This window comes from Barbus barbus, assembly GCF_936440315.1.
Source record: "Barbus barbus genome assembly, chromosome: 7".
In the NCBI taxonomy this organism is placed as follows: Eukaryota; Metazoa; Chordata; class Actinopteri; order Cypriniformes; family Cyprinidae; genus Barbus; species Barbus barbus.
This window is the reverse complement of record NC_136735.1, coordinates 6788374-6858402: the sequence shown is the minus strand read 5'-3', so window position 1 is coordinate 6858402 and position 70029 is coordinate 6788374. Positions and strand designations below refer to the sequence as shown.

General features: G+C 39.0%; 7 protein-coding genes across 11 annotated transcripts; 2 read left to right on the top strand and 5 right to left on the bottom strand.

Annotated features, from left to right (window-relative positions):
* Nucleotides 1-28064: 28064 nt before the first annotated feature.
* On the bottom strand, nt 28065-29427 carry LOC306873211 (uncharacterized protein). Its single transcript, XM_079422323.1, has 2 exons — nt 29289-29427; nt 28065-29131 (listed from the first exon to the last, which is right to left on the bottom strand). The coding sequence occupies exons 1-2, from the start codon at nt 29313-29315 to the stop codon at nt 28739-28741; spliced, it is 420 nt and encodes a 139-aa protein (XP_079278449.1). The 5' UTR covers nt 29316-29427; the 3' UTR covers nt 28065-28738.
* An 898-nt stretch (nt 29428-30325) lies between these two features.
* Nucleotides 30326-31981, bottom strand: LOC306873193 (uncharacterized protein). The gene is made up of 2 exons (XM_079422302.1): nt 31494-31981; nt 30326-31364 (listed from the first exon to the last, which is right to left on the bottom strand). Exons 1-2 carry the CDS (start codon nt 31518-31520, stop codon nt 30972-30974), a joined length of 420 nt encoding a protein of 139 aa, XP_079278428.1. The 5' UTR covers nt 31521-31981; the 3' UTR covers nt 30326-30971.
* LOC306873191 (uncharacterized protein) lies at nt 31765-33944 on the bottom strand. Its single transcript, XM_079422299.1, has 4 exons — nt 33313-33944; nt 32976-33105; nt 32633-32707; nt 31765-32518 (listed from the first exon to the last, which is right to left on the bottom strand). Exons 1-4 carry the CDS (start codon nt 33828-33830, stop codon nt 32381-32383), a joined length of 861 nt encoding a protein of 286 aa, XP_079278425.1. The 5' UTR covers nt 33831-33944; the 3' UTR covers nt 31765-32380.
* A 124-nt stretch (nt 33945-34068) lies between these two features.
* LOC306872696 (beta-galactosidase-like) lies at nt 34069-40579 on the top strand. Its single transcript, XM_079421447.1, has 16 exons — nt 34069-34212; nt 34851-35020; nt 35341-35491; nt 35807-35867; nt 35977-36071; nt 36414-36594; nt 36754-36812; nt 36968-37089; nt 37195-37235; nt 37316-37428; nt 37557-37631; nt 37745-37834; nt 37962-38075; nt 38616-38747; nt 39273-39527; nt 39648-40579. The coding sequence occupies exons 1-16, from the start codon at nt 34156-34158 to the stop codon at nt 39915-39917; spliced, it is 1986 nt and encodes a 661-aa protein (XP_079277573.1). The 5' UTR covers nt 34069-34155; the 3' UTR covers nt 39918-40579.
* Nucleotides 40580-41127: 548 nt separating this feature from the next.
* On the top strand, nt 41128-45410 carry LOC306872112 (claudin domain-containing protein 1-like). Of its 3 annotated transcripts, XM_079420513.1 has the most exons (6): nt 41174-41241; nt 41692-41775; nt 41975-42478; nt 42597-42704; nt 43610-43747; nt 43830-45410. In XM_079420513.1, the coding sequence occupies exons 3-6, from the start codon at nt 42193-42195 to the stop codon at nt 44048-44050; spliced, it is 753 nt and encodes a 250-aa protein (XP_079276639.1). In that variant the 5' UTR covers nt 41174-41241; nt 41692-41775; nt 41975-42192; the 3' UTR covers nt 44051-45410. The 3 variants fall into 3 exon arrangements, with proteins under 3 accessions (XP_079276640.1, XP_079276638.1, XP_079276639.1); XM_079420514.1 differs by lacking the exon at nt 41692-41775 and having other exon boundaries at nt 41128-41241; nt 43667-43747; XM_079420512.1 differs by lacking the exon at nt 41692-41775 and having other exon boundaries at nt 41128-41241.
* LOC306872111 (N-acyl-aromatic-L-amino acid amidohydrolase (carboxylate-forming) B-like) lies at nt 44965-52898 on the bottom strand. Of its 2 annotated transcripts, none has more exons than XM_079420510.1 (8): nt 52767-52898; nt 52474-52672; nt 49011-49246; nt 47822-48017; nt 47098-47191; nt 46908-47015; nt 46710-46822; nt 44965-45795 (listed from the first exon to the last, which is right to left on the bottom strand). In XM_079420510.1, exons 3-8 carry the CDS (start codon nt 49244-49246, stop codon nt 45598-45600), a joined length of 945 nt encoding a protein of 314 aa, XP_079276636.1. In that variant the 5' UTR covers nt 52474-52672; nt 52767-52898; the 3' UTR covers nt 44965-45597. The 2 variants fall into 2 exon arrangements, with proteins under 2 accessions (XP_079276636.1, XP_079276637.1); XM_079420511.1 differs by having other exon boundaries at nt 52474-52572; nt 52767-52849.
* A 3953-nt stretch (nt 52899-56851) lies between these two features.
* Nucleotides 56852-62603, bottom strand: LOC306872470 (N-acyl-aromatic-L-amino acid amidohydrolase (carboxylate-forming) A). 2 transcript variants are annotated; one of them, XM_079421035.1, is made up of 7 exons: nt 62362-62603; nt 60304-60539; nt 58537-58732; nt 58150-58243; nt 57960-58067; nt 57769-57881; nt 56852-57419 (listed from the first exon to the last, which is right to left on the bottom strand). In XM_079421035.1, the coding sequence occupies exons 1-7, from the start codon at nt 62380-62382 to the stop codon at nt 57222-57224; spliced, it is 966 nt and encodes a 321-aa protein (XP_079277161.1). In that variant the 5' UTR covers nt 62383-62603; the 3' UTR covers nt 56852-57221. The 2 variants fall into 2 exon arrangements, with proteins under 2 accessions (XP_079277161.1, XP_079277162.1); XM_079421036.1 differs by having other exon boundaries at nt 62367-62567.
* Between the last annotated feature and the right edge of the window lie 7426 nt (nt 62604-70029).

Genomic DNA, 70029 nt, shown 5'->3' with positions numbered 1-70029 from the left:
GGTGTTCTAATGGTTTGAGATCTGGTTACTGTGGGGGCTATTTAAGTATAGTAAACTCATTGTCATGTTCAAGAAACCAGTTTGAGATTATTTGAGCTTTGTGTCATGCATGTAATAATGCTTGAAGTAGCCATCACAAGATGAGTACACTGTGGTCATAAAGGGATGGGCATGGTCAGAAACAATCCTCATGTAGGCTGTAGCATTAATGCTTAATTGATACTAAGGGGCCCAAAGTGTGCCAAAAATATCCCCCACACCATTAAACCACCTTGTGTCAATAGTAGCCTCAGTTTCCTCTTCTTAGCTGACAGAAGTGGCACCTAATATGGCCTTCTGCTGCTGTAGCCAATCTGCTTCAAGGTTCAGCATGTTGTGCATTCAGAAATGCTCTTCTGTCTACCTCGGTTGTAATGAGTTTTTATTTGAGTTACTGTCTTTCTATCAGATCAAACCAGCCTGGCCATTCTCCTCTACCCTCTGGAATCAATAAGACATTTGCCAACTGAACTCCCACTCACTGGATATTTAACATAAGTTTCAAGCCTCTAACAAGTACATCTTTTTGATCTGAATGATATGCGTTGCAGAAAACACTTCAGGTTTGCCACAGACTTGTCCCACCATTTAGAGAGCAACTGAATCCTTCTTCAAGTGCCTCCATACTTGAAAAACCATGGGATAACCATGAATAACATAGTCAAGTATAAATGTAAAAATATAAAATTATATTTACATATTTATTTACAAAATTATATTTAACAGTTGCTGTGAAATTACATTTTACAGACACTTGAGACATTTCTAATACAAAAAATGTCAATAAAGAAAAAACACCAGGACATTACTCCTTAAGAGGCAGAAATGCCACAGGTGATTCAGAAGAAGTGAGAAACTGGATCAACAGCGGATTATTAATCAATACGTTCAGTATAAAATACCTGCTTAAGGATTGGTATAAGGACATTTCATTACACTTAATATATCTGTAATAATTATATTTATAATATAAATGATAGTTTAATTGCAGGAAATGTTGCAACATGTAATTATCAAAACATTTGGTAAATGTTGGTAAATGCAACAGTTTTGACTTTGTTAGAAATGGCAGTAGTTTTACTAAATTAAATGAAATGACTAAATGCATTGTGCTGCTATGTGATCGGCTGATTATATTAGCAGTTGAACATGTGTACCTAATAAACTGGCCGATGAAAGTGTGTATACAGTGCCATTCAGAAGTTTGGAATCAGTGAGAATAATAATAAAGTAAAAGTTTTTTAAAGAACATTCTTATGTTCATCAAGGCTGCATTTATTTGATCAAAAATACAGAAAATATTGTGAAATATTATAACTATTTAAAATAACTCCAGTCTTCACTGTCACATTTTCCTTCTAATCATTGTAATCTAAACATTCTGCTTATTTTTAATTTATTTATTTTACTTTTTATTTTTTAGAACCTGTGTTAATTTTTTTAGGATTCTTTGGTGAATAAAAGAACAGCATCTTTTGTAACAGTATCAATAATTTTTTTATTTTATTTAAATAAATTAATTTTATTCATCAAGGATGCGTTGAATTGATGAAAAGTTGTAGTATTTTTGTCTTTTATTGTTAGAGAAGATTATTTTGAATAAATGCTGTTCTTTTAACTTATTATTCTTCAGAGAATCAGAAAAAGATTCACAGGTTCCAAACAAAACAAAACAAACAAAAAGAATTGTATATATAAAACTGAAAATGTGTTATATATTCGAATACACTATAAAAAGTGATAAGTTGGCTTAACCCGTTGTCTTAAAATTAGAAAGTAAATAATATATTTTTTAAAAAGTTAAGTGAATTGTCAAGTTCAATTTAACTTATTTTTTTTAATTATTATTTACTTAATAATTTTAAGGCAACAGGTTTCTTAAATTTTTTTAAGTTAAGTCAACTTATCACTATATTCAGTCAATAAGTTCATTGGCTGTATTTAAAAGATGCTAAATGTTTTCAAAATTCTAAATTTCCAAATTGTATGTGGAGCAATCCCAAGGAGCAAATTAACTATTTATCTCAAGTAAAAGTTGTTGCTGTTTTTTTTTTTTACTTCATGTAATTAAATTGAATTATTTCATCCCCCCCCCCCCCCCCCCGCCCCCCAACAGGCCAGGTTGTAAATATTACCAATAATGTTTGATTGAAATGAAATGCATGAAAACTATGAAATTTCCATTTGTGAATGACATAAAGTGAAGTATAAATAAAAAAATGTAAAGGTATATTTAACAGTTGCACAATTGCGCAAAACAGAAACTTTAGACAGTGCTAATATATATATATATATTTAAAAAAAAATGAAACAAATCATCACAGTATCTGCCAGTGGACTTTCCGTTTAGTATATTTGTGCATTTCAATGAAAAAAAAACAACTATCAGGACATTATTGTGTGGTTTTTAAGAGGCAGAAATTACACATGTGATTCTGAAGAAGTGAGAAACTGGATCCACTTTAGCAACTGTGAATTACTAATCAGTGTGTTCAGTATAAAATACCTGCTCGAGGATTGGTAATGAGAAACCATTATATACTGTGTTAAATAAAGCCACATGGGCTCAGGAGTATTTTGGAAACCCATTGTCAGTTAACACAGTCATTGCATCAAAAAACTTAAATCTCTGTCACGCAAGGAGAAAGCCATACAATCAATCTTATGCAGAGATGTAGTCGAGTTCTCTGGGAGTTCTCTGAGAATTCACAAATCAGAGAATCTAGTTTTTACTGCATTTGAAAAAATGTCCCAAATTTTCTGGAAGTGGGGTTGTTCTTATTGTTTTAGTAAAGTTAAGTGTTAACAAATTACTTATAGAAGGTTTACATATATAAAACATACTAAATCCCTCAATCACAATAACATAATTTCTCAATCAATTTTAGTCAATGGTTCAGGTAAATTCTATTGCTCAGTAGATTTATAATCTTTTATACCTGTTAATTTTCTTTAACTATAACTCTGTCTTTAGGGATATCCAGCTAATTTGCTGATGCTTTTATTACAGCTTTAGCTACAACTCTCACTCCTGCAGAAACCACAGCAAATACAGCTTCAGGTGCATTAAAACTAGAATCTAGTCTGCTCAAAGCAACATGCCTCATTATTATATCGCAAATATTATGGCTTTTCCTATAGATGCTTTAAACATATATCTACCAAACATGAGTGTTCAATAAGACACACTGTAACAAATTAAACAAACAGCTAATTTATTTTTCTTATTACATGGTATAGTATTTGCCATTGTTATACACTCTCGAATAATGGTATGGTGTAGTGAAATATTAGCTTGATATTGCATTGTTCTTTGTTTAATATAACACTGTTGAATAAAAATGGATGGATTTGTTGTTTTTTTTCATGCTTTTTCATGTAAATAAAGGTATAATATCAAAACTATTATTATACAAATTGCTTTCATGAAAGACAATACTTGGTAAACATGGCTTCTTACGGTTTAGTGTTCAAATGCAACTAGACTTAGTTTACTCAAACTTAGGTCAATGTATCTTTACTGTAAGTTTGTATGAATAGCAGTAAGCTAGAACGTAGGAGCTAGGAGTTGGCATTAAAAATGTATTACCGATAGACCTGGTTAGTGAGTCGACATACAGTGCAACTGCGCTCTATCATGGCCACATAAACATGTGATCAAAACATTCTTCAAGGATTTTTGGCAGCTAATCAAGCCACAGAAGGAATTGCCAAACAAGTTCCCTTCCAGGAACATCGAGCTGCGTCCGGAGACGCTATGGGAATGCCATCAGCGTAACCGGCACTCTGAATATTGTATACAACCAGTCTAATGGATGGGCGAGGCGTCACGGGCGGGGTGACGTCACGACCAGGTATATAAGCACGTGCGGCGGAGCCGGCATCAGCTTTTTGTCATTCAGCAAGCGCTCTGTGCAGTCTGATTCTCTGTCTTGTAAGTCCTATTTGGTGTTGTTTGTCTCAGAAACAAAGGAGAAGATGCCTAAGTTAGGCAAAGACGAGGGCGATCCCAGATCGCGTTTCAGGTGGTGTGTTAGTCCTTGCCCTTGTTACATCACGAGTGGGGACACACACACACAACCTGTGCGTGGTCTGCTTGGGTGCGGCATCGGCTCTTGAGGGAGCCGATTGCCTGCACTGTGAGCGGCTCCCCACGCGGTGTTGGCCCCGCTGCTGCCGAGGCAGAGCGGCGGCTGCACGCGTGGGGCTCGCAGGCTGATCTGGCTGGCGAGAGTCAGACGGGCATGTCCCTATCTCCTCCCGTATCCGCCAGATCTGGCGCCCCGTCTCTCGGTGCGGAAGCGGTTCTCTTTCCCCAGAGACGAGGGCTCGACGCTTCATCTCTCTTCCTCCGAGGAGGTTGATGAGACGAGCGTTGACGAGGTTTTCGCCGCCTCCATCGCTCCAATGTAGTAGCGAGCTCTCCAAGCGCGCTGTCGGTCCCGCTTTGCAAAATCAGAGCGGTGGCTGCGCTCGCGCGGCTCGCATATGGATCATCAGATCCAGCGCCCGCTCTCTGTGCTTGGAAGCGGTTCTCTTCCCCCAGAGAGAGGGCGCGACGCCCCGCCTGTCTTCCTCCGAGGAGGTGGATGAGGAAGGCATCGATGAGCTTTGTAAGCTCCAGTGTTTGTACAGACACAAATAAATGTGTCATGGGGCTCGAGGAAAAAAAGGCTGATCTGGCTGGCGAGAGTCAGACAGGCATTTCCCTATCTCCTCCCGTATTCGCCAGATCTGGCGCCCCGTCTCTCGGTTTGGAAGCGGTCTCTTCCCCCCGAGACGAGGGCTCAACGCTTCGTCTTTTTTCCTCCGAGGAGATTGATGTGACGAGCGTTGATGAGGTTTCGCCACCCTTTTCGCCCCAGTTTGAGGAGCCACTTCCTCGCACGAGCCTTCCATTTCCCCCGATCTCCTCACCGAGGTGTCGAGATCGCGGGTGAAACCTCTCGTCCCGGCCATTCGTTCCCGCGGGAAACTGAATGAGCGCGGGTTCACGGCGATGCCGCGGGTTGAACAGACGCTTGCGAGCTATCTGTCTCCCTCTGCGGCATCGTCATTTAAAGGCTCGTGCCCGGGTTATGGACAGAGGTTATGTGAGGCGGCTGCTGGGCGGGCGCAGCCTCCTCCGCATACCAGCTCCTCGCGCAACAGGTCCTGACGGGTGAGCCCCAGGACCGCGGAGGGCGACCCCTACTGGGGTGGAGCGGCTTACACCGCGGCACACGGTGGCCGTTTCCCCTCAGGTGCTCTCCAGGGATTTGTCTGTCAACCCTGCAGTTCCAGGGCACAGCAGGTCCCAGCGAGTGTTGCTCTCAGGTTCTTCCGCCTGTGATTTCAGCAGGCCTGAGAAACTCGCCTCAGCCGCCAGATTACGCGTCTCCTGTCGGTGCGCCGCAGCGAGGCAGCGGTCTGGCCGCTTCTCTGACACCAGAGGTCAGTCTCGAGAGACTGATTCCCTTAGTAGCTCGTTGGACAGCGAGCTGCCGAATGTGTCTCTCTGGTTCGTTCAGATGTCCTGACGGGCGAGCCCCAGGACTACGGAGGACGACCCCTACTGGGGTGGAGCGGCTTACACCGCGGCTCACGGTGACCGTCTCTCCTCGGTGCCCTCCGGGGATTTGTCTGCCAACCCTGCAGTTCCAGGGCACAGCAGGTCCCAGCGAGCGTTATTCTCAGGTTCTACCGCCTGTGACTTCAGCGGGCCTGAGGAACTCGCCTCAGCCGCCAGATTACGCGTCTCCTGTCGGTGTGCCGCAGCAAGACAGCGGTCTGGCCGCTTCTCTAACACCAGAGGTCAGTCTCGAGAGACTGATTCCCTTAGTAGATCGTTTGGCAGCCTGGCAATGGCTGCCGAACGTGTCTCTCTGGGTCCTGCGGACGGTAGAGGCTGGCTATTCCATCCAGTTCGATGGGCCACCCCGCGGTTCAACGGGGTCTGTGTGACTATGGTCCGCCCCGAGCAGGCTCTGTTCCTGGAACAGGAAGTCAACACTTTGCTGAAAAAGGAAGCCATAGAGTTGGTTCCACCTCACGAAGTGTGCACCGGCTTCTACAGCCGGTACTTCATTGTTCCGAAGAGGGATGGAGGGCTGAGGCCCATACTGGACTTGCGTCTCTTGAACCTCTCAGTCAGACCGCTGAAGTTCAAGATGCTGACGGTCAAGCAGATCGTGTCTCAAATCAGGTCCGAGGACTGGTTTGTCACGATAGACCTCAAAGACGCCTATTTCCATGTGTCCATCCTTCCCTCTCACAGGAAGTTCCTGAGGTTCGCTTTCGGGGGCAAAGCGTACCAATATCGGGTTCTTCCCTTCGGCCTAGCACTCTCACCCCGCACTTTCACCAAGTGTGTGGATGCGGCCCTGGTCCTGTTGCGACTGCAAGGCATCCGCATACTAAATTATATTGACGATTGGTTGATTCTTGCTCAATCAGAGCAGTTGGCAGTTCGGCATCGAGATGTCGTTCTCGCCCACATGAAAGATTTGGGGCTAAGACTAAACGCCAAAAACAGTGTGCTTTCTCCAGCTCAGAGAACCACTTATCTAGGCGTGGTGTGGGATTCGACCACGATGCAGGCTCGTTTGACCCCTGCTCGGATCGAGTCGATCCTCACGGCAGTCAGGAGAGTGCGAGAGGGCCAGCCATTCACTGTCAAGCAGTTTCAGAGGGTGCTTGGGCCCATGGCAGCTGCGTCCAGCGTGATTCCTTCTGGTCTGCTGTACATGAGGCCCCTACAGTGGTGGCTCAAGACCAGGGGGGTCTCCCTGAGGGGAAACTCGCTCCGCGCTGTCAAGGTGTCACGGCGCTGCATCCGTGCCTTAGACATGTGGAGGAAACCCTGGTTCTTGTCTCAGGGCCCGGTGCTGGGAGCTCCTTGTCGCTGCGTCTCGCTAGCGACGGACGCTTCCCTCACCGGTTGGGGTGCGGTCATGAGTGGCCACCCTGCCCGCGGTCTGTGGAATAGTCGCCACCTGACGTGGCATATCAACCGGCTAGAGATCCTAGCTGTGTTCCGTGCTCTCAAGCACTTCCTCCCAGACCTAAGAGATCGCCACGTGCTGGTCCGCACCGACAGCACGGCAGTGGTCTCTTACATCAACCACCAAGGAGGTCTGCGGTCGCGCCCCTTGTACAAGCTGGCACACCAGATCCTTGTGTGGTCCCAGGGCAAGCTCCTATCATTGAGAGCTGTGCACATTCCTGGGTATCTCAACGTCGGAGCAGACGTCCCGCTTCTCCGCAGGGTTAACCCACTCCACTATTAAGGTCTACGTGGCAGCTATCTCGTCGTACCACGTCCTTATCGGTGGCCAGTCAGTGGGCAGACACCACCTGGTTACACGTTTCCTCCGCCCGTGTCCCCACGTGGGACCTGGCTGTGGTACTAGAGGCTCTGTGCAGAGCACCCTTTGAGCCTCTCGGGGAGATAACTGATAGACTCCTCACAATCAAGACCGTCTTTCTGCTGGCTATCATCTCTCTGAGGAGGGTGAGTGACCTTCAGGCCCTATCTGGGGCCCCTTCGCATATCGACTTTGTGCCGGTTCGGCGAAAGTCTTCCTCTACCCCCGTGCGGGGTACATACCGAAGGTTCTTCAGGCCTTCTGTCCTCCTCCCTTCAGGGAGCCCGACCAGGAAAGGCACAACTGTATGTGTCCAGTGCAAGCACTGGACGCATACATCCACAGAGCTGCCCTGTGGAGAAAGACGGACCAACTGCTCGAGTGCTTTGGTCCGCCTAAGAGGGGTCTTCCTGTTACGAAGCCCACTCTTAGTAGGTGGATAGTGGATGCCATCAATTTGGCGTACGAGACCTCTGACCTTCCCCCACCGCTGGGAGTCAGAGCGCACTCAACCCGAGGTGTGGCGGCCTCCAAGGCCTTCTGGGCAGGTGTCTCCATGCAAGACATCTGCAACGCTGCTGGGTGGTCCACGCCCCTGACATTCGCCAGGTTTTACAACCTCAACATCAGAGCCACTCCAGGCTCCTCCGTCCTTTCAGCCTGACACCAGGCAGGGACTTGTCAGTCTGGCGGCATTGGTATAGCGTTCCCATAGCGTCTCCGGACGCAGCTTGATGTTCCTGGAAGGGACCGTACCAGGTTACGTATGTAACCCAGGTTCCCTGAAGGGAACGAGAGCTGCGTCTCGGGCCACACTTCCGGCATCCCTGCCAGCGCTTGCTTCATGACTTGAAGCTGATGCCGGCTCCACCGCACGTGCTTATATACCTGGTCGTGACGTCACCCCGCCCGTGACGCCTTGCCCATCCATTAGACTGGTTGTATACAATATTCAGAGTGCCGGTTACGCTGATGGCGTTCCCATAGCGTCTCCGGACGCAGCTCTCGTTCCCTTCAGGGAACCTGGGTTACATACGTAACCTGGTACGTTGTATTTGTGTAAGGGTGGTCCAAAGAGAGTCCAAAGAAAACTATAATGGACAGTGGGCTCTCTGGATTCAGCATGCCACGGCCTTCTCTTGCCATTAGGATGATGGAGGCTGCAAAGTCTGAAGTAAAGCAGAAGTCTCACAGTGACAGTATGAAGGTGCTGGATGATCTGCCTCCAGAAAAGCGTTATCAAGCTTTGAAGGCCCATGCTGAGGAGAAACTAGATCAAGCGAATAAGGCCATAAATGAGGTTCATACTAAACAGTGTGCAGAAGTGGCAGGACTGCAGGTGCAGCTCAAAAGAGAACAGCTGAAAGTTCAGTCCTTAGAAAACGACCTGCTGACCTGCTAGTTAAAGTGCAAAAGCATGGTTTTTAGTGTATTTTGTGTTCTTTGTGTTCATTATTTGTGTTTGTTTGTTGTTTGTATTTGTTCTCACCAATTGTAATAAATAAAAAATGAATGTTTGAAAAAAAAAAAAAAAGGGTGGTATTCTCTGCTGCACCCAAATGTTAAAATCACTAGTGAATCTGCATGATATGACCCTAAACTCTGACACTCCTGTAAAATGAAGGCTAACTTGCAGAAAATGACTCATTTGAAAACTGGATGTCACAGATTTGATTACAGCTCAACCAGGATAAAACAGAAGCTTCAAAGGCACAGAGAGAGAAACTGACTTCTGAACTAAATATATATTTGGTCCAAACCCAAGCCAAGAGACAAGACTTTTGGGATGTTAACTTCAAAGTTAATCTGCATGGTATTACCAAAATGAAACTTTATCACCTAAAGCACTTGGAACTGCATTCAATTTTTTTAAAAAACTTAATAAAATGTGAGTTATTGAAAATGATTTGGATGAATTTACATTTACATTTAGTTATTTAGCCGACGCTTTTATCCAAAGCGACTTACAAATGAGGACAATGGAAGCAATCAAATAATTAGTATGTTTTACACATTTACATGGTGTCACAAAATCTTCAAAATATTCTTGCACAAAGTGCAACTGAACAACAACATACTTTTCTGATATGTGACCGTAAACCATAAAAGTAATAAGACTGATGTGAGTTTCAGTTAGGATGTTATAGCCCTTGAGGACAAGTGAACTGGGAATGTGGAGGTACGAGTATATCCAGACGTCAACACACCACATAAAATGAGAATCAGTGGCCCCTACAAAATTATAAGAAAATGCAACCATGTAATAATATAGAGCATTATAACACTTGCGAAATATAATACAGGCTCTAATCAGAAGTGACAAAAAAGCCAAGAATATACTTATTTTGTGGCGTTTCAGCCAATAACATTGTCACTTCAGCAAACAACGTGAATATCAATTTTACACAACCATAATTTAAGAACTAACAAAACACACTCACAACAATAATGTATCTTTACCTAATTTTATTTATATTTTTAACTACTCCAGTTACTCTTTAACTTCAACCATTATCGTACTGCTAAGGTGTCAAGTTTTCAGATCTGCATTCTTCTACAGAACACGTTTATTAGTTTTGAGTCTCACTATATTTAAGGCAAATGTAGCCCTAATATTCTACAAATAAATAACTGAATAAGGTCTTACCGACACTGACTGCGATTAACTCCAACAAATCCAACAGTTTTAAGACATCTATCCACCATTACTCCCATGATTCTAAATGACAACATACTGTACATATAACATACTCATTTAACAAACCAGTATCACACCCATATTGCATAAAAAACAAACCAATACCTCACAAAAGAGAAATATTCAAACGCCAGCCTCTCATATTGTTCATCTTTTGTGCTTAGATTTGGGTGTTGCTCAGTAAAGCAAAACAACACCCCACAACATCACTGGCTCACCTGTTCTGCTTTTAAAATCTATATTTATCTAAACCAATATTACAATTACAAATAAATAACAGCCTTTATTTGGTCGTAACAGCATTTAAAATGCCTGTTAAAAAGCACAACTCAAGAAAAATATTGTCATTGTGAGTAAACTTCTACTATGCTATGTAAAACAATTGACAAAAATCATATCATTAGTTAATTTTGAAGGGTTATCCAATTCTATTTTCTTAGACAATCTATTTTCTATCACAATAATAAGCCTGGTAGCATCAAAGAATTCAATATGTGAGCCAAATTCTTACAATTGTATAAGGCTATTAAACCATCTTGTATCAATGCAAACAAATCCATATTGTTCTGTATAAATTCATACAAAATTAATTTTTGTATCAAATACACATCTAAAGCCTGGAAGAAAAGGTAAGTTATTAAACAATATAGAGAATTAACTACATTACACATCACTACATATTTATGTTTAGTAGATCCTCATTTTCAGTGCTTTTTGTTCCTTCTAAATTACTTAATTGTATGGGTGTACTTTTACCTAAATTCCTCCCATTTCTCTGTAGCTAACTGGACTGATAATACGTAACTAGGTATTTGACTTTTGAAAGTATTGGATAAGTAAAAACAATAAAGACAATAACATACCTGCCATTTTTACCTTGAGAGCGTTTCGAAAACATAAGGAACCGATGTCATACACCGATCGGTCTGCACATGCAAACAAAGTCAAATCCAGATACTTTTGGCAATATAGAAATCCTGGCAAGGATGTGTCCATGAAAAATGGCACGTATGGTCATCCTACAATAAATCACCACACAAGCACGTGACACAGGCTTTAATCACAAAAGCAAAACTATGGGAAGCATTTTGTCTTCTTTTTAAAAACAATATGTTTATGTTGATGTTATAAATATATGATTTTATGGATAATGTTTTTTTCAAAATTAACCATTGTTTATTGAACATAGGAGGTATTGTAAAGGATATGGAACAACGATTATATTGTAGGCCCTGACTTGAAAAATCTGCTGTGACATATTAAATAAAAATGGGTTCTGTACATACCATATTTTATCATTTATGCCATCCCTGTTGAAGTGATTTGGTTGAATTATTTTGAAATGATCAAGAGATGTAATGATGGAGTGATTATGTTAAGAAAAGAGCCAAAAACCATTTCCACTCCATATTTTAAAAAGGTTAACTAAGATAGGTAAATTGTTCATTTCTAATCTAAACAATAATGTTAGTTTAAAAATCACCTGTAAAGACACCATCCCCCAGCACTGTGGAGAATCAACAACTGGGTGATGATTTAAATGAGTTTTATTGCAGGTTTGAAAAACCGTCTCACACCCATGTTGACCTTCATGGATCCATTAAGACTTCTAGCAACCCCCTCTCCCCCCTCCTACACTTTAGGTCTGTGAAAAGGATGTGTGTCAGGTCTTCTGGAAAAAGAAGAGAAAGAAAGCACCACACCAGCCTGTCTGAAAACCTGTGCTGACCAGCTGTCTCCCATCTTCACACAGCTCTTCAACAGATCACTGGAATTGTGCAAAGTCCCTTCCTGCTTCAAACGCTTCACCATCATCCCCATCCCCCCAAAAAAAGAGACAGACAGGCAGTAGCTGGTAAGGCTGGGAAAATTCTCATCCAGCACCCGCACGATCAGCACTGGTGCCCTCCGGGGATGTGTTCTCTCCCCACTGCTCTTGTCCCTGTAAACCAATGACTGCACCTCTAAAGACCCCTCTGTCAAACTCCTGAAGTTCACAGATGACACCACACTTATTAGCCTCATATGATGGTGATAAGTCTGCTTACAGCATTGGTCTCAAACTCAATTCCTGGAGGGTCACAGCTCTGCACAGTTTAGCTCCAACCCTAATCAAACACCTGATCCAGCTAATCAAGGTCTTTAGAATTACTAGAATTCCAAACAGGTGTGAGTTGGAGCTGGTTGGAGCTAAACTCTGCAGATCTGTGGCCCTCCAGGAATTGAGTTTGAGACCACTGTCTTACAGACAGGAGGTTTAAGAACTGGCTGTCCAGTGCAGTCTTAACAACCTGGAGCTGAACACACCCAAATCAGTGGAGATGATTGTGGATTTCAGGAGGAACAATAATGGTAACAATCCACCCACTCATTTATTTATAATCTAAAAAAGTAATAAACAGTCTCTCAGAACGAGATGTTTCAGATTCTCCCTCTGTTCACGTCACCGAGGGGAAAAAGTCCCACCCATTATTGACGCTGCCCTGTAAGCATAGACACAGCCCTGAGTGAGAAGCTGCGGTCCGCCTCCGCCATTAATGTTACTGGTTACTTGCTACAGCTGCTGAAGATATACAATGTCAGCGCCAAAGAGGCTTTTAAAGTGTTGTGTTTTGGGATGCACTAACGAACATAGGAATCGCCATAATCTCCCCTCATCTGAGCCGCTGAGGACACTGTGGTTAAGCTTCATTGTCTAAGGAAATGTCCCGGAAAAAAATCGGTAAAGTCCCCAATACATGTAGGGATCAATACCAACACTTCGTGCGCGAACGTCAGCTCCAGACAAAGTAAGTATCACATGTTTGTTTTCCAAAATACCCTTCTGAAAGAGCTTCTTGGCACTCTGTAAGGCTAATAATGCAAAAGCTACCATGTCTGTTTTCACTGGTGCTGTCTTCATGAATGATGGTGAATAGGAATGTGGTAGTTAAAAGTTGCATATGAAAGCAATATGAGTCGAACGCTTCAGTTTGTTGAGCTCATAATCACGAGTGGGACTTAGTGTTTTTCTTAGTTTGTGATAGCATGCCATGCACCATGAGACCAACCATGTTGTTATTTTTATCGTGCTGTGCTCCGTCTGTGCAATTCATAAACGCATATTTATTATGCACAGTACAATCAGATGACTGACTTTGAAACGGAGTACGTTTTCTGTAAAGATAACAGGCTTGTACTAATCGTAGAATGTTTATTTGCAAAGGCTCGCACTGCTAATGCGGGAGCTCCAGCTCTTGAAGCTCCGCCCTCTTCTCCGGGAGCAACAGCTCATTTGCATTAAAGCAACACACTCAGATACAGAGCGTTTTGGCTCACACCCTAAAAGTGGCAATTTTAACAAGCTATAAAAAATTATCTGTCGGGTATTTTGAGCTGAAACTTACACATACACACTTCAGAGACTTATTTTACATCTTGTAAAAAGGAGCATAATAGGTCCCCTTTAAGCTGTCTACTTGCTTCCAGTGCACTGAACACTTTACTGTTTGTTTGTCTCTCTGCACTGTATTGTTATGCACTATAATGCTATAATGCTGCTGGTCTATGAGAGTTACCAAACTAATTTCATTGTATTATTAGAATGGCAATAAAGTTTCTGTTCATTAAGCGTCAGTTTGCATAGCACCGTGAAACTTGCTCCACTTTACCAAAGGGTACCAAGTGGAAATTAAGCAGAATCAAGGCACTGCTCACTGGAAAAATTTATTTTATCTTCATGCATTGTGGAGGAACATGAATTTTCACAAACAAATTTATACAAATTTAAAGTGAAGCAGCAATTTTGCTGTCATTTACAACCACTATCTCTCAGGACATGAAGTGGGACACCTGTAGACTCCATTGTCAAGAAGACGGCCCAGCAGATGCTGTACTTCCTTTGCCAGCTGATGAAGTTCAACCTTCCACAGGAAGCACTGAGCAACAGAACGGCCAGGCTAAAGAACAGTTTCTTACCTCAATTCATCTCATGAACAGTTAACCTGGCCAGAAACGTGTAATACGCAATACTATTTTTGTCATGACATCTCTCTGAGTGATTTGCTTGTTAATGTACATGACAATGTTAATGTATTTGGTCTTGGTGGAATAGATCTTCAATGCTGCTGCTGCGGCACAGCAAGTACCGAGACTTGCTACTGCCAATAAATCCACAACATGCTGCTCTGAGCATGTAAGAAATACTGCTGCTGCACATATAACATACATGAAATAACACCCATATAGCATAAATGATCAACCCGTAGCAGATCTGTGTGGAGCTGAGGACGGTGGAGGGTTTCTGAAGCACGCTGCAAACTGCTACAGCAAGCACTAGTCATATATTTGAAAGCTGAGCATCAAGCTCATTGGCTAATGATACAGGAGAGAACCAATAAGTTGTGCCGTGTAATAATGATGTCATTATGTCAGATTGAGTTAGACCTATCAGACTGCACCATCTAGTTTCATGCCAGAACTTTGTATTTATACATTTATTTAACACACATACCTGTTTTTACATTTCCTTGAATTTCTTCATAGCACACCTGTACACACAAATACCATCTATTGTCTACTTTGTATATTCTGTATTTATTATTATTATTATTTAGTATATTATTTCCTATTTACTTATCCTATTTTTATTATCTGTCTTGTCACTGTTATTCTTTTTGTGCTGTGGAAGCTTCTGTCACCAAAACAAATTAATCATATGTGTAAACATACCTGACAATAAAGCTTTCTGATTCTGATTCTAGATGCTTTGTATAACCTTACTGTTTTCTCAAAGCATTGATCTTAATCCAGTGAGTCATGCTATACATAATCAGTTTGCCCATGAGCCTCAGCATATTTAACCTATGACAAGTACTAGGGAGAAAAAGCTGCTGTATTGTCAGGTGGATATGATTCATATTTGGAATAATTCAAATTCCAGGGCATTGAGAGGGTTCTGTTGCATAGGACAGGCAATAACCGTAACAGAAAACTGTTACAAAGGATTTTTGAGTTGAAATCATTAACCCCTACTGGATTAAATGGATCTTGTATGTTTTTTGTAAAGGGAAATTGTTGGTTTGACAATTATCCCTCATTGATTAAGATCAGCTGTTAACAATTTGCAGTTGTGCCTATGAAAGTGTATTGTTGCTTGCTGCCTCGTGAGCACTGAAGAAAGCATGTCCTAAAACATCTGCTTCTTGGTCTGTTTTTAAGACACTTTGCACTTTTGTCACTTTTTACTTTTGAGTACAGGGCATTATGAAAGCATTCACAGCGCTTCACTTTTTCCACATTTTGTTATGTTACAGCCTTATTCCAAAATTGATTAAATTCATTATTTTCCTAAAATTTCTACACACAATACTCAATAACGATAACGTGAATTTTACGAGAAATTTATTAAAGATAAAAAACGAACAAAATCACGTACATAAGTATTCACAGCCTTTGCCATGACACTCAAAATTGAGCTCAGGAGTTTCCTGTTTCCACTGTTTCTACAAATTGATCGGAGTCCACCTGTGGTAAATTCAGTTGATTGGACATGATTTGGAAAGGCACACACCTGTCTATATAAGGTCCCACAGTTAACAGCGCATGTCAGAGCACAAACCAAGCCATGAAGTCTAAGGAATTGTCTGTAGACCGCCGAGACAGGATTGTATCGAGGCACAGCTCTGGGGAAGGGTACAGAAACATTTCTGGTAGCATTGAAGGTCCCAATGAGCACAGTGGCTTCAATCATCTGTAAATGGAGGAAGTTTGGAACCACCAGGACTCTTCCAAGAGCAGGTCACCCAGCCAAACTGAGCGATCAGGGTGAAGGGCCTTAGTTAGGGAGGTGACCAAGAACCCAATAGACATTCTGACAGAGCTCCAGTTGGTTTCTCTGTGGAGAGAGGAGAACCTTCCAGAAGAACAACCATATCCGCAGCACTCCACCAATCAGGCCTGAATGGTAGACTGGCCAGATGGAAGCCACTCCTCAGTAAAAGGCACATGACAGCCCACCAAAAGATTGCCAAAAGGCACCTGAAGGACTCTCAGGTCATGAAAAACAAAATTCTCTGGTCTGATGAAACAAGGATTGAACTCTTTAGCCTGAATGGCAAGTGTCATGTCTGGAGGAAACCAGGCACCGCTCATCACCTGGCCAATATCATCCATACAGTGGTGGCAGGATCATGCTGTGGGGATGTTTTTCAGCGGCAGGAACTGGGAGACTACTCAGGAATTGAGGGAAAGATGAATGCAGCAATGTACAGACACATCTTTAATGAAAACTTGCTCCAGAGCACTCTGGACCTCAGATAGGGATGAAGGTTCATCTTCCAACAGGACAATGACCCTAAGCACACAGCCAAGATAACAAAGAAGTGGCTATGGGACAGCTCTGTGAATGTACTTGATTGGCCCAACCAGAGCCCAGACTTTAACCCGATTGAACATCTTGGGAGAGATCTGAAAATGGCTTTGCACCGACACTCCCCATCCGACATAATGGAGCTTAAGAGGTCCTGCAAAGAAGAATTGGAGAAACGGGTCAAAAATAGGTGTTCAAAGCTTGTATCATACTCAAAAAGACTTGAGGCTGTTGTTGGTGCCAAAGGTGCTTCAACAAAGTATTGAGCAAAGGCTGTGAATACTTATGTACATGTGAATTTATTTTTATTTTTTATAAATTTGCAAAGATTTCAAACAAAGTTCTTTCATGATGTCATTATGGGGTATTGTTTGTAGAATTTTGATGAAAATAATGAATTTAATCCATTTTGGAATAAGGCTGTAACATAAATTGTGGAAAAAGTGAAGCGCTATGAATACTTTCTGGATACAACTGTATGGAAAATAAAATATATTTTGACACTTTTTTTTTTTTTTGGTCTAGTATTTTTCCAGTGTGCAGACAATTTGAACTACCTGGTTGACTAATATTTGGACTTCACATACATTCAGAAAGTAAACTGGACATCCAAGTATTTCTCACATTAAACCTATAGACCCTTATTGTAGCCTATTAACACTGTCATTGTATTAGGGAGGTATTTAGGGTTGGGCAAATATACATCAAAATGAATTTTAAAATAAAATACCAACTACCTTAATTTTAAGTGTATCAAAATAAACTACAAAATACAGCAGCCACACCATGCATCAAAATAAACTACTGTATTTTAAAAATACTACAAAATACTTTTACAAGGGAACATGAAATTTCCATCCCTTCACCATTACACTGACTTAGTTGATCAAGTAAACAATGTTTGATAGCAACAGCTTTTCTCTGCCCGAGTCATGCGATAAATCTGACATATGCAACCAGTTAACAGATCAAATATTCACATATCCCTCTGATCTCTCAAATAAAGGTTAGTTTTAAAGTAACCAACTGTTTAATGTTTAACAGTTTACGAATGACTCATAAATGTATCCTAATTTAGTTACTTGGTGTTTGGTAATGAAGGGCCTACTACTTTGCATCAGCAATACTGACTCGATGACAAACAAGTCATTCATGAGAAGACAACCGATGGCACCATAACAACTAGTTTATAACTAATTAATCATTTGATTGTTAATCATAAATATAATAATATATTATTTGTCAGGCAGTCATTCATGCAATGGTATGCAAAAGCATGATCCTACTAAACAGCTACTTCAATTAGGATACAATATTCAGCAATCAAATATTTATTTATCAATCATTGGACACCTATTTGGAAGTTGAAAAACAAACATTTTAGCATTTCAACAATTATTGAATGATCAATATGTTTTGATTTGAAATGTAGCCTGAAACATAACCAGAAAGTAGCAACAGAACTGGTCAAGAAGTATTAACCCAACTTCAACCACTGAATCTACCGAGAGCCATATAAGTATATACACATTAATAGTGTAGCAACAAGTCTGGGGAAACTGAGTAGATTTCTTCCAAAGTATTTTACAGTATTTTAAAACAACAAAAATGCAAAACACTGAAGAGAGCTTACAATTTTCATGGATATCAATGATGTGGCTGATGATACACGCTGCAACATTTTGAGCAATTACGGGCAACTTTTTTAGAGCAGTGTTGCTCAGGCACTTTCCCACTGAGAATGGGTAACACATTTCTATCTGGATACTTTAAATCGGTCATGGGCCCTGTACCTCACCTGGTTGCCCACTGACAGCAACATTAACCAAAGTTGCTCGGTAACATTGCTCAAAAAGTTCCCCCGTGTATAATCAGCCAGTCTCTGCAAATTAAACTGGAATATAATTCTACCAAGATGAAGCTTATTTAAACAAAGTGATTTATGAGTGATTTAAGTACAGGTGAAACTAATAAATCATTAAAGAAATAATTTAAAAAAATTACATATTACATATGCTATTATAAAAATAAATACTTTTATCCCTTATCATATTTGATTCCAATCATAGGGTATGTGCAGCATGACGACAATGAAAAGGAGTTGTCACCTTCATCACCATGACAGCAAATTGCTCCACAACTCAATGGAAGTTGCAGAACTGGTAAAGTCATGCTTAAACCACGATATCCACGTCACATCTGTGCTATTTATAACAAGCAGCCAGAGAGGGGCGTTGCCAAAAATTTGCAGAGCTTAAGGTTGGTTGGGTGCTGGACATCGCTTGGAGTAACAACACTGATGCGGCAGCTGAAAAGAGAAAGCGACTTCTGCGGAAGCGGGCACTGCTGCGGCATCTGAAAAGTAGAGAAGAGAGGGAAATAGAGATACAGGCTCCTGCGGCAGCAGACACTGCTGCAGCAGTGGGGAAATACAGATAGCGCTCCTGTGGGAGCAGACACTGCTGCGGCAGTGGAGGAATATAGAAAAGGCTCCTGCGGGAGCAGAGACTGCTGCGGCAGTGGAGGAATATAGAAAAGGCTCCTGCGGGAGCAGAGACTGCTGCGGCAGTGGAGGAATATATAAAAGGCTCCTGCGGGAGCAGAGACTGCTGCGGCAGTGGAGGAGTATAGAAAAGGCTCCTGCGGGAGCAGAGACTGCTGCGGCAGTGGAGGAATATAGAAAAGGCTCCTGCGGGAGCAGAGACTGCTGCGGCAGTGGAGGAATATATAAAAGGCTCCTGCGGGAGCAGAGACTGCTGCGGCAGTGGAGGAATATAGAAAAGGCTCCTGCGGGAGCAGAGACTGCTGCGGCAGTGGAGGAATATAGAAAAGGCTCCTGCGGGAGCAGACACTGCTGCAGCAGTGGGGAAATACAGATAGCGCTCCTGCGGGAGCAGACACTGCTGCAGCAGTGGGGAAATACAGATAGCGCTCCTGCGGGAGCAGACACTGCTGCGGCAGTGGAGGAATATAGAAAAGGCTCCTGCGGGAGCAGAGACTGCTGCGGCAGTGGAGGAATATAGAAAAGGCTCCTGCGGGAGCAGACACTGCTGCGGCAGTGGAGGAATATAGAAAAGGCTCCTGCGGGAGCAGACACTGCTGCGGCAGTGGAGGAATATAGAAAAGGCTCCTGCGGGAGCAGACACTGCTGCAGCAGTGGGGAAATACAGATAGCGCTCCTGCGGGAGCAGACACTGCTGCGGCAGTGGAGGAATATAGAAAAGGCTCCTGCGGGAGCAGAGACTGCTGCGGCAGTGGAGGAATATAAAAAAGGCTCCTGCGGGAGCAGAGACTGCTGCGGCAGTGGAGGAATATAGAAAAGGCTCCTGTGGGAGCAGATACTGCTGCGGCAGTGGAGAAATACAAATCTGTGTTGCAAGCGGAGACGGCCACATGCTTGCTTCTGCTGTAGCTGTGGAAAAAAAGGGGAGTGGTGGGACTTTGGCGGGACATGCTGAAATGTCCGGGTAGTCTGCGAGTGAGGCTTTGCCGCGGTGAGAACTGGCTTGTTGAAGGCCTGCCGCTGCGACCTGACGCTCACGGAGAGGCAAGCCGGGTCTTGTGCGGGACAATGGTGGTGTCGAGCGAGCCGAGTTCAGGGCTTGCTCAATCTATTGGCCGCCGGAGTGGATTTAGGAGGGAGGTTGGCTGATTTGCAGGGTGATGAATAGATTGTACAGATCCGTTTGTTTATCCTCCGGGAGAATGGAGTGTCGGAATTAATCAGCATTTGCGTCATGCTTAAATACAATCCACGTCCGATCGTAGGAATTGTTGGTGCGGCCGAATGATACGAGGATGCCGGGGAAGTTGGAAGTTTCGGCTTTGGGGAAATTTCGTGGCTGGTCGTAGAGCCTGGGGCTCGGTGGCTGTGTCTGGCGGAGAATGAGTGATCCTGGGGCCGGAGGATTGCTGCGGAGGATCCAAAAATCTCAAGTATAGGTCTCGTTGTTTCGATGGGTAAAAATTTGGTCTGTAATAATATGGCAAAAGGAGCAAACCGAATGCTGAATGACTAGAAATGATGAAGGTAAGATTGCTTTGATTATTCATAAGGGTTCTCTCTCCTGCTGGTTGGATAGATGGTGTGATTACTGATGATGAATTGGCCGTGTCAATTATCTGCGCGTGCTCCTCCCGAAATTTGTTAATAAAACATCACGTAGGCTACATGTATAATATACTATTTGAGTATGTATTTAACATATGTACAATATGGGAACATGTATGTATTGTTACATAGCCTGTATATTGTGATATATTATGTGTGTCTATATATGTGTGTCAATACAATTGTCCACAAATCCTAAAATTGTAATATTTCAAATCAAATCAAATCTCTTCATTGTCTATTTTTTCAATACACATGTTTTTCTTATAGCCTATGAATTACATATATTTTTAATAGGCCTATACGAAATGTGAATATGTTTCAGCTTTATGTAAAACCATGTGTCAACTCATGCAAGCTAAGTTAGTGCAGTTTTTGTCTTCATTGCTATATATCTTTATATGTAGGCTATCAATATATAGCCATACTTAGTCCGTACATTTATTGCAATATATTGAAAAATATAAGCACTAATGTCCCATATGGAAATGTACTTTTTAATAGTATTATATTTTCCATGTATTTTTGTTTCGTAAGTGCAGTGCATCAGCCAGAACTGTGCAAAGGTTGAGTGTTACATACAGTTAGGTGTTTGTTGAGCCGGGTGGAGGTGTCAGATAAAGTGCTTGATTAGTCTCACAGCTCGAGGGAACTTTGCATGACAAGGGTGTGAATATACATAAACAGAGATGCTATCTGCCATCTTTCTGCATAATTCAGTGTGGCGGAAGAAAAGTGGGAATTTTGGACTTTTTGTTTTTCATTGCTGCTTTCTCATTGTTGTTGGCCACAGTCCCACTATTTTAAGTATGATTTCTGCAGTCATGTTGATGTAATTACTGTCTTGTGCAGTAAACAGTGTTTTTAAAAGTATAATTTACCCCAAAATAAATTAAACCATTTGACTATTTCTTCTGTGGGTAATAAATAAAAGTAAAGTAGTTAAAAGGTCATTATTAAGCTTAATTTTAATAAAACACAAAATTAAAAGCTAAAAAAAAAAAATAATAATAATATTTTACAATTTCATAAGCCTTCATCTCAAATGAGAAGATTTCTCCAGTACATTATTTAAAATTCAAAACACTATTCATTCAATTTGTGTAAAGCTTTTTTAATGAGAAAAACATTCGTAATTTTTTTAAATAATCATGGCAACACTGCACTGCGTTCTGAAATGTAGCCTACTTTTTAAAGAAAGTTATTATTCTTGTTTTATTTTTTATAAACATGTAGTTCCTTATGGTTAATTATTAAAAATGAACTTCCTTTCATTTACAATAGTAACATATTTAAAATAGATTGTAAACAATCCTTATAGTCATCGGTCCAGGGTATTTTTTCTGCCTACATCCTAAGACACCGGGATAAGCTCCAGAAAAAATCCTGCAACCCTAGGACCAACATGTTGCTAGGACAAGAGTTTTGGAAAATGGATGGATGGAAAATTCAATCCAGTGCTTCCTGCTTAACAACTGTTCAGCTGTATTAAACAATATGAGATTATCTGATATCATGTATTACACACTCCTTTCCTTATCAGAGCTCAGGATACCAAATAAATGACCCAACATACCTTGGGCTTCCAGTTACAGAGATTTCTGATAAGTCGCATGCTTTCAAAAGCAGAGAAATGTAACAATACAGCAATGAATGACACACCTCATTGGGTCTGTTCTCATTGTGTCACTGTGCACAAACTAGCCTATCTAAACTAGCAGGACAGCCGCGTTCTCTGACCCTTAGAAACTTAATAGTATTAAGAAGAGACTGGATTTTCCTCCTTTTGCATAATAAAGCACTGTCTTGTTTTCCGTGTCATGTGGCTTCTCTTTGATTGATGAACTGATGTTATGCACAGCAGCTGTGACACTATGAGCCAACAGGTTTCAATTCAAGAAACAGGAAATTTACTATAAGCTGTAATAAATATAGTTAATATATGTGAAATTTGCTCTGGCAGGAAATTCTCAAAATACAAGGACAACCATGTTTGACTTCATGTGAACGTTTCCAAATAAACTAACAACGTAACACCTTAAAAAAACACAGCACCATTCTATAACGTAATTTATTCATTATAATATGAAACTGCTCCCCTGTATCGTTTTGAACTTTTTTGTTTGAAATTGATTAAAATGGACATGTATTAGTTTATTTTAAATAAGGTGAGTGTGCAAAAAAAGCTAAAAAAAGGAGTAAATTATATTTTAAATGATTTGAAAATTATTTTTATTTTTTGACATTGATGTTAATGTTAAAAAATTAAAAAATTAAATTGCAAAAATGTATTTCTATGGACAAAATTCAGAGTATGAAGAAGCTGTAGTTATATTTACCTACCTGGTTGAAAAAATAAATGTATATTTAATTGTTGTTGGATTTTTTTTTCATATTGTTTTATTTTATTGTGTTATTTAATGTTTGTGTGAAAGATTTAATTAAAAGGGATTTATTGTTATAATTTATTTATTATAGGTTAGTCAGCGGGAGGAGTTTTGACATGATATGAATTAGTCCTTCATGACAATAATGTTAAAGGGGAACATTGTTACATAGTGAAAGGTTTGATTTCTCATTGATCAATTTACAAATTTAATGTACAAATGTCCTGTATATGAAAAACTATGGAAGCAGAATAATGACAATAGTTTTTGAAACATAAACTGATTTGCAGAAATGGAGCAAGTGCTAAGTAGAAGTTTTGATTATCGGGTGTGTTTAAAAAAAGCTGATTGTGTGTATGTTTAATTCAACATCTTTGCTGTTTCCCGTAGCCTACATGTAAGCAGCTTTCTCTACCACAAAGGAGATTATAATGCTCTTTTACCCAACGCTGAAGTACAAAAATAATCATCTGAGGAATGTCATCTGAGGAAGACATATATTGCTTTCGGTTGCTTAGTTTCTGTAACTTTGTATCATGGCTTGTGTGACGCTGTGCTGTAATACTGGGGTTCCCCTCATACGTCACACTCCAGGATTCCCCAACTATGAGCCTTAGTGATATAACTAATAAATAAAAGGGAGTCTATTGAATTTTAAAAGATCCGTCAGATCAACTAAAGTTTTTCTAGCCTCTAGCAATGCCACTTGTCTTTAGAAAACCTTTTTCTTGTGTTTTCTGTTTTGGAGTGATTTACTCTTGCGGAATCTGAAGCATTCGTGACATGTTAACTTCATCCCGTAACATCAAGTTCATGGCAGTTGTGATGCACAGTTGTACAGAAATGTTCAGTTGTTTACTCTATCATGTGATGTTTACCGTCAATTAATATTTGCGTTTACTTAAGAGCAGGGAGTGGCTCTGATTTAATTACCAGAGAGAACTTACTGTTTGTTTGCAGGTGTAAGCACCGTGAAGAAAGAGAGAGCCTGATGCATCTGTATGGGCAAATCCCTTTGAAATTCAGAGAAACTTCCTTTACTTGTGTGCTTAAGATTCCTTCTTCCTCATACTAGAATCACACAGCCCCAGGTTTACTGCTTTTAGAAATATGTCTTAATCCATATAAGTTAATCTTTAAATAATAAACTGTACAATTTTTGTGTTTCAGAATGTGGCATACAGTATATATTAGAGCCCTGCGTGGGACTGTTTTCTTAAACCCACGCCCGCTATGTTTGTGTCCACTCCCGCCCGCGCTTGCGGACTTTAAAAAATGTCTGCTACATAAATACTCAAATATTCGTTCAACTCCACATCCAGAATAGCAGGCTTTAAACATGATTGCGTTTAAATAAGATGAAGTAATGCTAAACCAGAGCACCACATGACAAACATTGGGTATTTTTTATTAGCGTTATAAAATATTAACCGTTAAAACAAAAGCACAAATAGCAGCACCTCGGTTTTTAAAAGTAGCCTACTGCTTGATAAACAAGCACCAAACAATTTACTAAACAAACAGTTTAAAGGACAGTCTGAAATTTTCGCACGTTACAAAATACGACCTCACGTTGAGTCAATCACGTTTACACACTGCTTCTGAAACTTTCGTCCGTCATAAAAAAAAATCGGATCAGGTTCGAGTTTCTGCGTTCGCATCTGTAGCATGCATTTTGATAGGAAAGAATGAAGAATATGAAAAATAACTGTTAACAAACAGTTAAGTAGGCTAAATAAACCAAAGCAAAATATTAAATAACTTTAATTTAAGTAAATAAACACAGAACTTAGAAAATAGGTATGTCTCAGGTCAGAGGTGCCAGATTTATGTCCTTGAGCACGCAACTTACGAAGTTTAACTCTTTCCCATTTTTTTCAGTGACAATTGAGAATTGTTTCCAGATGTCTGATTTGCCTTGCCTTGCCTTGCTTTGCTTTTGTCAAGTAAACAGGCACTGTAATTTTCTACTCAACTTAATGTGTTGACTCATTTCTATTACACACCAAATCCCACCGTTCCCTGCGTGTCTCCCAAAAAATTTTCTGACCGCCCATTCCTGCCCGCAGCAAAGGTAAAACCGCCCGCTCCTGTGAGATTTGCGTTGGGTCCCGCGGGATCCCAAACCCAATGCAGCCCTCTAGTATATATGCCACAGCCGTATCACTCTGTGGTCTGTGTGGATCCTAAAGCCCCAGTATAGTGACGGGGACATTATACTGTCAAAAAGCACTGACTTTCGGATGAGACGTTAAACCGAGGTCCTGACTCTCTGCGGTCATTAAAAATCCCATGGCACTTCTCGTAAAGTGTTGGGGTGTAACCCCAGTGTCCTGGCCAAATTCCCTCCACTGGCCCTTGTCATGGCCTCCTAATAATCCCCATACACTTGTTTGGCTCTATGACTCTCTGTCCTCTCCACCTGTAGCTGGTGTGTGGTGAGCGCACTGGCGCCATTGTCCTGTGGCTGCTGTCGCATCATCCTATTGGATGCTGGACACAGGTGGTGGTTGAGGAGAGACCCCCCCCCCCCCCCACATGATTTTAAAGCTCTTTGGGTGTACAGCAATACACGATAAAGCGCTATATAAATGCATCAGTCATTCATTCATATACAGTGCCCTCCAAAAGTATTGGAACTGTAAAGACAAAATTGTTCTGTTGGCTGTGGAGTCAAGACATTTACAAATATGATAATTATACACTATATATTGCAAATGTATTTACATATCTGAATGCAGAAGATCAAGCAAAGCTAGATTACAGTGACATGCAAATCAGAATTCACATTTGCTTTGATCTTCACAAGAAAAGCATAATTTTTTATCAAATTTGTAAAATAATAAATAAATCAAAATTTATAAATTGAAATGTCTCAAATGAAATACGTACATTGGAATTTATGTTTGTTTCTGTGTTTAGATCATCACATTTTTAAACTTTAATTAGTTCATATTAGTATAATAACTTTTCAGTTTAAGATTGAACGTCTGCATTTGGAAGAACTGTAAAACATTTGAAAAGTACTGAACACTAATGTAAGCGTAGTTAAAAAGTTTCATGGTGGTTTTAAGGACATTTATATACAAGTATAAAACTGTTAGTTCAAGTAAAAATAATAAAAGTGCCATAAGAAGAAATACCCACATAGCTCAAAGAATAAAATTGGTTTACTTGTACATTCAGCAGGCTACTGTATGCTTCAGGCATGACTGTGCAGAGGTTGAGGGATATTTAGACAGCTGTAGGTGTGTCAGTATAAGAGTGGCACCTTGTGGTTTATTTCTGTTTAACAGGAACGTGTCATTGATGGAAATAACCCCTAAGTATGATGGTCTTCTTAGAAGGGCTATTGCTGATTAGTCTAGGGCTGTAATCACAGTAATATTGCAAAACATTTTAACAGGGATGAGAAGCCTCAGGTTAACTTATACTGTATATATACCAACGCAGGTTACTTACTGTATCCGATTCGTGAGGGTTTCTGTAAGGGGTTGTTTAGGGGCAGGGTTAAGGTTGGTCCTTCGTACAAACTCGTATAGATCTATAATTCAGACTATGATACTGAATAACTTCAGCTATATAATTAATATTTGAATCAATAAGCAAAATATTTCACATTTATAGAATGAATGCATCATAACAGTTTAGTTTAAACAAACTGAATAAACTATCATTGACAGAGCAGTCAAAATCACAGAGAGAGAGAGATCACAGAGATTGAGGCCTACACATCAAATCTAAATTTAGCCTAAATTACATTAAAAATGGAAGGGATGTGGCAGTAAAAATAACAGGGCCTAGTGAATAATAAAGCATTTTTATTATTATTATTTTTAAAATATTCTGCATTCTTAGAATTACTGAATAATAATCGAGGGTTATTTTAAGGTCAAGGGCGTCTTGTGCAATTTTAAAACATTAACTGTAGAGGTCACACTAACAGCATATTTCCTTCATTCGCAGGAAAAGGAGAAGAGGTGTCTACTAAAATCAGACTTACCACACCTTCATATGCATCTTGTCATTTATATTTAAGATTAAATAAGGCAACATATGTTCAGAACATAATCAGCCTATAAGACAAAACATTCAAATGTTTGTATACACTTGTTAATGTATTAGCTCTAGTAATAATGAACAATATTGGTTTTAACTGTTTGAATATTTATTCTAACAAAGACCATTTTTTAACAGTATTTTATAATTGTTCTTATTTTAAGATTATTCTAAGTTATCAGACTTTTTTCAGCTGTTTTCAAAACTGTATTGTTACTGAAACTGCTGGCTATATGACATTATTAGTTTGCTTACATTCTGTGTCCTGTTCAGTCAGAACTGTGAAATGTCAGAATGTCTGGCACACAAACATTCATACCATTGCAGATATGTTTCCTGCTATGCTATCTACAACCAGAAATTATACTGATAGGCCTTCTACCTAAAAATGTACCTGAAAATTGTAAAGCGAAAGAGAAACTTTGTTTGGGAATTCACCTATCTACCCTTCTTCTGTTATGGCATTAATAAACACATCCAGCAGATTCTCACCAAGCACATGATTTACAACAAGAGCTCAGCACTGCCATTGAACTAACCAAATGTGTTCATGTGACTGGACCGTCACGTTATGAGAAACACACCTGGAAATCACTGTACTTTGTCTTACAGTTTGAAACAAACTAGTTTCCCTCTCTGTGTTTTACAGCGATGTTTATATTTGATCCACAGTGATTAAGCATTTACGTTAGTCACAAGTCAAAGGATCGAACTTATACAGGTTATACTGTAGGCTACTATGAAAGTTGACAATAGTTAGTAGTTTAGTCATCTTATTGTGCCTTTCGTGATTATTGGTATTTGTTTGGTGGTCGTTTTATCACTTTATGCAGAAATTGTGGACGATAAAGTCACAGACTGAAAGTGAAACTGTTTTGTTGCAGCCTAATATAGACTCCATGTGTTCTGGCTTCACAACCCTTCCTGGTCAATTTTTATACAGAACACAAGACAATAAGTAGGCTATATTTTAATCTTTTAATATATATATATATATTTTAAGTCAGTCAAGTTCAATGACAGCTTAAACAGAGCGGTCTGCTCATGCATTATCACAACTCATACAATTACTTTTGGTTTTATTTGATTGCTTTTATTATTATTCACGTGCATGCTCTGGGCTTGTGTCGTTGTTGTTTACAATACAAAAAAAGCATTTTACACAGCTTTGTTACTAAATGTGTAATCTGTAAATATATTTTACACTAACAATGTGATATTTAGCATGTACATACATTTCTCATTTTTTATTTTTGCTATTTTTCACATAGCTATAAACTTATTGAAACAATGAAATTACAAATAAACAAATAAGCTGTCTTATATATCCTAATATTTGATGTCTTCTGTATACTTTTAGCTGATCTTCTTTCAATACCTGTTCCATTTTTTTAATTAAAATGTTTGCTTTTATATAGAAATGTATAAATTATATACAAAAACAATCGAATCATTTAGGAATTAGATCAAAAATTCAGCACAGTGCTTCCATAACTTTGATGATATATGATGCATCATGAGCTAAAGGTAGGCTAATGTAAGATAGCACATCATAACATATAGATAATATAAAAAGGCGTATTTACAGTCCCAGATTCCAAATCATACTGTTAGCCTAAATGTAAACAACAAGTATGTAAGTAAATTTTATTTATATAGCACATTGAAACATAGCAAAGATATCCAAAGTGATTAACAATGTAGCATAAATTTAAATGAGAAAAGAAAACAGAAAACAAGAAAAGTCTCTTAACCTCCAATACATTTCTGGTATGTGACGAACATGGCTCCGGGCTTCACCTGGAGCTCAGACAGCTTCTTGTGCGGCTGAACTGGTTTACCATTATAGGCCAGATTCCCACATCCTAGTTCTGGTCTGAGCTTCAGGACCTTCTGCTGCAGTTTTGCGATGGTATCGATGCTCCTCACGGTCACAGACATCTTCATGCCGTCAGAGCCATTTAAGACAGTCACAGCAAAGCTTTTAGGACCTGGTGAAACTGGCTTTTGAACCTGGAGAACGGTGTGGGTGGTGTTTTCTAACGGTTCAGGGAGGGGAACAGGGTCTCCTTTTGGATGTTTGGGATCTCCTTTGACACACTGCTTGGGTCCACATGCTTCAGGCTGAAGAAGGATTGGAGCCTGAAAGAGAATCACGATATTCAGAGAATGTAAGCATGGCACCTTATGACAACAAAACAAAACAAAACACAAGTAACAGCATTTCCATAAGACCATACGCAACACTATCATGTTAAAAAGGTTCTGTTCTTACAAAATGTATTTGAAATCATCTTACCGGTGCTGCTTGAATGTCTGTAGCCATACTGCCTTGTGCTGCCAACCATCCACAATCCAGAAATGATGTTCTCTTACTGCAGCTCGTGAATTTATGTCAAAGAGACGCCTTGCGGAATGTACCTGACTTCCCATGTGCTGGTACACAAGCGTGCTAGGTTGATATTCATCAAACATGCATTTACAGGAAAAGCACACTGCTACGTAACTACCACAACAGTGCAACGGCAAGAATCAGATTTGACATATTACAAAAAACGTGAATCGCCATACTTTAGTTACAGTCCAAAATAATTATTTCATAATGTTTTTTTTTTTTCCCCATTTTACGCAGTGGTAGTTGTTTTTATGTGTCATCTGTGGTTATGGTAACATGATCTACATCAAGTTTTAAGTCAAAGAATCAAACCTATATACATGACAGAAAACTTAGTTTTCGTTAGATTATTATTTTACTTTTGTGCAAGATGGTCTATGACCCTGCTAACCATAGGGAAGATAAGAAGTAATTGTAATTGCACAGACTACTATCTACCTGCCATCCTTTAATATAAGAAACTGTATGTCAAAAATATCAAATATACTGTTAATAAACTCATAATGAGAAAACCTAGATCTTAACAGGCCTGTTGAATTTAACTGAGTGTTAAAACCACCTTCATATTGGATTTAAATCTGGAAATAAATGTCAAAATGTAAATTGTGAAAAATGTTTAACATTCTGCTCTATTTCTTTGGGACCCTAAACCTGTCTGTTCTCTTTGTACAGACGGTCAGATGTTCTTGTTTCCATTGAAGCTCATGGTCGTCTTTAAAATATACAAGATCAAGCAGGAGAACATTATCAGGATTTGTTCTAGTGCTGCTGTCATTAGAGCAGATCAATTTTATGTAGAATTCTGCAATTCATTTGTGTTTCATTGCAACTTTTCAAGTGTTGAATATCATGACTCATATCATAATTATCATGTTATATAACTTATATGGTGTTGAATTAGAAAACAATGCAAAATAGAATTTATAACTAGAAGTTTCAGATTTTTGTTTTTATTTTCATTGCAACAGAATCAAATTTACATGCAGTGCAAATCACAATACAGTCCGTTTAAAAAAATATATATATTGACATTTTATTTTGAAAGTTTATTGCTTCCATTTACACATTAATTCAGTAAATTTCTTTGGAGAAATTTGTTCATACATTTTGAGGCTGCATATGATAAAATGTTGTCCGTTTAAAAAAATAAAATATGCTAGTTTCCTCTTCTATGTGGATAGATTCTGTCATTTCTACTACCTCAGTTGTATGTTGTTTTTAGAGGTTACAGATAATGTCTTGAAACTCTTCCTCATCAATTCTTTATGAATTCAAAGCACAAAAACAAACAAACCTAAAATACATCTTGCTCCTTCAGGTTACATACAACATTTAAGCAAAAATAATATTTTTTTATGATTTCTATTCATATTTTATTGCAGGTAAAATAACAATCAACTTTTTTCTTTCACTTTCATTCGACAGGGTTTGTTGCATTATAATTAAATCAAGTTATCCTGATATATGATAGCTCTAGTTAGTTAACGGTAATAGATTATGTAAAATGCAAAAGTTTGTATCTAAAGAACATTACGATACAGGATGATTTACCATTGAGCGTGATGACAAAATACATCTAAGCCCTTGTTAACCCCCATGACATTTCTGGTAGGTGATGAACATGGCTCCTGGCTTCACCTGCAGCTCGGACAATGTCTGGTGCAGCTGAACCGGTTTGCCATTGTAGATGAGATTCAGGCTTGCTCCGAGGTCAGGGCTGAGTTTCAAAACTTCCTGCTGCACTTTCCCGATGGTATCAGTGCTCCTCACGATCACAGGAATCTTCATGCCATTGGAGCCAATGAAGACATTCACAGGAATGCGTTTAGGACCTGGTGAAACTGATCCTTGAACCTGGAGAACGGTGTGGGTGGTGTTTTCCAGCGGCTCATGGTAGGGAATAGGCACAGTGTCTTTGGGGTCTCCTTTAACACATTGCCTGGGTCCACATGCTTCACGTGGAAACAGAAGGTATCGAGCCTAAGAGAGAACCAAGACATTTGTGACAATAAAACATAAGGCTGGTCACGCAAAACTTTCTTGTTAAAAGTCTTATGTAAAATGTTGCCATATTATGTTCAATGACCGTCTGCCTTAAAATAATCTTACCAATGCTGCCTGAACAATTGTAGCCATGCTGTCTTACACAGGATATCTTTCTGGTCCTCTGTTTTTCTTGGTTTGTGTCACGCTTCTGATATATAGGCAAAACAAAATACGGAAAGTACCTTCTTTTTATTTGGCAACAGACTCCACCCCCCCCATAAAACTTGGTTACTTCTGCCTAGTTCACCTCAGGCTACTGGAAATTTACAGAAAAACATTCACTATGGGTGGACATCTGACGGAAATGGTTACCAAAAAAACCCTGACAAGTCATGAAGTTTTATTTCCCATGTTAGTTTCTTTATTATTTCATTTTATTTTAAGAGTACAACTTTAAATCACTTCTGAACACTACATTTTTGCCTTGTAGGACTATAGTTTTTATTGTACTGGTCTGAAAAGTACCGATCACTCCACCTCACAAAGTACTGAAAGTGTAAGCATCTCAGCTACAAAAACATTACCGCATCGAACCATAAAAAAAAGAGTGGAAAGTCCCAATGTAATATTGAAAATGAAACCTCTTAATACAAAACAATAACAAAATGAAAATCATTTTACATGCATGAACCAAGGGGAAATTGACTGGTTTATCTATAAAGATATTTATTTAAATGGTTTAATGTGACAATCACATAAAAAACATGATAGGTGACATTATCCATGAGTTCAAAACACATTTGATTTTTAATTTGCTGTATAAATATTGCATCAAACCCTGAGACTTAAAGCAGATTCACAACCCAAGGAGTCTACTTTAGAGTCACAGATTCAACACTATTACACATCCCTACATGCCAGTCCATTCGACAGGCACTACATTACACATGGATATCAACAATAGCATGGTAAGGTCTTATGAGATTCTCTCATCACTGCACTGAAACTCTCTACAAACTGCTGTTTGTTTTCCCAGCACCCTTCTTGACACTAGGTGGTGTTTTCTGGACCATCGAGAGCGTGTCTCTTTTCTCAATCTTCCTCAGCTGTTTCTTCTTCATTCTCTTAATCTTTGCTGTATTCTTAATCTGAAAGGGGCAAAGCAGTAATGAGTTATTTAAAAAGACAAACAAAGAAGAATACAACAGATAAAGTGTTAGTAACAACTGAATTTTTGGTGCAAATTGACATTCTGCATTTACCACTTGCACGATCTCTGCTTTTCTTTCATTTTCTGCTCGTCTTCTCAGGTTTTCTGCTCTCCTCCTCTTTTTCTCCTGCAAATTTAATGCAGAAAAAGCACATATGACCAATGTTCACTTTAAGTTTTTAACTTTAAAACTCCATGATATTGTCCACAATGTCACCATCAACAGGATTCTCAGAAACTGACACTTTTATTGAACAAGGAAGCATTATATTGATCAAAAGTTAAACAAACACAGCCTTGGTGAACGTAAGAGACTTGTAATTTATCTATGTAAGTTGTATAGGTGTCGGATAATGCCCAAAAAATAAACACGCAGGTTTGGGGCATAAACTCGCCTCTTTCTCTCTGGCCTGCTCGTCTTTCAGCTGTTGTTGGTACTGCTTCACCTGCTGCTTCTCTCTCTTGGCCTCCATCTTCTTTTCCCATGAAGTACGCAGAGGTTTGTCTCTCAGCAGAGCGGAGAACCTACAAAGAGTCAGCGCTGAACACGTCAGATAGATACCAGACAGAAGAAACACTAAGACAAATAGAGCTGGTTATACTACAAAAATAGTAGTGTATCTAAGCATTATTATGGACTGATAGACATGCAAGAACATGAAAATAAACACTCCAAAATTAAACAAACCAAGTGCTATCAGGACAGCAATACGACACTTTAGTGTTAATCACCTTTGCTTATTTCTGTCTTTCCATACTCTTCCAGACTTAGGTTTCCCAAGAGGTATCATCTTACTTTTCTTCTCACTGGATTCTGAGTGAGTCCTTTTTTTGGCCCTTTTCTTGGGGTCAGTGGGACCAGTGGATTCAGTCTCTGTATTATTTACCACATTTTCCTTCTCACTGGTCTGATCTGACCCTATCAAGCCTGCAGTGTCTGGCACTGACTCTTGACTGACATCTGCTGATGTAGATACATCTGTACACACTGGTTCTGTCTCTGAACTACACTGATCGCCTTTAGTATCTGTTGTACATTCATCGGGTGGTGATTCCTGCCGAGACTCGGTGCTTTCTGCCGGATCTTCTCGCACAACAGACTTTCTGGTCCGGCGGACGGGGGTTTTGGCCGCGGGTGTCCGTAATCTTAGCCCGCTGCGAGTGCGGATCACAATAGGAGAGTCCTCTTCATTATCGAGAGCTTCTGCCTCTCCGCCGGTTGTTTTCTTGTTTCCAGACGCAGGCATCATCAGCGTTTTGTCGATCAATACAATACAACAATATTTAAACAGGAATAAAATCTACACATGTGCGGAAACACACGTGTATCGCTCCTGTGCTTCGCCGAGAGCCGAAGAAAAACCATTGCAAAGCGCTCGATATCGCTCCTAGTGGTTGGGAGACGCGTAGCAGTGATGGAATACGACTCATTTCCGCGAATCGGTTCTCCAAGCGGAAGAAGTTCATTAAAAAGATTCGACTCCAGAGAACGATTCATTCACGAGTCGTACATCACTAGCAGAACCAAAACAAAAGCATTTGACTTCCGGTCCGCTGCTCGCCTGTTCAAACACCATGGCGCCCAGCGTCGGACTGATGTCGGTTCTCCTCCTGACCCTACCATTGGTCACGGCAAGTATTAACTTTGTCTGTTTCTTCAAATAGTATAATTTTAACCAAGCGTAACGTTTGGTTACTCATAGATGCATTGGCTAGTGTGTAGATGATTTCTCCATTAGGCTACTTGTAATTATGAGATAGTGATTTTATATGTTACATTTGCGAATAGTGTCATAATTGGAGAATTTGCAATTTATAGATGAATGTTTGAGAGATTCGGTCAGATGTTAGAAGTTATGTAAAACGTTCTTTAAAGCTGACAGGTGCGTCCAGTCTGTCATGTGTCTGTCTTGTGACATGTCATGTGAGGAAGTAATTATCAATCATAAACATGATAATGGCAATTTTTCGCCCCCCAACAACAACAAAAAAAAAAAACTTACTGTGAGATCATGTTTTGCTTTTGTTGCTATGTCACTCAAATCCTCTGTGTATAGAAATAAAATAGTCTGATATTCTGCTAAATATATGTGTTTGTGTTGAATGGTTTTGAACATAAGGCTGAGTAAATGACATAATTACACTCTCTGGAATACTGTACCTATTGGTGTTTTTTTTTTAATTTTTTTAAGTTGGGTGGTCTGTCTCCTTTAGCTATCGAAAAACAATTTTCAAATTTTTAAAGCACACTATATCTTCCTTTGTTTTAGTATGCCACAAAACCCAGTTTCTCCATCGATTACCGTCAAAACTGCTTCCTTAAAGATGGAGAGCCATTTCGTTACATCTCCGGCAGTATCCACTACAGCAGAATCCCCAGTGTCTATTGGAAGGACAGGCTACTCAAGATGTACATGGCTGGTTTGAACGCTATCCAGACGTAAGAGGAACTGACTATGATTCAGTGTCAGTCACATGAAATATTTTGAGTTTACCAGTTAGAAACTGTGATTTCCATGTCTGGAAAAATCATGGATATTAATAAAATCAAAATCATGGGCATTTTTGTAGTAATATACTTTCTTTCTGTGCTATAAAATATGTTAAGTTGATCGTTGCAGATACAATTAATTCTGAAATTATTTTGTAATATGTAGTAATCAATGGCCAGAACCCTGAATATTATTTTTCTTCTAACTTTTTATAAACCCATAATCTGATTTCAACTCAGACTTTCCTAATGATCAAATTAACCCACAGATATGTGCCATGGAACTTCCACGAGCCGGTGCCTGGTCAGTACGACTTCAGCGGAGAACGGGATCTAGAGCACTTCCTACAGCTGTGCCGAGACATCGGCCTGCTGGTCATCATGAGACCGGGCCCCTACATCTGTGCGGAGTGGGATATGGTGAGAAAAGACAGAGAGACAACTAAATTGTAGGCAGAGACACATGTATTTTTTTACATGTGTGTCCTATAAAGTTAATCATTCTGATTTAATTCAAATATTTAAAGTATTAATCCACAGAAGTGCTTAAAAACCTGAATAGATTTTTTTGGGAATAATGAGAAGGCTGATGAAATGTTTCAAATGTTATTTCAAAGTTTAAACAGTGTCCAATACGCCAATATTTCAACAAATAAGCAGTTGTGTATAGCGAAAAAAGAAAGTAAAGGAAGCATGAACAGAATAGCACAGCTAGCTCAATATTTCTTGTTTTAGGGGGGTTTGCCGTCCTGGCTGTTGAAAAAGAAAGATATTTTGCTGAGATCATCTGATCCAGGTAATACAGTAATTGATTAACCTCAGATGGGAAAATATCCAGTTGAATGAGTGAAATGTATGGCTTATAAACTACAGTAATTCCTTCAGAGCTCTTTGTATTGTTCTAGATTACCTTGCAGCAGTGGATAAGTGGATGGGGCAGTTGTTGCCCATCTTGAACCGTAACCTGTACCAGAACGGAGGACCCATCATTATGGTGCAAGTAAGACAGTTATATAATAATCACTCTAATGAAAGTAACATCTATTTATATGTGTGTGCATCAGATGTTTAATTACACATTTGTAGATATGGTTTCACAACTTGCATAGTGCTTAACCCATGGTACTGATCAGTGATATTTCCTATTGAACTGGTATTTCACAGTCGACTATTTATTTTCCGCCTTTTATTTAATATTAAGCCATTTCATTTTTGTATGTGTGTGTGTGTGTATATGTATATTTGAAGAGTAAAAATATATGCAATGTGTAGATGAATAGCACATTTATTTATGTATTTTCACACTTTCAGGGCAAATAAATCCATTATTCCCCATATGCAGGTAGAGAATGAATATGGCAGTTACTTTGCCTGTGATTATAATTACATGCGGCATCTCAGCCTGCTGTTTCGTGCTCATCTGGGAGATGAGGTGGTCCTGTTCACCACAGATGGAGCAGGTGTGGGTTATCTCAAGTGTGGATCCCTCCAGGGCATATATGCCACCGTTGACTTCGGCCCAGGTCTGCATACCCTATATATCACCAGTATGACTTGTATATTACCTTCACGTTCCTTAAAGGGTTTCAAAAAATGCTTATTACTAAACCTCTGACATTACAGGCTTTTAACTCTGAATTCTAGAATTCAGTAAAAAACGCATTTGTTGTATTTTTGTGCAGGTTCAAATGTAACTGCTGCTTTTAAAGCACAGAGACATGCAGAGCCACGTGGGCCTTTGGTAAGAAGCAAAAACCTTCCTATCAGTGATTGAATATAAAGAAGGCAAAGCTGCTTTGAACTACATTTATATTACTGATTTTATGGTACTGATGTTAAACATTTTAACAGATAGAAATGTGCTCTGGAAAATGGAAATGACGGCGTTTTTTGCAGGTGAACTCTGAGTTCTACACAGGCTGGTTGGATCACTGGGGCGAGAAACACTCTGTGATTCCCACAGCTGCTGTGGTCAAGACCCTCAATGAAATTCTGGAAGTGGGAGCCAATGTTAACTTGTGAGTTGGTCGCCCATAATAACAACTGAACTGAAATATCCATTTTACACTGAAAACTGACTTCTGAAATTAATTGATTTTTGTATTTTTGTTCTTGCTTTCCAGATATATGTTCATCGGTGGAACTAACTTTGGCTATTGGAATGGTAGGTTTTAGGGATTTGTAACTCAACAAGCCAAAAATACATTAGAATGTGTGTCGATTCATGTTTTTATCAATTTAAAGGTGCCAACACTCCTTATAGTCCTCAACCAACCAGCTATGACTATGACGCCCTGCTTACAGAAGCTGGAGACCTCACAGAAAAGTATTTTGCCATAAGAGAAGTCATCAAAATGGTAAAGATGGGAAAAGTAGCTATTTCTTAAAAGAATTATGATTTTTGATAGAGAAATTCAATTGCCACTAATGATGCAAATTGATCTGATTGTTTTTTTTATTTATTTATATTTTTATTTTAATATAGTACAAAGAAATACCAGAGGGACTGTTGCCTCCATCAACACCTAAATTTGCTTATGGGCAAGTACAGATGAAGAAGGTTAGTCATCTTTGCCTGTCTACTGTTGTAACATGAATTATATTTTCTGTTTTCTGTATAACACCTCAGTTTTTCTTGCGACTAAAGTGTGAATGATCTCTTTGTCCTTGCAGCTCAAGACAGTGTCAGAGTTTTTAGATATATTATCTTTCTCTGGCCCTGTAAAAACTCTTTACCCACTAACATTTACTGAAATGAATCAGGTATGCCCGCATCTCATCAGTTAAAGTGAAGTTATGTTCAGTCATGTTAGTTATTTACATGTTCCCTCTGTGCTCATTGCTTTATCTTATTCGTGCATTGACTATGCATGTCTCATTATCTGGTCAGGCGTTTGGCTTTGTGCTGTATCAGACTGTGTTACCTGTCAACTGTTTGAAGCCCACCCCGCTGTCGTCCCCTCTAAATGGAGTCCATGATCGGGCCTACATATCCATTGATGGCGTAAGAAGCACAGTTTTTCTCTGTTGACTGTCTTACTGAGCTATGAGTTACTCAATCATAATAGCTGTGATGGTGCTCTGTAAGATTTTAACATAAGATAAATCAGTGCACAAATTTTATATCTAATTGGAAGGTTTCGCATAACACAACATTCATATACACTACCGTTCAAAAGTTTGGGGCAGTAAGATGAAGCAGCACAAGTGTGTTCAACATTGATAATAAACAGAAGTGCTTCTTGAGCAGCAAATCATCATATTAGAATGATTTCTGAAGGATCATGTGACACTGAAGACTGGAGTAATGATGCTGAAAATGTAGCTTTACATCAAAGGAATAAATTACATTTTAAAATATATTCAAATAGAAAACAGTTGTTTTAAATTGTAATAATATTTCACAATTTTACTGTATTTCTGATTTAAAAAAAATTAAGCATAGAGTTCTTTCAAAAACATTACAAAATCTTACTGACCCCAAACTTTTGAACAGGATTGTTAAATTTAATTATTTTGCTTATTAAATCCATTTATTGTTTAGATTGCTGCTGGTATTTTGGAGAGAAACAAGGCACTCACCATTAATATAACAGGGAAAGCTGGCAGTCATGTGGAAATCCTGGTGGAGAACATGGGGACAGTCAACTACGGCAGAGAAATTAATGACTTCAAGGCAACCAAAACTTTCCTATCCACTTTCTCTTTTTCTAATTCTCAGTCCCTCAGCCTGTTTTAACAATCATAAATCATAAATCCCACTGAAAAATGTAGACTGTCATTCCTCTGACAGCTTTCAAGCTAACTAAGACAAACTGCTAACTACAAACTTCAAAAACATGTTTGTTAATTGAAATAAAATTAACATAAAATAATGTAAAATCTCTATATAAGATTTGAAACTTGAACTAAATGAACATCAGAAAATGAAGCACTAAAATTAAACTAAATAAATAAATAAAACACTTAAACTGAAATAAAAATTAAACCTAAATTTCGAATATTTAGTAATATTAAATATCTAAAAACTAAAATTTAAAAAAAAATCTTAATAATGATAATGCACAAATTTTTAAAACTTCTGTAAGAATAATAACTATTATTTTTATTTATTTTATTATTACTATTGTTATTATTTTTGTCCATATCCTTTCTTCCCTTCCCCATGTCTCTTTTTTCACTTCCTCTCTCGGTTCCTCAGGGTCTGGTGTTTAATCTGACTCTGGGTGCTGATGTTCTGGGTAACTGGACGGTGTACTCTCTGAGTATAGATGAAGCAGTGCGCAAGGGCATGTTATTGGCATCGAGCGGATTCATCTCCACCTCCAGCAGCTTCAAAACCTCCCCCCCTCCTGCTCTTTCACCTCCAACCTTCTACACTGGCAGCTTCATCATCCCCGACAGCATCCCTGACCTCCCTCAGGACACATACATCCAGTTTCCCAACTGGAGGAAGGTAGGAGTCTTAACTGATTCTGTGGTTATACTGAAATCCATTTATAAATGTGAAGAGATCAGATTCCCGATAGATCAGCGCTGGTGTAATAAAGAGATCACATCATACGTTTTATTTCAGGGTCAAGTGTGGATTAATGGTTTTAACCTGGGCCGCTACTGGCCGTCCCGTGGACCACAGATAACACTCTTTGTCCCAGCCCACCTGCTCAGCACCTCGGCCCAAAACAACATAACTGTCCTGGAGTTGGAGGCGTCACCTTGCTCCTCAGGTTCCTGCACTGTGGAGTTCACTGACACTCCTGTCATAAACGGCACTGTGAAGTCAACCAGCCACTATAAGAGAAGTTCAACAGATAAGACCTTCTGGAGCAGAACGATCTTAGAATAACACATTCATGTCACATATTTTACTGATTTGAAGGAGTCTAAAGTAGGAAGTTGTTAAAGATATGACATGCATGAGTACTGTATGGACATTTTGATGATCACTGTGAATCTACAGTAATATATCGCACATGTACAGTAATATACTGTACAGTAATTCTCAGGTGTCAAAGCTGCTCAGAAAACGAGCTTTGGTCTTAATTTTAATGCACTAGATGCCTTCAAGATGATGTTACCAGTGATTTTCTACTGCTGATTTTTTGCCCTTCAATTATTTGCACTTTTAATTCTATTAAATAATACTAGAAAGTCAAGTGCTCTTCTTTTTTTGCACTGCATGTTGGCTAATCCTTTGAAATAATGGTAAACGTTTTTGTATACTGTGGCTCGGTTTCACGAATGGGGCTTAGCTTAAGCCAGGACTACGCCTTAGCTAAATTAAGATATTTAAGCAACTTTTACAAAAACGCCTTAGAAGAAAACATTAAGGTGACACAGAACAATGACACTGACATATTTTAAGATCTGTCAGAGCAAGATATTTTCATTTGAGTCAGCTCAAACATTCATTTTAGTCCGGGACTAGATTAAGCCTCGTCTGTGAAACCGGGGGGAATTGTGTGCAAAATAAACCACACTATTTTATACATTCTTCACCAGCATTATTTTCACATTTGTTTTATTTCAGGGGTCTAAAGTGGGCTGTTTATAAGAATTTGATTTTATATGCGTGTTCTCCAAATAAGCAGTGATTCACTTAAGGTGTCAGTTGTCAAAAGCATGTTAACCTTTTCTTGTGCATATGATTTAAAACATTATTTTGCATAAAGATGATGGCATGCAAAACACACACACACTTAAGATGTCATTACAGACAATGATTGTCAATTATCCACCGATTCTTTCAAACATTATGCTTCTTCTTTCAGTTTCTAATATTTAATAATAATAATGATGATTGTTGTTGTGAAATTACATAATAATACTATTCTCTATTCTGTTTGTCTGGGCCTCAAAAAAAGAAACTAAAATAGTGAATGGAAAGTTGAAGAGCCAACTAAAATGGAGCGTAAGAGAGATATAAACCACTTTTTAAAGGCAAGGACAGCGTGAACAGAAGAAAACTGTTTAGTTTCTTATCTTTTTTGTCCTTCCGTTTTGTTAAGGGCGTGTGAAAACCCCAAACCTAGTAAAACGTACAAAGCGCATCTGGTCGAGAGCACTGCTCGTGCCCGAGTCCGTACGGATTTAGGTTGAGTTGTGCACGCGCGTTCGTAATCGTAACCGGAAGTGGAGTCGCCGTCAGCGCAAAGGGTGTGTGTAATATGGTAAGTGATAATCGCAAACAGCTTTTATTGCTTTAAACAAAAACCTGTATAGGATGTTTCGTTGTTATATGAAGTTCCAGAACACTTAAAGTACTTCGTTTTGTATTCGCGATAGTCTCGAGTATGTTGCTAAAACACCCTAGCCTGTTAGCTCTCATGCTAGCCAACGTCAAACAACTTTAATGTAACATTACGCAATATTGAACTTTAGGCTCTTGTGTCAGTTAAATATAACGTTATATAAATTATATTTGGAAAGAAATGCTCCTTTGTGCATTTAAACGCTGCGAAAATGATATTATTGTATAAGTTTACTCAATAATAATAATAATACACATCGACCTGGTAAAGAGCACTTACATGAGAGTTTGACTGTTGTTTTCTTTTTTTATCGTACTTTTTTGATTATGTAAAATACTTTCTTTTTCTTTCTTTCATTTTTTGCTTAAGTCGTGTTGTTGTAATAGGCCTACCAAGGGACCTACCAGAGGATGTGCGGTTTAGTGGCTTTTATGTGAAATAAGTTATGCAATAGTAAGTACAAATCATTTCACAGTCATGCAACACACAGGTTTACTCACGAATGTCTAGCTACCTGGCTAAATGCCTCGAAACTAGGAGTGTCTTTTGCAAATCCAGCGGCTTATACCTCCTTAAAAGTGTATTAACTTGTTAGCTATGTAAACATGACTTTGACTGCTTTGAGATTTAATCACACTCCTCTATGTTTCAGATGACACACTTCTTTGGATCTCAAGAAGGATCACTTCCACGAGGATGAGATCTGACGATCTGCACTGGATATTATAAGAGGATGAAAAGCAATCTCTGTCACCAAAATCCGTACAAATGATATGACCGTTCTCCTTACATCAGTCACCACACTCATCAACTAAAGAATTAATTGTTGGCCATCTAAAGAAAGTCTTTTTAAATTACGTCATCGATACCATGGTGGACAACCGATACGCCACGGCGCTGGTCATCGGCTCCGTGCTGAGCCTGCTTGCCACCGTCTATCTCTCTGTTGCCATGGGAACGCAGCACTGGTACCAGTACCACAGCCAGCCGGCCAGCAACGACGCCAGCAACGGCTCGGACCTGCAGATGCTGCGGCAGGACTTTGAGGGAGAGGACATGGATGAGAGCAGCTACAGCGTCGCTCTGTTCCGGCTGAACGGCACACTGGGTCTCTGGTGGCGCTGCATACTGGTGCCCAAAGACTCAAAAGAGCCTGGTAAGGAGAGGAACTTATGGTTATGTATTATTATTATTAGTTGTGCATTCGGTTAAAAATTTATGCTTACTACATTTTGCTTTGTCTCTCTTCTCGCTCTCCGCTTCCTCCTTTCCAGATCCGATAATGGTGACTAAATGTCAGGCTTTTACTTTGCCACAGCAGTGGGAATCCAAGTACAGATCTCCTGGGAATATTAACAGTGGAGAAGATCTGCTGCGTACATGTACGTCCTGACTCTAAATCAGTTATGTACACACACCTATGCTTTCTAGGGCTTTCTTTAGATGATATTCCATTTTATTTATACACCACCATTTAAAAGTCTGGGGTCTTTCTAAATTATTACTTTTATTCAGTAAAGATGCATTGAACTAATCAAAAGTGACAGTGTAGTCTTTTATAACGTTGCAAATAAATGCTGCTCTTTTGAACTCTCTAGTCATCAAAGAATCTTGAAAAAAGGAATACATCACAGTTTTCACAAAAATATGAAGCAGCACAACTGTTTTCAACATTGATAAAAAATAATACATGTTTCTTGAGCTACTGAATCAGCATATTTTCATGATTTATGAAGGATCATGTGACACTGAAGACTGGAGTAAAGATGCTGAAAATTCAGCTTTGAAACACATTATATTATTATATATTAAAATAGAAAAGTCATTTTAAATTGTAATACTATTTCACAATATTACTGTATTTTTGATGAAATAAATGCATTCTTGGGGAGCAGAAGAGTCTTCTTTCAGAAACATAAAAAAAATATATATCTTACCGTCTGCAAACTTTTGAATGATAGTGTATATATTGGGAAGATTTTTTTCATGCTAAAACTATACTGCCTAATTTTATATTGCCATTAAAATCATCTTGAAGATATATTAAATATATATTGCCCAGCTCTTTGACTAGCTCTCATATTAAATTTATGCTGAGACAATGAAAAGACTTCTCAACATCAATTTTAATGCTCATTGTATTCACTTATTATTGTTTATTGTCTACACAGTCCTAACAAATCCTTTAAGTAAGATTCATTCATATAGTATTTTAATCAGCCGCAGCGAGCAACAGGATGTTTTGTTATTTGCTTTGTCATTATGTTTTGAACGTTTGTGTCCACAGACCTGTGGAAGTGTCAGTTCCTGCTGCCGCTGGTCTCTGTGGGGCTGGTGTTTCTAGCGGTGTTGATTGGAGTGTGCGCCTGCCTTTGCCGCAGTATCACTCCCACACTATTCGTAGGGCTGCTGCATCTGCTGGCCGGTAAGACATTAATAACAGCTAATGGCTATATTTCCGCAGCTCCCAGAAAAGAGATACAATTTGATGTATATTGTTTTCTCAGGCTTGTGTTCCATGGCCACTGTATGCTGTTTCCTCGCGGGCGTGTATTTGTTACACAAAATATCCAAGATGCCCGAGGGGATGGACTATTCACCGGGCTGGTCCTTGTTTTTGGCTCTGGTCTCATCTCCGCTGCAGATCATGGCTGCCGCGCTCTTCATATGGGCAGCGAGGAGCCACCGCCAACACTACACACGAATGACAGCCTACAGGGTTGCTTAGGCAATAAAGGACTGACTACAGAGTCACAGAAAGCACCCAGCCATGTTCGCTTCAGCGGCTGCTTTTACCACTAACCAAGCTAAAGTTATGAAGGAAACAGTCAGAACTCACCGCTCAAAGTTAGTAGGTTAACTAACGCCATCCACCTGTAGCACTGTCCTGTGAATATTTTCATTTCTTGAAGGATCTTCATACTATGTAACTGCCTTTTAAACCACTCTGTTAGCATCTGTACTGTTGAAGATGAGAAACTACCCTTCTCATCCACAGACACTCGCTCAACAGAAAAGCATCTATAAACACTAAACAGTAGTTATTCAGGGCTTCACACTTTACCTGTTGACTCAACTTATTTTGATGTGTTAGGTTTAGTTTCATCTCGGCGTGTTTTAAATAACACCTCTGTGTTTTTTTATTCAGCCTGTTGTAGCTACTCAGTGACTTCTTGAAGCGATTGCATTTTAGCGCTTTGCAATCCCAAGATGCAATAGGGTTTTGCCTTGGCCTGAAAGACTGAATGTTTGTGTCCGTCTTAAGCATTGACCACTTAAGCCTTTTGTGTTTTCCTGAACATTTGGTTCGCTTATTTATTTTTTTCTTGTGCTTTGCATTGGTTGTACTCTGTTGTTTACCATTTATTTTCTCTTTGAGGATGTATTTCATTATGTACTTTACACTTGTTTTGTGACTTTGATTACAATTCAGTTATAATGTTTTGTGATGGTTCAAGTAGTAATTTAAAACCATCTCAGCTGTGGTTTATATACTTATGTATACTTATACCAGCTGGTGCACGTTATATGATTTTTACCAAGATGTTGTTTTCGATATACTTTGCAGATTTTCTCAGCAATTTAGGATTGGCATCGTGTGATTTTATGTAACATAATCATAATGTACCTTTGGTGAAATTAGAGCAAAGACACAATTTTATTTAAAACATTCAGTTACTGCTGTCATTCATCGCATATATTATCTGTAGAAGACTTGCAGTCAGTTGTAGATTTTACTTGATGTTCATTGGCATCATGTTGTTGTAAAAATCACACTGTGCATATCCAGCTTCACTTGATTTCATTGTGCCATGTGGTTTATTCTGCGTGTTGTAATATTTGAGATCACATTTTTTCAAGTGAGTGCTTTTTTTGTCTTTTTATTTTGAGTTCACGAGAGGCTCAATTTTCAGCAATCAGGCAAGAGCAACAGCATATGAGCAATACAGTCAAGAGGATACCTCACACTCCACTGTGACATCATCCTGATGTCAGTACTTCAGACAGTATCGCCTTTTTTATACAGTTTTGTACACTTTCCTGTCAAATTAACATTTTGCTGGTCACAATAAATATCTTTTCATCCAAAACACTGTTGCCTGTGTTTTAGAAGCAGAAAAACTAACCATTCATTCTCATATAGCCACAAATCAGTACATAGCATATACCTGAGTTACAAGTGATTGTTAAAATCATTTCAGTCACATTCTTGTGAAATCATCTGATTGATGGTGGTAATTGTGCTGAGTTTAATATCGTTTCCTCTCTCATCCTTCAGTCTTTCTGCACTTGCACCGTTGGAATCGTCAGCATCATCTTTTTTCCCAAGTGAAAAGCGATTCCCTTTTCGTAGTAAGCAGCCTCGTTGATAAAGAAAGGATGAAGTGTCTCTTCTTCCACGTAGTTCACAGTTTTTCCAGAAAATGACAAAAATAAAGGGTCTCCCTGCTTGAGAAGACAGAAGTCTTTGTCCTAAAAAACAAAAAATATGAAAAAACTATTTAGATTTTGGGTGTATTTCATATAAATATGTCTAGGTCACATTATAACCGAAATCAAGAAAATAAATTATATTTAGAATTGTTTAGGCCGATATAAATGCATTCTGTGTGACATTTCATTTCGACATATATACAATGCATGTTTGCATATAGACATCTTATTTGATATAAATCCCATGATAAAAGCAATATATATATATATATATATATATATATATATATATATATATATATATTTTTTTTTTTTTTTTAAATCAACAAAGGCAGTACAACAAATACTAACATGATGAAGTAATACTTTACTGTCAGTGCTGGGTAGATTATTTACAAATTGATTATAGATTACATGATGAAGAGCGAGTAATGCAATCTAGATTACTCATTTCAGGTAATGTTTTCTGACTGCTTTCGGATTACTTTTGACCTAACTTTAAATGGGATTATTGTTAAAACTATAAATAAATTAAATAAGATTAAGAATAATTATTCAATTTTTATTGTCATCAACATCATCAAATGCATTAAACATTACATTGTTGTACACTTGAACAACCAAATTTGAAATATTTTGTTTACCTTCAGGTCAATATGACCATTATTATTATTATTATTATTATTATTATACAAGTACTACACTTTTGGAATTTGATTACATAATCTAGATTACATGCAATCAGTTACAACCCAGCACCGTTTACCATTTTAATAATTTATCTTTTTTTCCACATAACAATATTTAGAATTAGATGTTTTTTCTCCGTTACTGTAATAAAAATGGAGAAAGATTTAAAAATTGGTCCTAAAATAAACCACATTTTCTTATGATCTAGACATGTTCATGCTGATTCTGTGTGGAAATACAATAAATAGCAGCACGACTGGCACCTGCAGATGAGGATGAATGGCAGCGGTGAGAGTCCGAGTCTCTGGATCTCTGAGATAATCAACACTCTTGATTAGCCTAAAGGTTTCCACATCCCCGCCTTCGAACACCGTTCCTAAAAACACAGCTCAAAATATAACACGCTTCATACTACACAGAAAGTACACAAGTAAGCCACATTTGCTTAGGTCTTACGGTACCTGAGTTGAATTTGTGGATCCAGTCTATTGTCAAGTCGACAGCCTCTTTCATAAGGATATAGATGTCAGCTCTGACGATACCATGTGGCTGCGGCCCGACCTCTATTGCTACAGAAACACAGGTCATCTCAATGTACATTTGGGGTTGAAAAAACAAAGCAAATGCAATGAGATGATCACCATCACTTACAAAAGCCATGCTTGGATACCGACTCCAAGGAATAAGCATCACTAATCGGGACATCCAGTACCAGCACTCTCACAGGCACTTTGGTTATCTTAGTCTTAAATGTGTACATGACAACACACAACATCAAAACACACATGCTCTGGCACATAAACAAAAACATAGATCTGTGGTTCTTAACTGGGTTTTTTTCAGGACCTGTATTTTACACTAAATATTCTGTATTTTCAGTGCTTCGGTTACATGTAATCTGGTTACATAATCAGATTCCATAAATTTAGTATTTAGATTATATTTCATTCTAAAATGTTAATAATCAGATTAGTTACTTTTTTTTATGAATTGCATAATTTAAAGCTGCAGTCCGCAAATTCCTACCTGTACCACTCAAATTAGAAAACATTATTATAAGCTTACCGGTGAACACTGGCTGTTATGTACTTACTCAAAAATTAATTTTAACCAAAAAAGTTACAGACTGCAGCTTTAACAACACATGTTCTCAGATGACAAGTAATGGTCATATATATTTATTTACTATAACAATAATCCCATTTAAATCTATAAACAAGTTAGATCCAAGGTAATACTAAATGGATTCCAAAAGTAGTCAGAATACAATATTATGTATTTATTATGTTTTTGGTCACAACGCCCTACCAGTTGAGAACAACTGACCTTAGTTTCCAGTATGGTGTGTACCTTAGCACACTAGTAATGTTCTTGCCTGTAAGTATCTGCAGATGTGCAGGGTCACCCAGTCACTGGTTGTGTAATGGATGAGTGTGAGACCCATGTTAGACGTGGTGTTATGAAGGTCACAGATCAAGTCTATTGCATCTGTGGATCCTTTTGGCCCCAGCAGATTGTTCAGTTCTTGTGCACGCCGAACTTCATATGGGCTGCTCTCTGTAATAGGAGAACTGCAAGAAACAGAGCATTTTAGAGCTACACAGTAACATATTTGCATGCAGAAATATATTTGCTAGATTTTTGTTAACAAAACTTGCTGTATGTAACCATGCTCGTCAGTGTCAAAATGCTTGAGATGGCCAATCAAAGTAGGCAGAGTTTACTGAACTTACTGTCAGTTTTAACATTAAAAAAAAGAGCAAAGGTAAGATGGGAGTAGCGAAACATTTAATATTTCACAACTATTTTACAATGGACCCTTTTCCCAAGACTGTGATGATGCATTTCAGCGGTCATCAGCATCGTAAACCCTCCAAAGTTTCTTAGATTTTCATTTTTAATGTATGTACATTTATAACAGTATATTTTGTAATATATTACATTTGCATCAAATTACAAAAAACTAAGTAACGCTAAACCCGAGAGTGTTTTTAATACAGTATCTAAGGGCGTGAAGGAAAATTTGATATCGTTCTCTGTTCTGACTGCTGTTATCAGTCTTTCTCTATTTTCTTTCCCTTTTTTTGAAAGTCATTGCTACTTGAGAAAATGGGAATGCAAAAAATATATTTGTGGTAGTTTCTCATTCACCGCTGTGGAAGTTTACCCAGTTATGACAACTTCTGCTCCCGAGAAACCTGGAAATAAGAAAAGGGTCTATAGAAATGTTCAATAGCGGACAGTATTATTATCCAGTAATGCAAACTACTCAACTCTTTTTTTCTCAAATTTCATGTAAATTTCATGTAATTCCTGAATGTGATGAGACAAGAAGCGTTTTGCATTTTCGACATATTAGGCATACAAATAAGAGTAAATGTAACCACATACTATTATAATATATTTTGCAAATAATTCAAAATGATTACTTTACAATTAGAAGAAACAATAGACCTAATTTAAAACTTTTACTATTTTTTTTAACGTAACGTCCCTATATAGCCTAATATACAAGCTATATAATTAACTTATGTTACATTTCATATTGCATTTCCACATCTCACCTCAGTGTGGCTCTGTTGAAGCAGCGGTTCATATCCGTGTCAATGTATCTCCTGCACTCTTTCACAGCCCTTGGGTTTGACAGCACGGTTGTAACAGGAATCGGCCATGCACCCTCGCCTTTCTCTTTCTGCTGTCGCTCCATCTCCTGCACCACATACACACCGGACAGCTCGTTCCCATGGGTACCGCCGCATACGGCCATACGAGCCAGTGCTGGCAGGAACACTAATGCCATCTACAAGAGAAAAGTATAACACTCTTGAGTTTTCAAATGATATGGCAATATTTTAATGTCTGTCTACCATAATTATTATATCATGAGCCCATTCAGTGATCTGAATATTGATTCATAGTCTATTGCATGTTGTTATTGGTGGACACAAATTTGCAAAAAATTTCCAGCAGTGGGTGAGAAAGAGGTGTGGCCAGTATAAATTGAGCTCTATGGCATGTTGACAATTAAGGGTTAAAGTAATTTGACTTCAATTGAAAGTGCATTAGTGTAAACAATTCTTTTGAATTCATTCAGATTAACCCATACGAAAACCCATAGCTTATTTTTTTTATTATTCTGACTAAATAATAACATTATGTAGTTTTATGATTTGTAGTTGTAGATGATTTGTAGAACAGATGAGAGAGTTAATAAACAACAAAACCATCATTAATAATCCTACGGCCGAGGTCAACAGAACAAGGGTTACACATTGACTATTTTGCATGGTTGGCACAACAGACTGAAAACTGCACTGTTAATGAGAACAAAAGACCATTTTTGGGCTTGAGAAAAACAATTATTTCCTGTAAATTAGGGAAAACCAGGTAAATGAAAATAAAGCAATGAATGAATGGTTATTATTGTTACCTACAACTTACTAACTAAAAATGTGTTACTTTAAAATAAATATTTTTTATATATATTTTAAGTAACAAATTAGCAAGTTGTGTGTCTGTGTGTGTGTGTGTATGTATATATATATATATATATATATATATAAAAAAAATATACAACTTACTAACAAAAATGTGTTATTTAAAATAAATATTTAAATTATATTTTATATGGTGTATATATATATATATATATATATATATATATATATATATATATATATATATATATATATATATAAACTTTGAGAAGGCCGAAGGTGTGTGTGTGTGCATGTTTATGTGGTTTATGAGGACACAAATTTGTATAATGACATGGGTATGACAGAGGTATTACAATATGAAGGTGGTTTATGAGGACACTGCCTATGTTAGAGTCCCCATAAACCACAAAAACCAACATGTCTGTGTGTGTGTGTGCATAAGGGACCAAAAGTAATGGGACAGAATAATAATCAAATCAAACTTTCACTTTTTAATACTTGGTTGCAAATCCTTTGCAGTCAATTACAGCCTGAAGTCTGGAACGCATAGACATCACCAGACGCTGGGTTTCATCGCTGGTGATGCTCTGCCAGGCCTCTACAGCTACCGTCTTCAGTTCCTGCTTGTTCTTGGGGCATTTTCACTTCAGTTTTGTCTTCAGCAAGTGAAATGCATGCTCAATCGGATTCAGGTCAGGTGATTGACTTGGTCATTGCATAATAGTCCACTTCTTTCCCTTCAAAAACTCTTTGGTTGCTTTTGCAGTATGCTTTGGGTCATTGTCCATCTGCACTGTGAAGCGCCGTCCAGCGAGTTCTGAAGCATTTGGCTGAATATGAGCAGATAATATTGCCCGAAACACCTTCAGAATTCATCCTGCTGCTTTTGTCAGCAGTCACATCATCAATAAATACAAGAGAACCAGTTCCACTGGCAGCCATACATGCCCACGCCATGACACTACCACCACCATGCTTCACTGATGAGGTGGTATGCTTAGGATCATGAGCAGTTCCTTTCCTTCTCCATACTCTTCTCTTCCCATCACTCTGGTACAAGTTGATCTTGGTCTCATCTGTCCATAGGATGTTGTTCCAGAACTGTGAAGGCTTTTTTAGATGTCGTTTGGCAAACTCTAATCTGGCCTTCCTGTTTTTGAGGCTCACCAATGGTTTACATCTTGTGGTGAACCCTCTGTATTCACTCTGGTGAAGTCTTCTCTTGATTGTTGACTTTGACACACATACACCTACCTCCTGGAGAGTGTTCTTGATCTGGCCAACTGTTGTGAAGGGTGTTTTCTTCACCAGGGAAAGAATTCTTCGGTCATCCACCACAGTTGTTTTCCGTGGTCTTCCGGGTCTTTTGGTGTTGCTGAGCTCACCGGTGCGGTCCTTCTTTTTAAGAATGTTCCAAACAGTTGTTTTGGCCACGCCTAATGTTTTTGCTATCTCTCTGATGGGTTTGTTTTGTTTTTTCAGCCTAAATGATGGCTTGCTTCACTGATAGTGACAGCTCTTTGGATCTCATCTTGACAGTTGACAGCAACAGATTCCAAATGCAAATAGCACACTTGAAATGAACTCTGGACCTTTTATCTGCTCATTGTAATTGGGATAATGAGGGAATAACACACACCTGGCCATGGAACAGCTGAGAAGCCAATTGTCCCATTACTTTTGGTCCCTTTACAAGTGGGAGGCACATATGCAAACTGTTGTAATTCCTACACCGTTCACCTGATTTGGATGTAAATACCCTCAAATTAAAGCAGACAGTCTGCAGTTAAAGCACATCTTGTTCGTTTCATTTGAAATCCATTGTGGTGGTGTATAGAGCCAAAAATGTTAGAATTGTGTCAATGTCCCAATATTTATGGACCTGACTGTATGTGTGTGTGTATGTATATAATAAAATATTCAACTTACTATCAAAAATGTGTTATTTAAAATATTAACATCAAAATGACTAAACCTTTAACCAAAATGAAAACAGAAGCTATAAAAATAAAAACATTCAAAATACTAATTAAAAACTATACTAGTATAACAATGATACTAAAATGACACTGAGCAGATATGGAAGTATTTAAGAAAAATATTCCTCATATTTAATAAATCTGAAGAATGTTTCATTTGTGTGTCGCCACATGGAGTTCTGGAGGGGAAAAACTAAGATCTAAGATGAACTTAAAGACAGAAGTTGTGCGAGTCACAAACACTTTTCTTTAGCAGACGGTTTGTATGTCTTCGGCTTTCATAGATCACATTTAAAAAATTCTATGCAAACTGTGTAATGTTGCAGTTTCTAATAAAGTTATGGCCGACTAGCGGGTAACTTTATTACATCTATGTTTACTCTCATTTGGCGAATGTTTATCCATGTGTGTATACCTTTAAGAACATGTGACCATGGTATTAGTTTAAGTTCTGCTGCTAGAGAGAGTTTTGCGTTTTCCTTAAGAATGTAGTGTTCTGTAGCTCTTAAATAATATGCATTTATTAAAGACCATTATTATAAACTCACATTTTACAACAACATGCAACATATGAGAGCAAAAGCTCTAAAAATTAAAGGTAAACCTACCGTTATTTTTAATATAGAAGTAATGCAGTTTCACTCCTCCTTCCAGCTGCTTTCCTTCTAATCGTCTTACTGAGTGAAGTTGCTCAAGGCACAGCAGACCTTTGGACACATACGGTGAGGTGTGACAGGGCATGCGTGCTGACACACATTCAGTCGGTACAGGCCTAATCTAGCCTCAGGGGCCACAGCACTGCAGGAGCTGCATTTGCACACACCCACACACATTAATAGTTTAAGACATACTTCCTCTATTGCTCAAACACAGTAAAGTAACATACAAAACAATGATTTACCTCATCCTCCTCTGCCTGCTTCAGTCACCAGCCCTGGATCATCTTTCACACATGATGCTGTTGTTACAGCAACTCCCACTTCCACTGAAGCTTCAGCATGAAGCGAGCGTTTTGCTGACTCATATATGCGCTAAAGAGAGAGTGTGTGTGGAAGAAAAACAAGAGGGGGGGATGGGGGGGCATGACAACTGAGAGGACTGCAGACCCTACAATTATACCTAAACATTACAACTGGCTGCTGCCTGTCTTTAATGAGAAACCGGTATTTACTGTCACAATCCCTTCCTACTTCCTCAGGGCATGAAAACCTGCTGTTGCAAAACAGCTAATTAAAAAAAAAAACTTCTTTGGTTGGAATTGTGCTGTTAGGACTGTGCTGATTTATAGTGCCTCCAAGCATTGAAAACTCAGAAAATTTTACTGATTTCCTTATAATGTTGTCCATGTGTATCAAGTTTTGCTAAGTTTGGATGTTGCAATCACAAGATATAAGTCAATCAGTCATTATGGGCCACACCCAAAAACACGTTAGACTATATTAGCTACATGATTAAATTATCTTTTTTTCATGAGTATCTATATGATACACACAAAATCCCATACAAATAGGACCTACAGCATTGGATGATTTTAAACAGAAAATTAGAATGGTTGATACATTTTAAAGGTAGGATAGGTAATATGGTTCAAAAACATTTTTTGTTATGCTGGTTGAAAGTCTTTTCACATCCTTATAGCGATAAGTTAAGTGGTCTAAATGTAAGCTATTTATATCCAAAGTTCTGGCATGAAACTCTAGATGGCCCAGTCCAATAGGTCAAACTAAATCTGATATAATGACCTTGTTTACACTGCAGGTCTTGATGCCCAATTCTGATTCCAATTTTTTTTTTTTGACCATCCGTTATTGTGACCCATATCCGATTCATACGTTTACACTTGCAATACCATCTGAAACATCGAGCATGCTTAAAGGGGGTTCTTGCACCACACACTAGCCAAGATGGACGAACGTGAAATATACTTGATGATAGCTCTGTGCTGTATGCGAAGTTCTCCTGTGTTGTTTACTGCCTCCACATGTGCTTAAATAATATGACGTCATTAAACCGTGGAGAAGTACCAAATTGTCACAGTTTTGTTGCAAATTGCATTTTTACTTTTTATACCACCCCACACACCCATATGCGATCCTACCCAGCCCTAGCAAGTCAATCCCCAATTAAAACAAATGACATCTGAAGAAGAAAAAAAAAAAAAATACATGTGCATATACACATACATGCATAGCATTAATAAAATGATCATTAAAAATGAAAACATACATATAATATATATATTATATTATATTATATTTGCTCCCCTCACTATAGAGGGTCACCTATGAGCATGCTGCTCCCTCCCGGCTCTCCTGTTGGTCGAGCTGGCATTGTTCCCCTCAACTTAGAGGGTCACCTTGAGCATGCCGCTCCCTTCTGAGCGTCCGAGTTAGCATCTCAATGTGGGAGCAGACACCCTGTCGAGGCAGGGGCTGTTATCCGGGGAATGGATGCTTCACACCGAGGTGGTGAAGCAGATCTGGAGAGTGTTTGGCCAGGCTCAAGTGGGCCTCTTCGCTACTCAGACAGCGCAATGTCCCCTCTGGTACGCTCTACGTCATCGATGCCATGGTACAGACGTGGCCGAGGCTTCGTCTGTACGCCTTTCCCCCGATTGCTCTGCTCCATTCCAGTCAAGAGGGATCTCCTCTCACAGGCAGGAGGCACCTTGTGCATCCCCGCCCGGAGTTGTGGAAGCTATGGGTGTGGCCCCTGAGGGGGCACGGCTCGTAGCTTCCGGTCCCTCAACCGAGGTTGTTGAGACCATTCTCCAATCCAGAGCTCCCTCTACGAGGAGACTGTACGCCCTGAAGTGGAGACTCTTCACTTCATGGTGCGGATATCGCCAGCTTGACCCAGTTAACTGCCCGGTTGGTACAGTGCTGGAGTTCCTGCAGGCTCGACTCTCCGCAGGGTTAGCCCACTCCACTTTGAAGATTTTTGTGGCGGCAATTTCAGCCTACCACACCCTTCTTTGTGGACAGTCAGTGGGCAGACACCCGCTAGTTACACGTTTCCTCCATGGTGCACTGAGGCTAAGGCCTCCAGTACGGTCCCGGGCCCCCCCTTGGGACTTGGCTGTGGTATTGATGCTCTCTGTAGGCCTCCATTCGAGCCTATTGAGGAGATCTCAGATCGCCCTGAAGACCGGGTTTCTTCTGGCGATTTCATCTCTGAAGAGAGTTGGGGATTTGCGGCCTGGTCAGTGGCCCCTTCTCACTTGGACTTTACGAAGTTCCTTCGGTCACGACACAGCCTGTTGTACTGCAGGCCTTTAGTCCTCCTCCCTTTCGGGAGCCTGACCAGCAAAAGCTAAATCGTATGTGTCCAGTGTTAGCACTGGATGCATACGTCCACAGAGCTGCCATGTGGAGAAGGGCGGACCAGTTGCTTGTCTGCTACGGTCCCCCTAAGAGAGGTCTTCCTGCTTCCAAGCAGACCCTCAGTCAGTGGATTGCGGATGCCATTCAGATGGCCTATGAGTCTTCTGACCTCCCCTCAGTGATGGGAGTCAGAGCTCATTCCACGAGGAGTGTGGCGGCCTCCAGGCCTTTCTCGCAGGTGTCCCTATCCAGGACATCTGCAACGCTGCGGGATGGTCTACGCCCCGGACCTTTGTCAGGTTTTATGGCCTAGACATGCGAGCCACTCCAGGTTTTTCCGTTCTCTCGCCCTAGCTGTGCTCCGTATGGATACACACAGGGCAGGGACTTGGAAGTCTGGTGCCGTGGATATCTCATTCCCCAAAGCGTCTCCTGATGCAGCTCGAGTTCCTGAAGAGGAACATCTTAGGTTACGTATGTAACCCCAGTTCCTCGAAGGAATGAGACGCTGCGTCGCGAGGCCACACTTCCGGCATCCCTGCCAGCGCTTGCTTCATTCTAGAAGCTGACGCCGGTTTCACTTAAGATCTGTTAAAAGATGGACTAATGAAACAGAGCGGGATTTACAAGCCTGTTTCGACCTCACTGATTGGACTGTTTTTGAAGCCGCTGCCATCGATCTGGACGAGCTCACAGAGACTGTAACATCTTATATCAGTTTCTTTGAGGATATGTGCATTCCTACCAGCACTCATCTAATCTACAACAACGACAAACCATAGTTCACTGCAAAACTCAGACTGCTCCGTCAGGCCAAAAAAGATGCTTACAGAAAAGGGGATAAAGTCTTGTACAAACAGGCCAAATACACACTGGAAAAGGAGATCAGAGTGGCAAAGAGGAATTATTCTGACAAGCTAAAGAACAAATTCTCTTCCAGTGATCCTGCTTCAGTGTGGAAAGGAATGAAGGATACCAGTTACAAGTCACCATCCCCCAGCACTCTGGAGAATCAACACCTGGCTTTGGTACTTTGATGTTCGTTGTATGACATCAAAGTACCATGAGGGCTACAGAGAGAAGACAGTTCTGCATGCTTTCGAATCACTCGTGGTACTTTGATGTCATAAAGTCGAATACTCCTAATATAATAGGACATCCACCAAATACGAGCATACAGTTTCAATGTTAAGGATTTTCAGTTGTAGTGCCCCTATAGGTGCAATTCTTACATGACTTGCCGTGTGTCCTCAGTATGTTCTGTAGTTTGTGTATCAAGTTTTGTTATGTTTGGATGTTGCATTCAGGAAATGTATGTTAATTTGTGAGAACCAACGACACCAGACCAATTCAACAACACAACACTTCAACAAATCAAAATTCTTTTGGTAACTTTTTACCAGCACAGGCCCTAGCTGCTATGCAGGAAAATTAATTCAGGGATAAAAAAAAGAATTGTTTCAAACCTTATTACCACTTTGCCTAGTGTCCACAAGATGTGTGTTTGCTTGCCTGAGTAGCAGGTGTTATAATGAACCATTCCAACAAGCTTCGTGTCTCTGTAATGTAAGGCTGGGACGGCCAGACACATTTTCACACCATCACTTTGATTAGTGGTTCTCAACTGGTTTTGCTTCAAGACCCAAGGAAACAAAATGTCTTTAAGAAGCAATATTTATTATGACCATAAACAGCAAAGGCCCAACAATATGAAAGATTAATAACATGACATAGGCTGGGAAATTTACAATTTTGTAAATTCCTAAACAGCAGAAGTTAGTTACAGCCTTACAAGCATAAGAAACTTTGGACCAAATATTGTATTACATTTTAAAAAATGTGTAATATGTGACTGAATGCATGGATTTTGACAATTAAATTTGCTTTTCATTTACATATAGCTACAAATATGTACATGATGTCTACCTGAGTTATAAGTGATTGAAAAATTGTTAAAATCATTTAAGTGGCATTCTGTCTGATGCTAGATTTGGCAATCATGCTGAGTTTAATATCCTTTCCTCTCCCATCCTTCAGTCTTTCTGCACTTGCACCGCTGGAATTGTCAGTGTCAACTTTTTTGCCAAGTGAAAAGCAATTCCTTTTTCATAATAGGCAGCCTCATTGATAAAGAAAGGATGAAGTGTATCTTCTTCTTCATACTTCACGGTTTCCCCAGAAAATGTAAATAACAAAGGGTCTCCCTGCTTGAGGAGACAGAAGTCTCTGTCCTAGAAATTTTTTTTTTTTTTAGATGAATCAAAAAAAAAAAAAAAAAAAAGTATTAAAATTATTTAACTTGCAAAACATACTTGCATACAGACATTGTACTTTTCCGCCATTTTATATAATTCTCCGAAAATACAGCAATAAAATAGTTTTAATTTTAATCATTTATGTTTTTTCCCCATTAAAGTAATTCAATGAGATCTTTTTCTCCATTACTGTAATAAAAATGGTCCTAAAGCAAGCTTGAGCTCAGGCATGAAACATGATCAGGACATGTTGTTCACAGCATCATCTTTGTGGATTCTGTGTGTAAATTTATTCTGTGGCCATAAATAGCAGAACGATTGGTACCTGCAGCTGAGGATGAATGACAGCGGTGAGAGTCCGAGTCTCTGGATCTCTGGGATAATCAACACTTTTGACAAACTTAAAGGCGTCTACATCCCCGCCTTCAAACACTGTTCCTGAAAACAACATAGTTTGAAATAAAACACACTTACAACAGACAAATATAAACCACAATTGCTTAGGTCTTATGGTACCGGAGTTGAATTTGTGGATCCAGTCTATTGTCAAGTCGACAGCCTCTTTCATAAGGATATAGATGTCAGCTCTGACGACACCTTGCGGCTGCGGCCCGACCTCTAACGCTACAGAAACACTGGTCATCTGAATGTACATTTGTTGTTGAGTACACAAAGCAAATGCAATGAGATGATCACCATCACTTACTAAAGCCATGCTTGGATACCGACTCCAAGTTATATGCGTCACTAATAGGGAAATCCAGTACCAGCACTCTCACAGGCACTTTGGTTATCTTGGTCTTAAATGTGTACATGACAACACAAAGCATCAAAACACACATGCACAAGCGTGCACAAAAAACCTATCCTTCTCATGGAATGTTCAACACATTTAAAATGGAACATTTACAACAACAGGTATGTGGTTCTTCACTGGTTTTGCTTCAGGAACCAAATTTTACACTGAATATTAAGTACAACTGTTTTTCTCTAGCTGTCTGTCCAATTTTGGGTCAAACCTCCCACCAGTTGAGAATGACTGACCTTAGTTTCTAATATGGTGTTTATTGAAGCAAACTTGCAATTCTCTTGCCTGTAAGTATCTGCAGATATGCAGGGTCACCCAGTCACTGGATGTGTAATGGATGAGTGTGAGACCCATGTTAGACGTGGTGTTATGAAGGTCACAAATCATGTCTGTTGCATCGGTGGATCCTTTCGGCCCCAGCAGATTGTTCAGTTCTTGTGCACGCCAGACTTCATATGGGCTGCTGTCTGTAATAGGAGAACTGCAAGAGAGAGGTGATATTAGATTAAAGGGGTCATCGGATGCCCATTTTCATACACATGATTCTTTAGGGTCTTACTGAAAATCTATAACATATTTTGGTTAAAATTTCTCAATGGTAGTGTAATACGACACCCTTTTTACCCTGTCAAAATCTGCTCTATTTTCAGCAAGCAATTTTAGTGCATGTTCCTTTAAATGCTAATGAGCTCTGCTTACCCCGCCCCTTTCTTCCATGGGGTGATGAGCCGTTCTCATGAGATGGTAAACTTTAGCCGCATTTATCATGAAACCTAGTTACTTAGTACATTATTTACACTCACTTTTTCAAAATACTTACACTCACTTCTATAGTTAAAGCTTGATCACAAATGATTCATGAGAACAAAGATGCATTTAGGTAGATCGGGGGTGCATTCCCTTCACAAGCAAACGTAATCCACTGTGTCCACTGTGTCAGCGGCTCAGATGTCGGGAGTAAATGACGACTGCTATGTTCATTATTACATCCACCAACAAAACACCTCAATCGCTTAACCGGAGACATTCTTGTCTACACACATCAAAACAATGGTGGACTGTTGACAGCTCACCCAGGGCAGGTCTAAGGTAAAACACCAGTGTCAATCAACAATCGTGGGAGTGGCCTTGGTCTGTGTGATGTCACACCGTCAAGAATTTGAGAAAGGGGTTATCATTTATCAGAATTAAAAAAAACACTGGGTGGATTTTTATCATTATAGTGTGGTTGTGTACACACTCTGCCAACACACAATTCAGTTCAAACAATATGCAAAAGTGAATTTTGCATCCGATGATCCCTTTAACATCGATCCACATTTTTACATGCATAAAAAAGTGGTACTGTTTACCCAAAATGAAGGCAACATCTCAGCTCTGACGGTAGTCATTGACTTCCATAGTATTTTTTTTTCTCCATAGGCCCGGTCCCAAATGGAACACTTCATGTGCATTTTCAGTCTTGCAGATTTACAATGGCTGCCGTATATGCTGTAGGGTGTCCCATTCGTCATTTTAGCATTCAAAAGGGCGCCTCCTTTGTGGCCGCTATGCACCCTCGATACCCACTTCTGCCGAGCCCGCACTGGGGCGAGCTCTGCAGCAGACTTCTACCCGACAGTCAAAGCAGCATTACGTCATGAAAGTGCGGACTCAGAGGAAGACCATGAGGGTTTAGGGTGCCATTTGGGACAGGCCCATACTATGGATGTCAGTGGCTACTGTCAACTGTTTGGTTACCAACATTCTTCCAAATAAATTTTTAGAGTGACTAAAAGATAATAGAATCTTAATTTCTGGGTTTTCATTTCTAAACGACTCTTTTTATTCAATGTGTCGTGTTGGGAAGTCTGATTCATTCAAGTGAACTGTTTTGTCCTAAAGGGACCTCTTTCTCATTTGGGAAAATCAGATTCATTCTAGTGAATAAGCTTGTCCTAAACAGGCCACGTTTTTTATTTCTTTATCCATTATATAAATACCGAACCATCTTTTTTAAATAAGAGATTTACTAAAAAAAACTGCATTTCATATTGCAGTTCCACATCTCACCTCAGTGTGGCTCTGTTGAAGCAACGGTTCATATCCGTGTCAATGTATCTTCTGCACTCTTTCACAGCCCTTGGGTTTGACAGCACGGTTGTAACAGGAATCGGCCATGCACCCTCGCCTTTCTCTTTCTGCTGTCGCTCCATCTCCTGCACCACATACACACCAGACAGCTCGTTCCCATGGGTGCCGCCGCATACGGCCATACGAGCCAGTGCTGGCAGAAATGCTAATGCCATCTACAAGAGAAAAGTAATAACAGTCATATTTTGTTTTGAGATGTCACAGCAATATTTTAATGTATATCTTTCAATGCATACTATTCAGTGTTTTTAACTTGAACTTGACCCTGCAGGGCCTGGGTTCTGCAGTTAGCTCCAACTTGCCTCAGCACACCTCCCTGGAAGTTTCAAGTATACCTAAGTAAGACCTTGATTAGCTTCTTCAGGTGTGTTTGATTAGGGTTGGGGCTAAACTCTGCAGGACACCGGCCCTCCAGGACCATGTCTGGTGACCCCTGTCCTATTGTAATTGTTAGAATGGTCACGGATCAGCGATTTCCACATAAAACTGACAGATGTGGAATGATGTGCAGACTAAACCGTAAGTCGTAGAGACTTGAAACTGTGCCACAAGTATCTACACGGTCATTTGCGTATCTCAAAAAACATGGCCACAATTGGCTGATGAAATTTGAGCACCTGTTAGACAAGGTTAATGGAGGCTGATCGAAACGAAACTCAGTGGGCCTGTTCAACTCGTGGCCCAAAAGGTCAGAGAAATTTGAAAGAAATCGGCCACCGGGGGGCGATATCACATTTTTCAAGTGCGTAAATTATTGTACGTCACACGGTTTTTCGCACATACGCACAAAATTCATATCATACCATAGAACTCCTCATTCTGGACAACTTTGCCTTTAGAACCACTGCTGTAAGTCAAATCGTTTGTTAAATGATTGAGAAAATGTAAAAAACCTACTTTTGCGAACGAGTCCTAGGTTTTTTGATCAATCTGGTAAAAAATAATGCAGTGCAATACTCTGGATTCTCTAGGGCAATAAATATAAAAAAAATAAAATAAATGAAATGTACCCTTTGGGAAGCTATAATGGGGTCGTTCAGAAAAAGGGCTTGTCCAAATTTACCCAAAATCCTATAAAGCCTAAAGGGAAACTCAAAACTTCACGAAACCTGCTGAGTACATGTAGCAGTTGATTCTAAACAAGCATGCAAAGTTTTAAGGGGATCGGACCACATCTGGCGCTATAACAGTCATGAACATAAAAAAACCCATAATATTTCTATGGTAAATCACCTGGATTTGCCAAAAACCTTTTTTTAAGACTCACAATTTAATAATCCTGTTATATTAAACAATTTCATATCATGGAATTTACTGATTTGTAGTAGTAGAAACAGGATCAAATGAAAAGAAGTGGAGTTTTTGTGCATAATGGATGGATTTTGTCCCTCTTTAGAAAAACTGCTTTCTCACAAACTACTTTCTTTAGTAGACTGTTAGTATATGGCTTTCATAGCATTTCAAACTGTGTAATGCAGTTTCTAATTAAGTTATGGCCAACTAATGGGTAACAATTACACAAACTACATTTCACTGCTGGTTATACTCTGTATAATTGCGTATGTGACAAATAAATATCTTGAATCTTGAACGTTTACTCTCATTTGGCGAGTGTTTATCCATGCGTGTATACCTTTAAGAACATGTGACTACGGGATTAGTTTAGCTCTGTTGCTAGAGGAGGTTTTGCTGGTTTACACCGGAACTATGTATTCTGTTGCCCTGTTAAATTATGTGCATTTATGAAGACTATTATTCCAAGCTGTCTCACATTCTTCAACAACACGCAACATATCAGAGCAAAGGCTACAAAAGTGAAAGGAAATCCTCCTACTTCTAATGTTGTTACACTCCTTCCTCCAACTGCTTTTCCTCTAATAGTCTTACTGAGTGAAGTTGCACAAAGCGTAACAGAAGACCTTTGGACACATGCGGTTTGGTGTGACAGGGCATGCAAAACACGAAACAATGACTTACCTCACCTCCTGCCTGGATCATCTGCCACACATGATGCTGATGTTACAGCAACTTCCACTGAAGCTTCAGCATGAATCGAGCGTTTTGCTGACTCATACAAGCGCTAAAAAGAGAGAGGATGTGTTATTATTTTTAATATAAACATAACGACTCTACATAATGACAGAACAAGCAGGGAAGAGTTTTAAGTATTTCATGTTACTGAGGAGCGTACGGTCTGAGTAGCAGTTTAGCCAATGGCTGATTGAAGATATAAACATGTTCACGATATGACATAAAATTTAGCCAATCAGCGTCCTTAAACCTCAAGTCTGCAAAGGCTTATATAATTAATCTCCTGATTATACTTGTTAAATTTCATATTCATCGCTGTAAATTTAGTAATCAGAAGCCTCTTTTTTCTGTGGTACTTAAGGAATTAGATATATAAGCACCATTAAGGAGAGTACTGACAAAAAAGCTGTTAAAACTGTATCTATTTGGTATATTTAATTTATTGTGATTTAGAAAGGCCTTTCATTATTTTATTTTAATTTATTTGTTGGCTTTATACATGTATGTATACTTTTTATTTTATTTGTATACCCTTGGCGCTTTTGTTCTGTATTTGTTCAAGCATTAATAATAAAAAAAAAAAAAAAAAAAACTCAAGTCTGCAGGGGATTAGGTTTTAAGATGATACAACAATTATATTTTCCTCGCATTTTTTGTTGTTGCACTGTAAATTAAAATATCTCCAATAAAAAGTATTGGAGAAAAAGCTTGCAGAAAATGTTCTGTGGGAATCATTCTCAAAGTTAATTCTGAATTCAGTAAAACAATGATCATATGATCATATAATGTGTTTTTGTTGTTGTGTTTTTTTTGTTTGTTTTTTTAACTGCTTAGCATTAAATCATACTGGAGTGGTTGCTTAAATTGTTATAGGAGCACAGCCCTAATTTGAAAATGTCCCACTGGCCATGATATGAACTGTTGTTGTATGGACAAGAAATGCATTAAGATTGTTCCACAGGGAAAATAAATAAAATATAGCTGCAAGCAGCAATGACTGGGCCAAGCACATGAGCGGCAAAATGAGGAGCTAAGCATAGCATGGAGCATCAGACCAACTGCAGAAATTAGTAATTGGAGGCATTTTAAGATTATTGTAGTCAAAATGGCTGAAAAATATTTTAAAACTACTAGTAATATGATTGAATGACTTTTCACTTTTGACCAACAAGGTGGCACCGTTATCAAATCGATGTGGTGTGTTCTGTGTGAGGTGGCAATGGCACACACAAAGTTTGGTGTCAATATGCCAAAGCATTGCAGAGATACAGCCTCAAGTGTCATTTTGGCATTTGGCATGCCTTAAATTCGTTGTTGTGGTATGTGAAAACTGTTTTGTCTATCGACACGAAATCCATAACTTTTTGTCATCATGGTCTGAAGATGATATGATTTGATTTTTGTGAAAATCGGACCAACGGTCTAGGAGGAGTTCGAAAAAAGTAGGTTTTTACAGAAAATCAAAATGGCAGAGAGGAAGTGTGGCTGACAATGGCAACACTGTTCTCAGCATGACCCAAGGAATCTATTAATACCAGTCTCATTACAATAGGCAAAATTCACAGAAATCTATTAGCATTTATTGGACATTTCATTGTAACTTTTGACCACAAGGTGGCACTGTCTCAAAACTTTGAGTACTTTTAGGTCATGGTCTTGATGGTACATACAAATTTTCGTAATGGTACACCAATGCATTCGTAAAATATAGCATTTTATATCATTATACTCCATTGTAGTCAATGGCAATTTCATGTTTTGTCCAATTATAGCACCACAAAGAGGCACAATCCCACCAAATTTTTTATGTGTCCTTAGAGTGTGCCCAGACATATGTGTGTCAAATTTGGTGAAAATGTCTCATTTTGTTTTGGCGTTATAGACATATCTGTATATGAGTACATGAAAAATTACTTAATGTTGACTTTGTTTTTTTTTTTTTTTGTTGCAATAGGACAATATTTAGCTGAGATACAACTATTTGAAAATCTGGAATCTGAGGGTGCAAAAAAATCTAAATATTGAGAAAATCGCCATATTACTAATCAAAAATTAAGTTTTGATATATTTACGGTAGGAAATTTACAAAATATATTCACTGAGCATGATCTTTACTTAATGTCCATAATGATCTTTGGCATAAAACAAAAGTCAATAATTTGACCCATACAATGTATTTTTGGCTATTGCTACAAATATATCCCAGCGACTTAAGACTGGTTTTGTGGTCCAGGGTAACATATGTGATGTTAATATGAATTATCATACACAATTAAGCCTTGAAGTATTTTCTCCAAATTTACACAGCACTTGTACTTTTAGATTTATTGTCAGTAGATTCAGGAACAATTCTAGTTTACACGATGAATGTTTCCCCCATCATCTCCCCTAAAGAGTATAAACAGGTGTTGACTCAAACCAAAAATAATATAGCTAATTATAGAGCAATTCAGTCTCTTGTTCAATCAGCTTGATGTCACAATGTCACATGAGAGCACAGGATCTGCTGGTTTTTCCATCCATTTTCTCTTTCAATCTCAGCAGCAGTACCACTCAAACTGGAAATTGCACTCAGTCAATATGATTGAAAGGAGTAATTTAACCTAGTTGATTTAAAAATACCCCAGAAATTAAAGATGTGAGATTGCAGAGGGCTTGAATGAAATCAGGTAGTTCTTTTGAGGACTGGGTCTTCTCTCGTTGTAGCAGGAGAAAACAATTTTTAAACTACCTGTGTGCACAATGGATGTAATCAGTGATAGAAGGCAATCTCTGTTCTGAAGTGCTAGAAACATGTGAAGTAGGACCCCGCTGAGAGCTTCAGCAACAAGAGTATTGTGAAGACAGAGACAGTAGTGGCATGGTTATGGAGTTTGAGTCGAGACATCCCTGGGTCTTCTCATTAAGCACAGCCTTGTTGAAGCTTTTCACTGAGCACCGTGAGGCAATTTTCTCTCTTCATTCTCTGTCATTGTATGTTTTCAAACTGCGGATCTCAACTGGATCTGCTTTAGAAACCAGAATAAACAAAGGACGTTTTCAATTCAAAAATGTAATTAGATCATCAAGGGTATATGAATTAAATCAATCGCAATTATCTTAATTTATATAGTGCTTTGGCACTCAAACCACTTTACAGTGTGTCTGGGAGTCTGTTCAATCACCACCCATGTGTCCAGCATCCACTAGGATGCCGTCCATTAAAGCTATCAGTGTAGTGAAGATGGGGCTGATTAGGACACCATGATTGAAGCAAGCCAAAATTTAAACACTCAATTATTTTAATGCCCACACAGAGTCGGTTTAGCGACAGACAGTGCAATAGCATAATGTCTTAGTCACTCACCACACTGATCAATTAAAACTATGCAGCCGATTAAAAGAGCGCCCCCTGCTGCTGGCCTCACTAACACCTCTTTCCTCAGCAACCTTTGTTTTCCTCAGGGGGTCTCGCTGCAGAATGATTGCTGCAGGATGATAGCTGACTGTTTCTTGTTCATTCTTGACAACACATAAAAACGTAAAATTAGTGCAATAATGACAGAGCACCCCTAAATTAAGATCGGTCCTATATCAGATCGACAGTGCTTGCATACTTGATTGAAATGCATCATGTAGAATTGGCAGAGTTAAACATGTCACAATGCTGCAAACGCTGTAAAATCTCAGTTCAACATTATCTTTATTCTTATTTGAAGGGTTCTGATAACATGCATACGTGTTAAAATAAAAGACCAACTTATACTGCTTGACTTTTTCGTGAAAAAAAAGGAGTGAAGAGTTTTTTGCCGCTTTGAACTCATCTCGACCTTTATGAATGATGGATACAGCGCGGGACCGCGGGTGCGAGCCTGGGCATGTCTTGACTTGACAAACTGATTGCCATGGAAACGTAAATGTCATGTATAAACTATCTTGCTCTTTGAATTTTAAATCATTCTGCATTTATATACATTGCTCCATTAAAACCTCAACATGTAGCGCACACAACTGTCCAGTGAAAAAGTGCGGGTCCCCCGCGTAATCTACGCCCCTGCTCTCTGCATTGCATATCTGCAGCAATAAACAGCCGGTAGAAGCAATGTAACCGAGAGCGAGCGAACCGGTGTTCAGCCGTACATATGGGAAGTCAAATGCACTGAAAGTGGGATGAAACAGCCCAATGTTACAGAGCTTGCGCGCACTGCTCTGGGTGTGTGTTCACGGTGTGTGTGTGTGTTCACTGCTGTGTGTGTGCACTTTGGATGGGTTAAATGCAGAGCACAAATTCCTAGTATGGGTCACCATACTTGGTCGTATGTCACTTCACTTCACGCAAACACAGAGCACCAGGATTGCTTGTGAGACATTGTTGACGTTACATCTGATCGAGCGGGATTAAAATGAAGGACAGTGTTGAGGACACAGGGCTGTCAATCAACCCCTGTGTCCCCGCCATCCGAAATGTGACGTCACACTGCGGTGAGAGTCAAAACGGCAGGCCTATAGTGAGACTGACTTGATTTAAAGGGGATTAAAAAATGTGGAGTGGGTGGATTTTTATTATTGTAGGGTGGTTGTGTTCACACATTTATGTCCAAACACCATGTAAAAGTGTATACTATGTTAATCAGTGGCTACCATTAACTGTTTTGTTACCAAAATTCTTCAAAATATATTTTATTGTGCTTCTTCCCCAAATTGTGAAGACCTAGTTGCGATCCAAATGGAAGAGAGGAACTTGTGTAGATTTGGAACAACTTGAGGGTGAGAAAATGATGACAGATTTTTAACTTTTTGGTGAACCATCACTTTAAAGCTTTTCGTTTGTTGACAACAGCTGGTTTATAAGTTTGGAAGATGGTTGGCATTCCAAATTGCACATCATAAACTCAGAGTGGATGCAGAGACAAGTTTGTGTGGAGCAACTTTTACTGCAAAACGAGCTGCTCTGAGACACTGAAAACACAGAATCGTGAGCTGCTATTTCGATTAATCATGCAGCCCTAACTCACCAATTGAGAATCCACATTTTACAAAATTCAGCTATTGATTGGCAGTGTTGGGTTAGTTACTCAAATAATGTAATATATTACTCATTAGTTACTCCTTTCAAAAGTAATATTATAACTTTACTTACTTTTTGGCAACAGTAATTGGTTACACTACTAGTTACATTACTTTTTCTTCACGCCCCACAGAAGTTGTAACTGTGTGTCTTCCACATAAAATTCTTCTAGAATGTTACTAATAGCATATTTCTTCCTCATCATTTGACCAAAATCCACATTGGATCACAGTCAGAAGTTATTACAAACACTCAATGAATGAGTGTTTGTAATTGTAACTGTCATGTGTAGCTTGAAGTAATTTTTCTGTTGCTCGTATATATGATTATATTTCGTTAGGTATTTTATCAAATCACATAAGTTTGTAAGAAACTGTTTAATTTTCCAAAAAGAATTTTAATTATAGTGATATAATGTACATGTTGATCAGACGGATGTGGGTGGGATGTAATGCCAGAGTAAAGTAAAGCCACAACTTACACAACAGTGTTCAGATCATCTTTTTTCCTGACAAAATCAATATAATGCAATATTTCTATCTGCTGAATGTAAGCTTTTCTATATTCCAAGCTTGTCTGCTGCACTGGGGACATCACATGCATGTATGAGTCATGAAAGTTATTAAATTAAATCTAGGAATTATTTGATTGTTAGATTTTAAATCAGAGGGGTTAAGGCATCAAAAGTAACTAAGTAACTAAGCTGTTTTATGGATAGTAACTGTAATATTATTACTGAAATCTTATTAGTAATTAGTTACACTACTAGTTACTGCAAAAAGTAATATTAGAATGAGAATGAGAATGAGCTTTATTGGCCAAGTATGTTTACACATACAAGGAATTTGTTGTAGTGACACAGTGCAACAGAAAGACAGTAACAGGACATAGATAATAAAATAATAACAACGATTAACCAAAAGGCAATGTACAAAGCAGCAAAAACACAATATATAATATAGACAACTATATTATTACAGTAACTAAATTACTAGTAATTAGTTACTGCCCAGCACTGTTGATTGGTGATTCCCCCATCAGAGTCCACTCACAAAAAACCAATAGCCACACACTCGCATTGTGCCACAAGGCATTATTCCCCCTTGTGAAGTAGAGGAAGCAACTGTTGATCTGATTCATTAAGTGTGCTTCAATCAGAGTTTAATCCCTTTTAATTGGAAGAGCTTCTCCCCAGGCTCTGACAGAGAGTGTGAAAGCTGGACTCCTCCGACAGGTGTTAGTGGAGGTTGCCAGATCTGCATAAAAGGGCAGCGTCTTCCCGGAGAGCTCAAACACCTGCGGAAGCATCAAAGGATTAATGAAATGGTCGAAGATGAAAGGTACAAAACCACCTGAACCCTGGGTGCGTGGTGAGATGTGTAACATGGCCTTTCTGTGGTTAGAACAAACACAGGGATGAGCGTAAACACGCATGCATAAACACACACACTGGTGAAACTGTGTACATAGGTACAGGATAATTTTTTTTTTTTTAAATGAACAGTTTACCCACAACTGAAAATTGGCTGAAAATGCACTCACCCTCAGACCACACAAGATGTAGATTAGTTTGTTTCTTCATGGGAACAGATTTGGAGAAATGTAACATTATATCACTTGCTCACCAATGGATCACCTGCAGTGAATGGGTGCCGTCAGAATGAGAGTCCAAACAACTGATAAAAACATCACAATAATCCACACGACTCTAGTCCATCAAATAATGACTTGTGAAGTCTCCCAATCTTTTCCCATGAAGGAACAAACACATCTACATCCTGGATGGCCTGAGAGTGAGTACATTTGGAACAAATGTTCATTTGAACTATTCCATTAAAAGGAATAGACAAACAAAAAATGTAATTTATGTTATTATTAACTCTGATGTTATTCAAAACACATATGGCTCTATGCACAAAATGAGCAAGAATGCAAAAATCTGTCTTTTAAACTAAAACACAAACAAACAAACACCATAAACGTACTCTATATAAGTCATCAACATATCCCAACTTTTGAAGCAGTACATTTTGATGTTCCTTGCACAAGACTTCTTGACAGACTTGACAGACTTGTTCTTGTATAGAAAAGAGCTATATGAAGATCCTCTAATCTTTCTATGAATGTTAGTAAATAATAACAGTATGTTTGTTTTTGATGTCTTTTTGACCAAATAGTTTGACAATTATATTAAATTGTTGCACTGTTGTTGGACAAGATGTTCTTCTCGCACTGAATATAAATTTGCATCGCACTAAGCTGTTTTGCGTCATCTGTCAGCTCAGAGAGAAAGATGTGGAAAACGTTATGGAATGTTGTGACAAGTCATTCGCTGACAGTGAACATTGCTCATTTGAGAAGAAGTAACAGAGACCACAAGTTCAGGCTTTTAAAAAAGTTCCAAACCACTGATACTTCACTGCCTTAAGATTGACTTCAAAGACTGTGACTTAATGTAGGGAGGCGTTACAAAGCAACTCTATTGCCAATTACAGTTTATACCAGCTAGGCAGCAACACACGTTTGTCTCACCATTGCCTGCATCCTTTCAGTCAGATTAAGATGAA

What these genes read in the sequence shown, in the direction of transcription:
- LOC306872470 (XM_079421035.1), bottom strand. Translation starts at nt 62,382, where the DNA reads ATGATCCAGGCAGGAGGTGAG. An exon ending in GATCCACAAATTCAACTCCG is followed by an intron (nt 57,882 to 57,959) that starts GTACCATAAGAC and finishes TGTTGTTTTCAG; the next exon opens with GAACAGTGTTTGAAGGCGGG. An exon ending in TCATTCATCCTCAGCTGCAG is followed by an intron (nt 57,420 to 57,768) that starts GTACCAATCGTT and finishes AAAAATTTCTAG; the next exon opens with GACAGAGACTTCTGTCTCCT.
- LOC306873191 (XM_079422299.1), bottom strand. Translation starts at nt 33,830, where the DNA reads ATGATGCCTGCGTCTGGAAACAAGAAAACAACCGGCGGAGAGGCAGAA. An exon ending in AAAGACAGAAATAAGCAAAG is followed by an intron (nt 33,106 to 33,312) that starts GTGATTAACACT and finishes GACTCTTTGTAG; the next exon opens with GTTCTCCGCTCTGCTGAGAG. An exon ending in AGCAGGCCAGAGAGAAAGAG is followed by an intron (nt 32,708 to 32,975) that starts GCGAGTTTATGC and finishes TTAAATTTGCAG; the next exon opens with GAGAAAAAGAGGAGGAGAGC.
- LOC306872112 (XM_079420512.1), top strand. Translation starts at nt 42,193, where the DNA reads ATGGTGGACAACCGATACGCCACGGCGCTGGTCATCGGCTCCGTGCTG. An exon ending in CAAAGACTCAAAAGAGCCTG is followed by an intron (nt 42,479 to 42,596) that starts GTAAGGAGAGGA and finishes CCTCCTTTCCAG; the next exon opens with ATCCGATAATGGTGACTAAA. An exon ending in GCTGCTGCATCTGCTGGCCG is followed by an intron (nt 43,748 to 43,829) that starts GTAAGACATTAA and finishes TTGTTTTCTCAG; the next exon opens with GCTTGTGTTCCATGGCCACT.
- LOC306872696 (XM_079421447.1), top strand. Translation starts at nt 34,156, where the DNA reads ATGGCGCCCAGCGTCGGACTGATGTCGGTTCTCCTCCTGACCCTACCA. An exon ending in GGTTTGAACGCTATCCAGAC is followed by an intron (nt 35,021 to 35,340) that starts GTAAGAGGAACT and finishes ATTAACCCACAG; the next exon opens with ATATGTGCCATGGAACTTCC. An exon ending in CACCGTTGACTTCGGCCCAG is followed by an intron (nt 36,595 to 36,753) that starts GTCTGCATACCC and finishes ATTTTTGTGCAG; the next exon opens with GTTCAAATGTAACTGCTGCT.
- LOC306873193 (XM_079422302.1), bottom strand. Translation starts at nt 31,520, where the DNA reads ATGGCTACAATTGTTCAGGCAGCATTG. An exon ending in CAATTGTTCAGGCAGCATTG is followed by an intron (nt 31,365 to 31,493) that starts GTAAGATTATTT and finishes GTTCTCTCTTAG; the next exon opens with GCTCGATACCTTCTGTTTCC.
- LOC306873211 (XM_079422323.1), bottom strand. Translation starts at nt 29,315, where the DNA reads ATGGCTACAGACATTCAAGCAGCACCG. An exon ending in CAGACATTCAAGCAGCACCG is followed by an intron (nt 29,132 to 29,288) that starts GTAAGATGATTT and finishes ATTCTCTTTCAG; the next exon opens with GCTCCAATCCTTCTTCAGCC.
- LOC306872111 (XM_079420510.1), bottom strand. Translation starts at nt 49,246, where the DNA reads ATGGCATTAGTGTTCCTGCCAGCACTGGCTCGTATGGCCGTATGCGGC. An exon ending in TTCAACAGAGCCACACTGAG is followed by an intron (nt 48,018 to 49,010) that starts GTGAGATGTGGA and finishes TGTTTCTTGCAG; the next exon opens with TTCTCCTATTACAGAGAGCA. An exon ending in GGTATCCAAGCATGGCTTTT is followed by an intron (nt 47,016 to 47,097) that starts GTAAGTGATGGT and finishes GTGTTTCTGTAG; the next exon opens with CAATAGAGGTCGGGCCGCAG.